The 70,920-nt window shown below is 48.0% G+C and overlaps 2 protein-coding genes and 1 pseudogene across 2 annotated transcripts; all 3 read right to left on the bottom strand.

Moving 5' to 3' along the window:
* Positions 1 to 9,764: 9,764 nt before the first annotated feature.
* On the bottom strand, positions 9,765 to 10,121 carry LOC102972734 (annotated as a pseudogene).
* Positions 10,122 to 16,380: 6,259 nt separating this feature from the next.
* CHAT (choline O-acetyltransferase) lies at positions 16,381 to 58,177 on the bottom strand. Its single transcript, XM_015536602.2, has 14 exons — positions 58,127 to 58,177; positions 55,052 to 55,240; positions 54,112 to 54,230; positions 52,654 to 52,707; positions 50,968 to 51,148; positions 48,815 to 48,992; positions 30,802 to 30,971; positions 28,661 to 28,761; positions 27,671 to 27,799; positions 24,955 to 25,077; positions 21,846 to 21,987; positions 21,641 to 21,703; positions 18,418 to 18,555; positions 16,381 to 16,657 (listed from the first exon to the last, which is right to left on the bottom strand). The coding sequence occupies exons 1-14, from the start codon at positions 58,160 to 58,162 to the stop codon at positions 16,388 to 16,390; spliced, it is 1,893 nt and encodes a 630-aa protein (XP_015392088.1). The 5' UTR covers positions 58,163 to 58,177; the 3' UTR covers positions 16,381 to 16,387.
* A 4,265-nt stretch (positions 58,178 to 62,442) lies between these two features.
* Positions 62,443 to 63,987, bottom strand: SLC18A3 (solute carrier family 18 member A3). Its single transcript, XM_007080083.3, has one exon. The coding sequence runs from the start codon at positions 63,985 to 63,987 to the stop codon at positions 62,443 to 62,445; it is 1,545 nt and encodes a 514-aa protein (XP_007080145.2).
* Positions 63,988 to 70,920: the final 6,933 nt, after the last annotated feature.

Here is a 70,920-nt window from a genome sequence, read left to right as displayed (position 1 = left end):
TCAATTTGGGGAAAACTAACATCTTTCTGAGGCTTTCATATTCATGATCTTGAAATACCTCTCCTTTATTTAGATCTTCTTCAATGTATTTTAGTGCAGTTTATAATTATCTGTGTATAGGTCTTCATGTCTTTTGTTAGATTTATTGCTAGGTTCTACTGTAAATCATGTATTCTGTATTGTGATTTTATTGTTTGTTGCTGGTATGTAAAACAAAATTGACTTCTATATGTTGATTTTATGTAAGCAGCCTTGATCTTTTTAGTTGATTTCTGTTTATTTATATATAGATTCTTTTGGATTTTCTTATTGGCAATCACTTTGCAGAAAATGGTCGTTTTTTTTTCTTTTATTAAGCTTTTGTTTCTTTTTCTTCTTATCTTGTTGCACAGTCTAGAACCTCTAGTTAAATGATGAACAGAAGTGGAAATAGTACATATCCTGTTTTTATTTTGTTTTATATTATTTTATTTTTTTAATTTACATCCAAGTTAGCATATAGTACAACAGTGATTTCAGGCGTAGATTCCTTAATGCCCCTTACCTATTTATCCCATCCCTCCTCCCACAATCCCTCCAGTAACCCTCTGTTCTCCATATTTAAGAGTCTCTTATGTTTTGTCCCCTCCCTGTTTTTATATTATTTTTGCTTCCCTTCCCTTGTGTTCATCTGTTCTGTGTCTTAAAGTCCTCATATGAGCGAAGTCCTGTCATATTTGTCTTTCTCTGACTAATTTCGCTTAGCATAATACCCTCTAGTTCCATCCACGTAGTTGCAAATGGCAAGATTTCATTCTTTTTGATGGCCGAGTAATACTCCATTGTATAGATATATACCACATCTTCTTTATCCATTCATCCATCGATGGACATTTGGGCTTTTTCCATACTTTGGCTATTGTTGACAGTGCTGCTATAAACATTGGGGTGCATGCGTCCCTTTGAAACAGCACACCTGTATCCCTTGGATAAATGCCTAGTAGTGCAATTGCTGGGTCACAGGGTAGTTCTATTTTTAATTTTTTGAGGAACCTCCATAGTGTTTTCCAGAGTGGCTGCACCAGTTTGGATTTCCACCAGCAGTGCAACAGAGATCCTCTTTCTCCACATCCTCACCAACATCTGCTGTTGCCTGAGTTGTTAATGTTGGCCATTCTGACAGGTGTGAGGTGGTATCTCTTTGTGGTTTTGATTTGTATTTCCCTGATGATGAGTGATGTTGAGCCTTTTTTCAAGTGTCGGTTGGCCATCTGGATGTCTTCTTTGGAGAAGTGTCTATTCATGTCTTTTGCCCATTTCTTCACTGGACTATTTGTTTTTTGGGTGTTGAGTTTGATAAGTTCTTTATAGATTTTGGATACTAACCCTTTATCTGGTATGTCATTTGCAAATATCTTCTCCCATTCTGTCGGTTGCCTTTTAGTTTTACTGATTGTTTCCTTCGCTGTGCAGAAGCTTTTTATTTTGATGAGGCTCAAGATTGCTTTGGCTATTCGGGGTCTTTTCTGGTTCCATACATATTTTAGGATTGTTTGTTCTAGCTCTGTGAAGAATGCTGGTGTTATCTTGATAGGGATTGCATTGAATATGTAGATTGCTTTGGGTAGTACTGACATGTTAACAATATTTGTTCTTCCTACCCAGGAGCATGGAATATTTTTCCATTTTTTTGTGTCTTTTTCAATTTATTTCATAAGATTTCTATAGTTTTCAGTGTATAGATTTTTCACCTCTTTGGTTAGGTTTATTCCTAGGTATTTTATGGGTTTTGGTGCAATTGTAAATGGGATCGATTCCTTGATTTTTCTTTCTGTTGCTTCATTGTTGGTGTATAGGAATGCAACCAATTTCTGTGCATTGACTTTATAACCTGCCACTTTGCTGAATTCATGAATCAGTTCTAGCAGTTTTTTGGTGGAATCTTTTGAGGTTTCTGTGTAGAGTATCATGTCCTCTGTGAAGAGTGCAAGTTTGACTTCCTCCTGGCCAATTTGGATGCCTTTTATTTCTTTGTGTTGTCTGATTGCTGAGGCTAAGACTTCCAATACTATGTTGAATAACACTGGTGAGAGTGGACATCCCTGTCTTGTTCCTGACCTTAGGGGGAAAGCTCTCAGTTTTTCCCCATTGAGGATGATATTAGCGTTGGGCCTTCATATATGGCTTTTATGATCTCGAGGTATGATCTTTCTATCCCTACTTTCTTGAGAGTTTTTATCAAGAAAGGATGCTGTGTTTTGTCAAATGCTTTCTTTGCATCTATTGAGAGGATCATGCGGCTCTTGTCCTTTCTTTTATTGATGTGATGAATCACATTGATTGTTTTGAGGATATTGAACCAGCCCTGCATCCCAGGTATAAATCCTGCCTGGTCATGGTGAATAATTATTTTAATGTATTGTTAGATTCAGTTGGCTAATATCTTGTTGAGGATTTTTGCATCCATGTTCGTCAGGGAAATTGGTTTATAATTCTCCTTTTTAGTGGGGTCTTTGTCTGGTTTTGGAATCAAGGTAATGCTGGCTTCATAGAAAGACTTTGGAAGTGTTCCTTCCATTTCTATTTTTTGGAACAGTTTCAAGAGAATAGGTGTTAACTCTTCTTAAATGTTTGGTAGAATTCCCCTGGAAAGCCATCTGGCCCTGGACTCTTGTTTTTTGGGAGATTTTCGACTACTAATTGAACTTCTTTACTGATTATGGGTCTGTTCAAATTTTCTATTTCTTCCTGTTTCAGTTTTGGTAGTTTATATGTTTCGAGGAATGTGTCCTTTTCTTCCAGATTGCCCATTTTATTGGCGTATAATTGCTCATAATATTCTCTTATTATTGTTTTTATTTTTGCTGTGTTGGCTGTGATCTCTCCTCTTTCATTCTTGATTTTATTTATTTGGGTCCTTTCCTCTTTCTTTTTGATCAAACTGTCCAGTGGTTTATCAATTTTGTTAATTCTTTCAAAGAATCAGCTTCTGGTTTCACTAATCTGTTCTACTGTTTCTGTTGTTGTTGTTTGCTTGTTTGTTTCAATAGCATTGATTTCTGCTCTAATCTTTATTATTTCCTGTCTTCTGCTGGTTTGGGGTTTTATTTGCTCTTCTTTTTCAAGCTCTTTAAGGTGTAGCTTAGGTTGTGTATCTGAGACCTTTCTTCCTTTTTTAAGAAGGCCTGGATTGCCATATACTTTTCTTTTATAACTGCCTTTGCTGCGTCCCAGAGGTTTTGGGTTGTGGTGTTATCATTTTCATTGGCTTCTATGGACTTTTTAATTTCCTCTTTAACTGCTTGGTTAGACCATTCATTCTTTAGTAGAGTGTTCTTTAGTCTTCAAGTATTTGTTACCTTTCCAAAATTTTTCTTCTGGTTGATTTCGAGTTTCATAGCATTGTGGTCTGAAAATATGCACAGTATGATCTCAATCTTTTTGTACTTACTTAGGGCTGATTTGTGTCCCAGTATGTGGTCTATTCTGGAGGACATTCCATGTGCACTGGAGAAGAATGTATATTCTTCTGCTGTAGGATGAAATGTTCTGAATATATCTGTTAAGTCCATCTGGTCCAGTGTGTCATTCAAAGCCAATGTTTCCTTGTTGATTTTTTGATCAGATGATCTGTCCATTGCTGTGAGTGGGGTGTTGAAGTCCCCTAGTATTATGGCATTATTATTGATGAGTTTCTTTATGTTTGTGAATAATTGATTTATATATTTGGGTGCTCTCACATTTGGAGCATAAATGTTTACAATTGTTAGGTCTTCTTGGTGGATAGACCCCTTAATCATGATATAATGCCCTTCTTCATCTCTTGTTACGGTCTTTATTTTAAAGTCTAGATTGTCTGATATAAGTATGGCTACTCAGGCTTTCTTTTGTCAACAATTAGCATGATAGATGGTTCTTCATCCCCTTACTTACCATCTGAAGGTGTCTGTAGGTCTAAAGTGGGTCGCTTGTAAACAGCAAATAGATGGATCTTATTCTCTTATCCATTCTGTTACCCTATGTCTTTTTATTGGAGCATTGAGTCCATTGACGTTTAGAGTGGGTACTGAAAGATATGAATTTATTGCCATTATGTTGCTTGTAGAGTTGGAGTTTCTGGTGGAGTTTTCTGGTCCTTTCTAAATCTTTGTTGCTTCATATATATATATATATATATATATATATATATATATATATTTTTTTTTTTTTTTTCATCTTTTCTCCCCTCAGAAAGTCCCCCTTAAAATTTCTTGCAGGGCTGGTTTAGTGGTCACAAACTCCTTTAATTTTTGTTTGTCTGGGAAACTTTTTATCCATCCTTGTATTTTGAATAAATACAGCCTTGCTTGATAAAGAATTCTTGGCTGCATATTTTTCTGATTCAGCACACTGAATATATCCTGCCACTCCTTTCTGGCCTGCCAAGTTTCTGTGGATAGGTCTGCTGCAAACCTGATCTGTCTTCCCTTGTATGTTAGGGACTTTTTCCCCTTGCTGCTTTCATGATTCTCTCCTTGCCTGAGTATTTTGTGAATTTGACTATGATATGCCTTGTTGATGGTTGGTTTTTGTTGAATCTAATAGGGGTCCACTATGCTTCCTGGATTTTGATGTCTGTGTCTTTCCCCAGGTTAGGAAAGTTTTCCTCTATGATTTGCTCACATAAGTCCTCTTCTGGGACCCCTATGGTTCTGATGTTCCTTTTTAATGAGTCACTGATTTCTCTAATTCTTAAATTGTGCTCTTTTGCCTTAATCTCCCTCTTTTTTTTTTTTTTTTGCTTCATTATTCTCCATAAGTTTGTCCTCTATATCGCTGATTCTCTGTTCTGCCTCATCCATCCTTGCTGTTGCTGCATCCATCTGTGATTGCAGCTCAGTTATAGCATTTTTAATTTCATTCTGGCTATTTTTGACTTCTTTTATCTCTGCAGAAAGGGATTCTAATCTATTTTCGACTCCAGCTAGTGTTCTTATTATCGTGATTCTAAATTCTGGTTCAGACCATTGCTTGTATCTATGTTGGTTAAATCCCTGGCTATCATTTCTTCCTGCTCTTTCTTTTGGGGTGAATTCTTTCATTTTGTCATTTTGAAGGGAAAAAAGGAATTAATGAGGTAGAAAAGTTAAAATTAAAAAAATTAAAATTAAATTAAAACTAAAAAATGTTAAAATTAAAAAATTAAAAACACAAACACACACAAAAATCGAATAAATGATGCTAGATTCTAGGTGTGTTTTGTCTGAGTGTTGAAAGTGGTTTGACAGATTAGAGAAAAAAGTGGGGGGGGGGGAGAAAAAAATAAAATCGTTTGAGAATTGAAAAAATGAATACACTGAAGTAGACTAAAATGAGATGATGGGGGTAAGATAGAATTTGATAAAATATACACAAAAGTAAAGAATAGAGTAGAAAAAAATTAAAAATATTTTTAATAAAACTTAAAAATAAAGATGAATTTTTCTTTTTCTGTATTTAAGAAAAAGAAAAGAAATGAAAAAGAAAAAAGATGAAAAAAGAAAAAAGAAATCATTTGAAAATTTGAAAAAGTGAATACACTGTAGTAGACTAAAATAAAATGATGGAGGTAAAATAGAACTTGAAAAATTTTTACTTCTTTTATCTCTGCAGAAAGGATTCTAATCTATTTTCGACTCCAGCTAGTATTCTTATTATTGTGATTCTAAATTCTGGTTCAGACATCTTGCTTGTATCTGTGTTGGTTAAGTCCCTGGGTGTCGTTTCTTCCTGCTCTTTCTTTTGGGGTGAATTCCTTTGTTTGGTCATTTTGAAGGGAGAAAAGGAATTAATGAGGTAGAAAAGTTAAAATTAAAAAAAATTAAAATTAAAAAATTAAAAACAAACACACACACACACACACACAAAATCGAATAAATGATGCTAGACCCTAGGTGTGTTTTGGTCTGGGTGGTGAAAGGGTCTTGATAGAATAGAGAAAAAATGGGGTAAAAAAAGGATATCAGTTGAAAATTTGAAAAAATAAATACACTCAAATATAATAAAATGAAATGATGGAAGTAAAATTGAATTTGAAAAATTTACAAAAAAGTAAAAAATATAGTTGAAATAATTAAAAAATATATATTTAAAAAAATTGAAAATAAAAAGATTTTTTCTCTTTCTGTATTCGAGAAAAGAAAAGAAAAAGAAAGAGGAAAAAAAAAAAGAAAATTGAATAGATGGACCAGCAAACAGACTGAAATACGATTGAAATTACTTTGTTTTCTCCTAGAAGTCAAACTATGAAGTGCTTTATAGTCCATAAACTAAGCAGGCAGAGAGATTTGTGTTCCTGAAGAACAAGGCTGGCCCAGTTGGGCGGGGCTTCGTGTAATGGTCCATTCTCCACTAGATGGCGCTGCTTAGCCTACGCTTTGGAGGGAGTGTTGTGGTGCTTGTAAGTGTGTATGCGCATGCGCGGGAGTGGTGAAAATGGCTTCACCCAGCTACCAGTCTCTAGTATTGGAACTCTGTTCTCCTCAATCAGCAATCAAACACCCATCTTTTGTTGTCCTTTCTGTCTGGCTTCCATCCACTTTCCGCTTTTACACTGTCCATGACCAAGCCCCTGGCAGCACTTCCCTCCTGAGTTTTATCTCAGATGTGGCTATTTTTCCCAACCCCTTACTTCTGAAGCACTGTGGCTTTGACCCATTCTGCCCCTCTGTGGGAGGGTCTTACCAAGCAATGGCCGGGTGTCAGCTGCACCCAGGAACGTTCACAGGACCGTGCTGCTGCAGATGCCTGGAGACTGCAGCTGGGCACCAGCCTGCCCCAGAAAAAGTTCGCGTGATGGTGGCAGCAGCAGTGTTTCAGGGATTATGGAAAATCACGGCACACATCTGGCACATGGCTTCACCCCCAATGACCTTGTTCCAGCCCCAGCAAAAGTGGTTGTTTTCCAAGGTCCGCTGGGGCCTTTGGGGGAGCCACACAGCCTCTACCAGGTGTCCTCCCAGCAGGGGAACCACCTTTCCCCATGTGGCCCCGAAGACCTCTGGACTTCATTCTGTTTCTGGGGATTCGCCCTTCCCACCAAAGCACCACCAGGTATCAAGCTGCAGGGTTTCAGACTCTGCACTCCCCCTGTTTATAGAGTCTTAATGGAAGTTAAGCCCTCTCCTTTCTCCTTTCTCCCTTTTTAGTTCAGTCCCTGTGGCTGTTTCCACTTTTCCACTTTCTCTCCAGCTACTTTTGGTGGGGGGTGCTTTTCCCGTATTCCCCCCACCCATCTCTGTCCTCTCTCCACAAGCAAAAACAGCTCCCTGTCCTCTGTGGCTTCTCTCTCCCCCAGTTCACTCTCGGCGATGCGTACCTCCTGAGTGCTGTGGTTCAGGTTGTGCAGCTTGTTGTGTTAATCCTCAAGTCAGTTTTCTAGGTGTGCAGGATGGTTTAGTGTTGGTCTGGCTGTATTTCATGGAGGCGAGATGCACAAAAAACTTCCATGCTGTTCCTCCATCTTGGCTCCTCCAGTGCATATCCACCTTTATCCTACATTTCCCTACTTAGGATGATGTATATTGTATGTTTTATGCAGATGTTCTATGTTGCTAAGTTATTTTCTAATTCCTTTTACTATGAGTTTTTTAAAATTATGAATGACTGTTCAATTTTACTGAATGCATTTCAATGATCTATTAGAGTGGTTCTGTAGTTTTATTCTTTAAGCTATTCGTGGGTAAATGACATTTAGCTATCTTCTTTTTTTTTAAGTTTTAATTTTAATTCTAGTTAGTTAACAGCATCATATTAGTTTCAGGTGTACTATACAGTGATTCAACACGTTTATACATCGCCTGGTGCTCATCATCTTCTAATATTAAACTACCTTGCATTCTCAGATAAACCTGACTTGGCCACGGGTGCAGTACTGTTAGAATTTGTTTGCTATAGTTTCATTTAGATTTCTGGATAATTATGCATGAGGAAAATGGGCCTTTAGTTTTTCTTTATTGGATATCCAAGTCTGGTTTGGATACTAAAGTTATACTAGCCTCAGAGAATAAATAAGGGCGTTTATACAAAGAGGGAATATTCCCTTATTGGTTTTATATATGATTGAAATGATCATTTCTTTGAATGTTTGGTAGGAAATGTCTACAACATTTTACATTCCTCTTCCCCCACCATACTTATTTTTCTGAGTGGGAAGATTTTATTTTATTTATTTTATTTTATTTTTCTGAGTGGGAAGATTTTAAACTACTGCTTCAGTTAATTTAAGATTTATAAGGCTATCCAGAAATCTTATTTCTTCTTTTATTAGTTGTAGTAAGTTATACTTTTCTAAGAATTTTTATCTAAGTTTTCAAATTTATTGGAATAAAGTAGTTGATATATTCTCTGGTTACCTTTATAATGTCTACTACAGTTGTATCTACCTATTATTAATTATATATTTCTGAATTTCTCATTTTTTCATTGTTTTTGCCAGAGCCTTGTCTATTTTGTTATTGTTTTCAAAGAACCAAGTTAAAAAATATATATTTATCACACTGTATTTTAGTTACCAGTTTATCAGTATCCCATTTGACTGGGGGCTCCTTGAAAGCTAGAGTGTCACATTCATTTTGCCTTGAAGTAGGTAACAGATTATTTGCTAAATGAATAACAAACAATATTTCTATTCAAATTGTGTGTATTTATCCATGATTACTGAGTGTTAAATCTCCAAATATGTATGTATGTAGGTATGTATGTATTTATCTATTTATTTATTGTCAACTTAGCTAACATACAGTGTAGTCTTGGCTTCAGGAGTAGATTCCAGTGATTTATCACTTACATACAACACCCTGTACTCAACCCAGCAAGTGCCCTCTTCAATGCCTTTCACCCATTTTCCGCACCCTCCCAACCCTTCATGCCCATCAACCCTCAGTTCTCTGTTTTTAAGAATCTCTATGGTTTGCCCCTCTCTCTTCTTGTATCTTATTTTTCATTCCCTTCCCCTATGGTCATCTGTTAAGTTTCTAAAATTCCACATATGAGTGAAATCATATGGTATCTGTCTTTTTCTGACTGACTTATTTTTCTTAGTATAATACCCTCCAGTTTCATCCACACTGTTGCAAAGATTTCATTCTTTTTCATTTCCAAGTAGTATTCCATTGTGTATATATATATATATATATATATATATATATATATATATACACCACATCTTCTTCTTCTTCTTCTTTTTTTACACTTATTTATTTTTGAGAGACAGAGCACTAGTGGGAGAGGGGCAGAGAGAGACAGACAGACAGACAGAATCCAAAGCAGGCTCCAGGCTCTGAGTTGTCAGCACAGAGCCTGACGTGGGGCTCAAACTCACAAACTGTGAGATCATGACCTGAGCCAAAGTTGGACGCTCAACCAACTGAGCCCCGACATCTTCTTTATCCATTCATCAGTTGATGAATATTTGGACTCTTTCCATACTTTGGCTATTGTTGATAGTGCTGCTATAAACATTGGGGTGCATGTGCCCCCTTTGAATCAGCACTCCTGTATCCTTTGGATAAATTCCTAGTAGTGCAATTGCTAGGTCTTGGGTAATTCTATTTTTAATTTTTTGAGGAACCTCCACACTGTTTTTCAGAATCCACAAGTATTCTATAATCTGATTTAAAATCCTCAAATTCAAAGAAGAAACTTATACCAAAGCTTTGGCTCAGCTTGTACTAAATCATTTAAAAAATTTGTAACTTTGAGGCATTTTATTATAAGAAGCTGGCACTCATACATAAACTAACAAGAACTTAAAATTCATTACACATTTACTTCATTTTTTTAGCTTGACTGTGTAGTAAATCTTTAGCTTCCTTGATTTTGGCTGCTATATAAGGAGATTCTCCCTTGTCTGGGTGATTTAAAAGGATACTTCATCAACAAGCATCTCTTATTTTTCCTTTATTGGCAGTAGGGCTTGTGCCTAATATTAATGCTGCTTCTCATTTTGTCATTTTGGGTTCAAATGCACCTCTATAATAGCCACCACTGAAAGCAGATTTTTGTAGACTTTGAAAAATTTGTTATGCTTGAGGTTCCATATATTTCATGGCTTGAAGAACATAGCAGCCTGCAAATCCTGCAGCAACCATAGTCAGTCCAACTGCTGCCCCTATACTGGCCATGATTCTGGCTCAGCTCCCTGACCTCCACTGAGCACAAGCATGTGGTCAAAGAACCAACTTTTGCTTTTTTTTAGCTTCTCTGTTATTTTTTGTTTTCTCCTTCCTTGATAGTTGTCTTACCTTGGTTACTTTCTTTGAGTTTACTCTTTAGCTCTTTTTCCTACCTTTTTTTTTAAAAGTTTTTTTTTTTTATTTTTGAGAGAGAGAGGGAGAGAGGGTGTGTGCATGCATGTGCATGGGGGAGGGGCAGAGAAAGAGAGAGAGAATTCCAGAAGGTTCCACACTGTCAGCAAAGAGCTCGACGTGGGGTTCGATCTCACAAACCACAAGTTCATAACCTGAGCCAAAACCAAGAGCCAGATGCTTAACCAACTGAGCCACCCAGTTGCCCCACTTTTTCTTACTTTTTAAGAAAAAAGTACACTGAAGTGTACACTTAGCTCATCAATTTTCAGTCTTTCTTCTTTTCTGATGTATTTTAAGGTATAAATTTTCCTCAAAGTATCACTTTTTCTGTATCCCAGAGATTTGGTATGAAGTGTCTTTATTATCATTCTAAGTATTTCTAAATTTTCATTATTGTTTTTTCTTTGACCCAAGAATTTTAGAATAATGTAATTCTTTGATTCTGGAATATTCCTAATTATTTTCTCTTTGAATAGTACTTTCCTCCATTGTCTCTAACCTCTTCTTCCTGAACTTCTACATGTATCTTCCTTATATTTTTATTTCTTTCTTTATAATATTAAACATATCTATTTTACAGCTTCTGTCTGAGTCATCTTTTCTTTCCAGTCTTTGTGGTATTCACTCTGATGTTTGCTTTATCTGCTGCTTTCCCTCTTGTGAACCATTTCTTGTGCTGTTTGTATTTTTTGACTGTGAGCTCATCTTTAATAGAGTGTTTTCCCTCTGTTTCCCCTTTGTGGAAGGTGGTTTTGTATTGGACTCTGCTGAGTCCCTTTGGATCTTACTGACCCAGGAAATTAAAAAAAAAATTATTGGCTTAGAATTCTTGCTTTGCAAATAAGTTGTATAAACTCAGGCTCCACATCTTAACATGACACACATTTATAGTTTAATTTCTCATGGATGTCTTTTTTCCATCATCTATAGCCCTGAGTGAATGGCATGGTTCCTCAGTGCTCCCCTAGGATGATAGGAAGAGTTTTTCTAGTCTTTTTATTGTTGTTGTTGTTAGAGTTGGGACACTTCTATGAGGTTTGGATTTTGTGCAGGGAGTTTAGCTGCATCTTCTATCTTGCATGAGCTGAGGTCGTGTTCTCTCAACTTGCAGCGGTGGTAAACCCTGCTGTTAGCCACTGGAATTTGTGTCTTGTCTGACACATCTTTAACTCCTGCTCACTGTTCTGTTTTAGGCCTCCTTCTCCTTCTCCTTCTCCTTCTCCTTCTCCTTCTCCTTCTCCTTCTCCTTCTCCTTCTCCTTCTCCTTCTCCTTCTCCTCCTCCTTCTCCTTCTCCTCCTCCTCCCCCTCCTCCTCCCCCTCCTCCTTCTTGTAATGTGAGGATTTCTTTTCTTTCTTTTGAATTTGACTATATATTTCAAAGAATTTTCTCTGTGCATATGTTTTTATAGGTAGAAGGGCCCTTCTGGATCAGTTCAATCTCCCGTTTTGTTGCTCTTTAATATAAGAAATAGAGACAGGGGCACCTGGGTGGCTCAGTCAGTTTAGCATCTGACTTTGGCTCAGGTCTTGATCTCACGGTTTGTGGGTTTGAGCCCCACATCAGGCTCTGTGCTGACAACTCAGAGCCTGGAACCTGCTTCAGATTCTGTGTCTCCCTCTCTCTCTGTCCCTCCCCTATTCATGCTCTGTCTCTCAAAAATGAATAAACATTAAAAAAAAAAAAGAAATAGAGATCAAGGACAGAACCCTGGGGTCCAATATCACGTAAGGGACAGAAATAGGAAGTGAAACCCCCAAAGAGATGGAAGAAACAGAAGGAATAGAACAAGGAGAGACCTGGCCCTTAGAAGAAGGAGAGCAGTTTTTAGAAAGGTTCTCTTATTTGATATGAGGCCAGCTTTCCCAGAGATGGCATATTGTTTATCCTGCAGACTCAAAAGGCCTCCTTGGAAGGAAAACTCAGAGAACTATAAAAGGAAGGAGATCAGCTGAATTTATAAAGGGAATGAAGGGCACTAGTTCCCGCCCCCCCCCCCCCCCCCACTATCAGGGATTAATTTGGAAAATTCTGGTTCTTCTTGTGAACCTGGGAGGGACTCTTCTCTGCCTTTTTAACTAAATGTACCAACATCCACCTCACGGAGACTCCAGAGACAACAAGGAGGGAGTTGCATTAGTTTGTATGTTGGGGGCTGGCTTGCCTGTTTGTATTCTTCTCTCTCTATTTTCTTCATCTTGTTATTTTAGGGCCACGTGTGATCTGTGTGCTAAATAAGAGCAAGCTGACATTACTCTGACCCTGTTCGTTCCTAACCCCACCATTCCTCCTGGAATATTCTTAGCCGTTGTCTTTTTGGATAATGCCTTTTCTGCTTCCCAAGTATACAAATTCAGACATGTTAAGGTTCCTTTTAGGCTCTGATTGGAAAGCATTTGGAAACCCAGTTCTGGTTCTGTGGATTTTTGTGGCTGCAGAGGGGATCTTGCAGCTTGGAATGTATCTTTGGGCTGTGCAAGGTGAAGGAACCTGTGTGCAAGTATCTGTGAGCCTGCAGTGAGCGATTTTTACGTCACTTTCTAAGTTTTCAAACAAGGACCATCTGTGTCATCTCACCACAGTCCTGGAAATGGGTGGTGCTGGTGTCAACATCTGCACTTCACAGATGAAGAAACAGGGCTAGAGAGGTGAAGCAACATCCCCAGAGTCCATGGCAAGTTAGAGATAGAATTGGATTTACAGTCTAGGCATCCCATCTCTGAGTCTGGCATTTTCCCCTCCATTCCATTCTGCTACGCATGTTTGTGGAGGCTTAAGTGGAGACACTGATCTCTACACCCAGGTTTCTGCCAATGTGATCACAAACAGCCCGTGAAGCCCCTCTGCCCCTCACCCTTTCCCCATGCCACATGGTAGGAGAGACTCAAGTTCCTTCCTCCCTTTCTCTCCTGGTCCCTGTACCTTTCAGACATCCACTGCTGCTGCTGACGGACCTCAGACAATGCCAAATGAATTGTTAACCCAGCTCACAGAATTTACAACAAAATTTTTATAGCATTTCTGGGTAGAAACAATGGCTAACGCCATCTTTCTTGGCATTACTTTTTATTGAATACAGGCTTACAGTCTTTAAATATTTTGAATATAGTACTTTCAATATACAGTCCTTTAGTCATACATATATTTCTTTAAAGCACAAACTATAACTTAAAATTGAAAGACTATAAATACACATGTATATATTGCCATAAATCTAGAACAATTTTATAAAAATAGAACTCAAATGTCAACTTTATATATTTTGGCAACTTAGCAGTATTGTAAGGTGGCCACAAGCATTTTTATTATGCATCACTGCCCTGAAATGACTGTCTTCAGATTTCATTCTCCATCTCTCTGGGGACACTTAAAACAGTCCCCATTACCAGGGTCCCCCAGAGATGCCCATGGCCATGGCTCAGCATTGCCTTTGCATAAAGACTCAGGGCATCCACCTGTTCTTGGAGGGGGAAGACCAGCTTCCAGATTCTTCCTCAGAAAGAGGAGGTATTCCCTCCTGCCAAATGTCCACAATCCTACACTTCTTAAAGCCCTCACAGTGTATGGTTGATATTTGAATATACAGACTCAGTTTCCTTTAGAGAATGACAGACGTGAGCTTGGTTCTTTCAAACCAGTGTAAAAGTTTGAAATAACTTCACCTGAACAATGCCTGCTGGGGTAACATCATACTGACAGTGGACACCAGAGCCCAACTGCTTGTGCAAGGCCCTTTACAGACATGATCTGCAATCCTCAAAGCATTGCAAAGTTGGGACATTCTTGTCCCCATTTGATGATGGAGGGAATTGAGTCTCTGGATATTTAGGTCTCTTGGTCAGGTCAGTGGGGTTGCCAGACCCCAAAATCAAATGTCCAGAAATCCGTGGAGGGAAATCAGAAGAGAAATCAGATCTGTACTGTGGTCATTTGGTGAGAACAGACAAGTGGTTTTGGGTCAACTTACATCAGGTGGACAGAAATTCCCCAGACATTCTCAGGACTCTTAGAATGCTACTTCCCAAGGGGAGCAGGAAGGTGGAGGTCTGTAGGAGTATGCACCTACAGGCCAGTGACTTTGAAGGGCAGTGAAGAATCTCCTAGATTATCCAACAGAAATCCTCAATCTAAAACCAGGGCTCAAGGAATTTACTGTTCTGGGCGGTTTGTGTTTTCAGAGCTGAACAAAGGTCCCCCATCGCAGCCCTGCCTACTTCAATACTGGTCAGAGTGCAGAAAGCTTGCATGGTTGTCCAAAGGGACATGTGCAGGGTCCCTGGGCTAGAGTGCAGAGCTCAGAATGCCTCAGAGCACAGTGGGAATGGGGCGAGGGGTATTTGCAGGAATCTCCTACTGGTTGCACAGCAGAAGTTAGTGGTGAGAGCCAAGCTCTGTGCCTCCTCTGGACAGAGACAGGCTGCCTCATCTGTTTGCAGTGTGGCCTTTCTACTTCCTTGCCTTTTAGATTTACTATAAAAATAGTCCCCAACAGGAAGTGATTCTCATATCTTCTTGGTGATCACAATCTCTCGGGACCACCTTAACTTTGGCTTTGTGCACTCTCCACCCCTCCATCAGGGTTGTCTCTGGATACAGCCATTCCCTCCTCCTGGCCCCACTCCCCACCAGCTGTCTCCTCTCCCCACCCTCCCCTGCTGGGGGCAAGGAGAGTCCTGTTCTGCACTCCTCCTCATGGGGTTTAGTTGGAATCCCTGGGTAACATCCTCCACATAAAGGGGCCCAGCTGTCTGCAGGTGTCCTGCTTGGATCACTGAGACAATTTTCTGAAATTAATTATACGGTAGTTTTCTTAAAATCCTCTCTTAAAAATGAATAAAACAAGGGGTGCCTGAGTGGTTCAGTCGGTTAAGCATCTGATTTAGATTCAGGTCATGATCTTGGGGCTCATGAGTTCAAGCCCCATGTCGGGCTCTCTGCTGACAGCTCAGAGCATGGAGCCTGCTTCAGATTCTGTCTCCCTCTGTATCTGCCCCTGCCCTGCTCACTCTATCTCTCTCTCTCTCTCTCAAAAATGAATAAACATTAAAAAAAATTTAAAGATGAATAAAACAAAACAAATGAACAATAACAACAGAAAACCCCCAAAGTAACCCTCTCCTCTGTAGAAGGCAGATCACCTATAAGGGCATGATTCCTGTGAAGGGGAGTGAGGAAGGAACCAGAAAAAAAAATGTGAGTGGCAGGATCCTTGGGGACGTAGACTGGTCCTCCCTCCATCCCTGCTGCTTGGTGGGCACTGTGCTGCTTACTCTGCTGGACTGTCCTTAATGCCCCCCCACCCCAGGGAAGCAGAGAGCAATACCACTCTAGGGCAATGGCAGATGGTTCTTTTTCCCCTTTCAAAATAGCAGGACCAGATTTTCCAAACTCAATGGAAGACTGCCCCTAGGAGATGAGATGAAAACCAGGAGACATGTGGTTTTGGGCCTGGGTCACTACATTTTAAAATAACTTGGGCTGTGTGTGTGTGTGTGTGTGTGTGTGTGTGTGTGTGTAGGGGAGGGGGTGTTTACAGCACTGTCTGGCTCAGTGCAGGCCACCCTGCATGCCATGATCAGACTGCTGTGAATCTGAAAACAAAGGCCCCTACTCTTCCCCCCAAAAAAGAGGTAATGACCTGGAGTTAGCCTCTTTCTTCATGATTCATGTAGGGACACTGCATGTAATAGGTTGACTCATTCTTTTTTGGGGTCAAAAATCTCACCTGGACATACTAGGTCCTGCTAGGGTAGCAAACACCAACATTAAGCTTCTGATACCACATAGGGAAGGCAGTGTAGACTTCCCCATCTCACCAAGGCTGCCTCAGAGCCAGGCCAGTCTTATTTCCCAGTACACAGGCTAGAGGTAACCTTGGTAAATAATGACAATTCCCATGAGTAATGAGGGACACTTTCCTCCTAACACTCCTGCTTTGTGTGATGCCTCAGTGTGGTCTCTGTGTTGGGCCCTGAGGATGGGAGCTACTGAAAGCTGGGGAGAGGGTGGGAAGCAGGGGTTTGGCAGGGTCTAGCAGCGGCAGAATGCTGGGTTTGGGGAGGTGAAATCTAGTGGCAGGAGTCAAGGTTGGTGCCCTTGAATGGGCCTTGTTGCTTTTTCTTGTGTTGCCAATGGCTTGCCCACCATAGACTGTGACAGACTACACAGGTCCCGCATTTCAATGAGGCTTTCTTCTACCGCTTTTGCAAACTTGGTAGAAGATGTCTCTTTGCAGCCATGAAAGCTGGAGATGCAGAAAAGGATGCTCTCTGGCTGGGGGTTGTAGCAGGCCCCGTACCCGTCAGGCACCACGGGACCATAGCAGCAAAACATCTCCATGGTTGTGGGCACCTAGAGGAGAGGACAGGTCAGAAGTTGCTTGTCCTGAAATGTAACCTGCGAACTTGCTAGAATGCAGGGCGTTTCAACAACCCAGAGGCCTCAACGGGATATTTGCTTCTCTTTTCCACCTGGGCGTTTGACTGAATTAACCAAATGAACCAATTGCTTCAGCATGGTTGGCCACAGGCAGAGTCATAAAAACAAACCTATCTAACCACACGATGTCAGAAGAAGAGGGTCCATAAGCCACTCCCTGGTAGGAAGTGTGCTGTACTTGTAGAGTCAAAATCTCCCAGAGTGACCTGTGCTGGGTCTCAGGCTGAGACTCTCCTTCACCGGGAAGGCTGTTTGAGGCACTGAGGCAATCAGGGTAATTAACTCAATGGGACCCTGGTGGTACCCAACAGTTAGATGGCTTCCCAGAGGGAGTAATTTATGAACAGAAGGAAATCTGGCCTGTCTTCTTTGTCGATTTTCCCCACATCCTTAATTACTGTCAGTATTGCCTGGCTGGTCTGATTTTCTCCCCATAGCCCCGCCATGCACAATTACCCAGCATTGGGCATTTCAAAGAGTGCCATCAACTGGAGTTTTAGTTATGCACCTAATACATTTTGAATTCAGAGTGCTGAGATTTTGTAATTGGGATCACAAATCAGGAAAATGTGTCTCTGAAGGCCTTCAAGCCATAAATGTTCATTTCTAGTTGGGAGGGAAAAAACACCAAACCACCACACCCCAAATTAATTTTATTAGCTGGTCTTCCGGGGAAAATAAAACACATTCTTGAGTACTTGCAGGATGGGGTTTGTTTTAAACCTAAGGTTTCTGGTGCTCTGTAGTTGGGCCTTCAGAAATGACAGCGGCCATTTTAATGGGGCAGAACAAACCATTAGTCTTGCTAATAGAGTCACCTCATTGTGAGATAAATTTGCCGTGCAACAGCTGAAGGCCGTAAAACCATTCCAAAGCACTTTTTGCCCACGGATGGTTTCCTGAAGAATTTATGTTGTTGCGTCCTGCCCTCGTTTATTCACGTCTGCGAACTCACTGCCGTAATGACAAAATCAAATCACTGAGTGGGCTTTTATCCTCAAACACAACTTTGTCAGCCCCTTTTATTGCCCATGTCCAGCCTTTAGCAGATGAGGTAGAGTTTTAGTAAGCTGACTTTTGGGGGTTTATTTTCCTTCCTAAACTGCTGCCTTCTCTAGTGGATTTCATTCTCTCCAACAGTGGTTCTCCAACAGAGGGAGGATGTAGCACTAGTGAGGAGATGCTGGGATGGCAGCCAATCACCTGCTGTTGGCCACACAGACCTTTATAATAATGTCTGTGACCTGATTAGAGGATCCTGTCCATGCCAGGCACTGGGCTAGGCTTTCTACCCACATCGTCACCTCTTGTTGAGTCAGGACTTCACTCTAGTCCTATTGGGCTTCAGAACCTGTGGCCAGCATGGTGGAACACTACCCCTCTAGTAACAGATTAAAGGTAATAAGCAGTAATGATTAGGGCACCAGTACCCATCCAATCCACCTCTGCCAAGGTGGCGCCCATGATTACACCCATTTAGGCAGTGGGGAAACCAGCACTCTGAGCATTTAAGTCATTTTGCAAAAGGTCATGCAGCTTGTAAGAAGCAGATCTGGGACTTGCCTGACTCCAACCAGTGAGCTGTAGTCACTTGGTTACACCAAGTGGCTTTTTAGAAAGCGCACTGGTTACACTAAATGGCCCCTTGGGTGACAGCTGCACTAGGGCTGTACCTGGCTGGTTGAGAGGATGAACCGGTTACTCATCAGGTATGTTTCATCCGTGAACATCTCGGGCAACTCCTTGCACATGTCCCGGGCCAGCTCCCGCAGCCCCAGCAAATGATTGTCGATGGCCATCCCTGTTATGGCCTGGGTAGTTAGGGACAAAGAACAGGACATAAGAATGGGCTCCTCTGCCCTCCCCCTTCTCTCTAGTCCACAATGCTAATGGTGACTGCAAGGGTCAAGGCTTGCACTTACCCAGTGCTTGCTGCAGACGGTGGGTGTCGGTGGCCACCCAGGACTGACCACTTTACTACTCAGCCTCTGCTTCTTGGACCCTTCCTATGTGCACAGGGCGAGTCCAGAGCAGGCTGGGTTCTAACATGAGCATGTCTGAGTTAAAGGTCTATGAGTCTGAGTATCCCTCACCTCTCAATCCCAGCATGGTCACCGCTCTAAGTGGAAGAGGTGGGCCAGGCCATCCCCAGTAACTTCATAGGTAGGAGAAGAGTTTGGGGGGAAGGATGGGTTCTGTGCCCTGTGGACGGATGGGGAGGGGTGCCCTGGGATATCACTGGACAGACTCTCACCACAACTAATACTTTATCCTCCAGCAGAAGTCCAATGAGTGAGTGATAGAGGACATTAAGGTCTGTTTCTAAATCTTGGTTGCTATTTCGTGGGCCCAGAATCAGCTCAACTAAACTGGATTATAATCTAAGAAATCATTTTGAGACAGAAACTAGACATCTTAGCAGAGTCTCAGCTGATGTTTGCAAGAGGAAAGCTTGTTGAATGTAAAAAGATTTTTTTCTTTTTATCATAAGACACTTGAATTCTTATCAAAGGATAAAATATAGCAGTGGGGACTCCAGGATTTCTATGGAAGAGAACTCAGAAGTGGTGGTATGGCCGGTAGTGGGGCCGGGGCACTCATTTCATATCCTTCCCACTTGAGGTGGCATGTGTAGCATGCACGCTCGTTTCACTTGGATTACATGTTTATTTGGGGCAATTATGGGAAGTGATGGAGACTTGGGGGCCACCTCTGGCCTATAGTAGTGACCTCTGGGTCCACATCAGGGTAATTGTAAATCATAGGGGGTTCACAGTTGCATAAGATGCCCACTTAGTTGTTAGAGCCCCAGCGAGGAGGAAACCTCCATCACAATGAACTCTGTTCAAGTTTACAAGGCACGCTTTGGGATTTGACAACTGTTCTTTCTCAGTACAGAATGAACGCATAAAGATGACTCAGAGGCCCCAGTCTCTTCCAGTGCACCTAATTATAGGTTAAAAGACATGTCACACAACCTCAGCTCACTTTAGACGTGCCCTGTTAGAACAGAGGGGAAGAACTATGAGCCTATCTTTGAAGTGGGCGTACTTCTAATTTCTCTGGTTACCTCTGTGTCATCGCTGATTGGTGGCAGATCTGGAGAAGCAGCCACTCTCTGCAGCAGCCACCCACCCATCTTCACCACCTCAAGCTCACTGTGGCAACTGGGGTTGATTTAACAGATTGTTTGGATTAAGGCCACAAGTAGTAATGAGTAGAATGATTCATCACTCAGTCTTTCTTTCATTCATTCAGGGAATCTTACTTGAGCACCCACTGTGTGCCCAAGCTACTGGGTGCTGGGAGTGTGCGTGCTACGAAGGAAAAGCATAAGGTGCCGTGAGAGTCTGTGATGGGGCATCTGGCGCACACCTGCTCCTTCACTGGGATGTCCTTTCTCCACAACCATTCCCAAATACACCTGCCAGGGAGCTGGAGCTGCCTTTGCTTCTTTCCCCCATCCCTTACCCCATGTCACCAACCAGGCACCAGATTAACCTTCAAAGCATCCTTATAGCTCTTTCCTTCCCACCCCATCTCTTTTATTTAGCTGTTCCCACAACTTAAAATAGTTAACACAGCAGAAACCTAGGGCAATGCTCTAGAGGATTTTTTTAAAGTTTTTTTTTATGTTTATTTATTTATTTTGAGAGAGAGAGAGAGAGAGAGAGAGAGAGAGAGAGAGAGAGAGAGAAAGCGAACAGGAGAGGTAGAGAGAGAAGGAAAGAGAGAATCCCAAGAAGGCTCTACACTGTCAATGCAGAGCCGGATGTGGGGCTCGAACTCACGAACTGTGAGACCATTCCTTGAGCCAAAATCAAGAATCAGAGGTGAGGCACCTGGGTGGCTCAGTTGGTTAAACATCTGACTTCAGCTCAGTTCGTGATCTCATGGTACATGAGTTCTAGCCGTGCATTGGGCTTTCTACTGTCAGTGCAGAGCCAGCTTCAGATCCTCTGTGCCTGCCTCTCTCTGCCCCACGTCTGCTCAACTTTATCAAAAACAAATACACATTAAAAAATAAATTAATTAATTAAAAAGGAGTCAGATGCTTAATTAACTGAGCCACCCAGGCACCCCAGAATGATTGTCAGTTAATATATTGATCACCAGTGCAAGTAGTAGTTTATCCTCTGTTGTTTGTATGCAAATGATGGCTCTGCCATGCTAGAAAATAAACTATTTCTCTAAATAAGGGAACATTTTCCTTAAAATTTTGATTTCACTATTAATTTTCAGCAAAGCCTTTTTATTCATAGGCAATATGAATAAATAGAAAATAAGAAGGCAAAATCAGCCCTTGGTGGGAATAAATACTGCCTCACCTGCGATCATGCAAGGTGTGCAAGCCACCCCAGTTTGCCAGGCTTGGCCACCATCTCTCACATTTGACTTGCCTTGTATAAACTCTAAAGTGCTATAACATATTTGCTATTATTATCATTTTTTTTTTCAAAGACCATTCGTCGTATTCTTGTAAAATCCATGTAAAAACAAGTGCTCTGTTGGGGCGCCTGGGTGGCTCAGTTGGTTAAGCATCCAACTTCAGCTCAGGTTATGATCTCACAGTTTCTGAGTTTGAGCCCTGCATTGGGCTCTCTGCTGTCAGCACAGAGCCCACTTCAGATCCTCTGTCTCCATCTCTCTCTCCCCCTCCCCCACTTGTGCTCCATCCCTCTAAAAAATAAATAAACATTAAAAAAAAAAAAAGAGTGCCATGTTATCTAGTATCTAAAAATAAGAAAAAGGAGGCTCTGAGAGGCATGGCCTTGGCCAAGCCACTGGGCCCAGCTCTCACCCAGGTCCTGTGCCACGGCCCTACTCTTGAAGGCCCCGCTCTGGGCACAGCCCACAGTCATGAGTTCACCTGAGAGGGGGCGCCACATCACTCACCATGACTGTGTACTCAGTCTGGGCTCGGATGGCATCCTTCAGGAGCAGCAGCTTCTCCGAAGCCTGTCGACAAACCAGAGATGGGGCTTTAAAGGGCTACTCAGTGGCAAGCTAAAGGAGCTGGTTGTCACGGAGCCCAGCCAACAGGCAGCCCACCACTGCCCCTCTGGCCTCCTGGAGACTCTTTAGACAGAGCACGACTTACCGGCACAGCAGCCTTGTGGTCAGTGATGGCTCTCACAAAACTCAGCGCCTCTGGAGTTGCCGATCGAATGTTGTCCACGCGGCCCTCCTGGAATCGGCGAATGGACGCGCTCTCATAGGTGGGGACGAGTCTCCTGTGGAGCCTGCATAAGATGCAAGATGAATGGCAAATGGTGATGCAGTCTCAGGAAACCATAAACGTTGAAAGAAAAATAGCCTCGGCAGGCTTTATTTTTACAGTCCTGACTCTACTTGGCATAGTATTTCATTTTAATGTTAATAGAATTCTGGAGGAGATTTCCCAAAGAGGAGTGTCGGGGAGTCGCTAATATGACTTTCATACATTTGGTGACACTGTGTGGATATAAAATAAAGAAGTGACTGGTAACTTTTCAAAAAACCCCAGTCTGGTGGGGAACCTAGAATTTTCTTCAAGATCTGATGAGTGTTTGATTAATAGCACAGAATGGAATAATTGTGCAATTAATCATTCACACCCTTGAGGGAATCCTGTTTTATTTAGAACAATTCAAGCGTGACCTATGGATGGAAGCAGGGAGGGGGCTTCAGTGGTCATGAGTGGAAACTGCAGCACAGGCCCGCCTGTCCAGGGGCAGCACCCGTGGGCACCGTGGCTGTGCCTCTCCTCCCTGACGTCTGGGACAGGAGCCACTCCCCACACCAGCCAGGGAAAGTCCTTTCATTAGGCATGGGAGCCGTGAGCACTCCTAGGCTTGCATACCTGGCTGGCACACATCTTTCTCACCAGTCAGTAAAGTCTTTGGTGTTAGGGGTGGGGAGGAGAAAGACACAGAATCACAGAGGGGCAGTGACAGCCCAAAGTCACATACAAGTCATGGTCCTGCATCTTGGCCTTGTCAGGGCATGTACCTCCCATGCTGGGTAAGCTCTAGGAGGAGAAAGGCCAAGTCTGATTCAGCACAGTGCTTTGTCCTGTAACTTGGTGAGAAGGTCAATCAACTTCCTGTACACTTATGCCTCATTTCCCCAAGGAGAAAGGACTCTGGCAGGGAGCTCATTTCTTCTATCTCTATGGCCCCAGGAGGCAAATGCCATGCTGAGCACAAAAGTAGATGCCATCACTGGCTAATCACTGATCAACCCCAATTTAGGCAGCTTCCAGGCTTCTGCAGACTCTAGGGGCAGATTAAAAAAATTTTTTTTGTTATGGCTTAGACTCTTGAAAAATGTTCTCCATGAGAAGCAGATCCTATTTGGGCTGCTCACAGGAGCCTTGGCCACATCCACTGCTGGCCACATCCAGTGCAACAAAGATCATTAAGGGTGGAGGAGGCGGAGCTTTGTACAGGGTCCACTAGCCCCCTCCTAGATTTGGGTCCGAAGTGCTCTCTGAACTAACACCTGCCGGCATCTCTGGTTGTGGTTCCAGCAGAACCTTGACCTCATGGCCCATTTGAGCCATGTTCCAGTATCAGAATGGCGACCGCGGTTCCAGACACCAGGACCTGCCACAGCTGAATGCCAGCGAGGCCTTTGTGTCCCCACGATGAGCACAGACCTCGTGTGGGGTGACATCAGCCTTCCCCAAGGAGTCCCAATGCTCTGAATGGCCGTAGCCACTTTCCTTCCCTGTGAGTTACCACCCCTCCAGGGGAAACTGGGATCTGGGTTGCTGTGTCCACACGAGTGCTGTCAACCCTTGCCCCAGCCTTATCGCAAGGTCACTTTATGCTTCCCCCCCCCCTCCCCCGTATATGGCAAAATGCAGGCAGGTCCTGGTGGGGTAGTGCTATTTATCACCTATGCCGGCTGATGAGTGCTGCTCCAGGAGCACTGGAGCCTGCAGGAGCCGGCCTTGTCTTTAGGATGATCCACTTTGCATTTTAGTTTCAGCCTCCTGTCAAAGACTGCTTGGGCTCCCTGCCTTCAACCCTTACTCCCTTACTCCCTACTTTGCTGCCAACACAGGGCTACCACCGCAGGGACTTCTCTAAGCTGCAGACCTGACTGTGCCGCCCCCCAGATCAAACTCCTGTCGTGTATTCTCACATCTGTGACTCAGCCCCTGATGCCTACTCTGTGCCGGGTGTGTGAGAGATACCCAGAGTGTCAGGCTTGGGAGAGACAGGCTAGAAAACAAAAATCAACAAATCAACAAACAAGGTAGCTCACACAAACAACTGCTATGAAAGAAAAAGAGGACACAATGGGATAGACTAGAGAGCTGGATGGCGAGGGCCTGAGGTGGCTGCTTTAGATAAGGGGGTCAGGGCAGGCCTCTGAGAGCTGACACCAGAGCAGACCCCGGGAGAGGGGAGGAGGTGGCATGTGAAGAGTGGTGATGGCAACGGGTGGGTGGGCGGAGGCACAGCCAGAGCAAAGGGCTTGGGAGGAGGGCCCCAGTAGAGGCCAGTTCACAGGGAGACTTTCTAAGCCTGGACTTTGTTCTAAACATGGTGTAAAACCATTGGGAGGGTTCAAGGTGGTGAGTGATAGGATTTGATTTGCATATTTCAACGTTTTGCAAAGACGGGAGTGGAGGCAGAGACCCTGGGGGAGCATGCTGCAGTTAAGCAGCACCAGATGATGGGGGCGGGGGAGGGGCCGATGGTGATGGAGAGGGAAAATGGGGGGTGGGGGGGAGAGGTTCTGAGAGACATCTGGAGGATGACATGGTGGTGTCACGGGTGGGGAATGAGAGACAGGGACAAATCAAAGATGAGTTCAGATTCTTTGACTTGACCCACAGTGGGCAGGGGTGGGGGGTATGCTGGTTCCATGTCCTTATAAAGAAACAGGGCACAGCCAGAGGCTGGGTGAGGGCAAGAGTAGGAGCGGCCTCCATCACCCGCATTGTTAGCTCAGTGTTCTGGCGCTTTGAGCTCTGTGCACCTGTGCCATCACTCAGGCAAATTCCTGACTTGATGTCTTTCCTTCTCTTTTCTGAGGCTGGATTCACACTTTGATGAAGTGGCACCTTCTTTCATGCAGCCTGCTCTGGTCCTCCCATCTCCTAGGCCCGCAGGAAGTCATTCCTCCCTCTAGGATGCTTCTAGACCCTAGAGTCTAGGGCAGCTCGTCAGTTAGCCCGCCTGTGCAGCGTCATTCCGCCAGCAGGATTTGCTCACCTGTAGAAGGCCAGCTGGAGGGCCACCTGAATGAAGGCATCAGGACTGCATTTCTGCTTCTTAATGAATGTTTTCCCAAAGATGTCAAACTTATAAACAGTAAAGTCGAGATTCTTTACTATTCTGTGGCAGAAGAAGAAGAGGTGCTATTACATGCAAAATGGAATGCACACACCACAAAGTCTAACCAAGTTGCTCAAGCTTGGTGTACAACCTAGTGCTCTGGAAGTTGAGGACACAGTCCTTGCCCACCAGGAACATATCGGGTGTCAGAGACAGGCCTTGACATACAGAAGTGGCAGAGGGCATGCCAGACCAGGGATCCCTGAGCTGAAGGTGAGGCTTGGCCAGGCAGGGCAGTGGCCCTGTTCTGGTGGTAGGGGAGGGGCCTGGGAGCACAGGGGCCTGAGAGGCATTTGCATGGGCAGGGAGAGCAGTGTCCTCAAACAAAATCCTAGAAGCCTCTTGCCCACAGAAGCAGGCCTGAAGGAGGCCATTCATTTGACCTGTTTGGGAAGGTGTGTCCCACATCATCAGACTCTTTTGGCATCCTGGCTATTCTGCCAGACTGGGCATGCCACCTTTGCCCAGGGAAAAGCCTATTTCTGAGATGGCTGTAAGCCATGTCTCTTCACAGAGACTCTTCCCTGTTGTGCTATGAGAAGAAGACCTGGGGCCTCCCTGTTGGTCATGGCCACCCCAGCAAGGGCTGCTCTTCTGGGCTTGGCCGCTGACTATAAACCCCAGGAACTATTACTGAGCCTCTCATGGCATGCCCAGGTCCTTACTGCCCATGAGTCACTGTCAGAGTAACAGGTAGATTCCCTGAGTCTACACTGAGACCCTTGAGTACCTGTCATCCCCTATTGACCAGTCTCTTCCTTCATGAGTTTGGGGTCTGGGCTGATTGTCCGTTGCAACATGGTCCGGCAGGGTCCACACCATCTGTCCACTGGCCATAAGTGAACACAGAGCCTTGGGCAGGCAACCCCAAGCCTCCACGCACATACTTCCTCAGGTCACAGATGCTGCCTGCCTGCCCTTCCTTGAGCTATTCCCCCTTCCTCATGGGAGCTCAGCTCTCAGTGGGGCCATGTCAGGTTCTGGGGACCCATGGAGGCCCACCCCTCAGTCCAACCTGTTAGTCAACTGTCTCTAGACAGGCTGAGTTCATGGTCACACAACCACCTGGAAACCTCTTGCCCAGGCCTTGCCCACACAGACACTGCTCCCTTCCACAGGTGGCCCAGGACCCCCAAGGCTCCTCCTGCTTTCTCAGCTTCAGGCCTCTCCTGGTTCCCCACTTCTGAAAAGAAAACTTCAGGGGCCCCATTCAGATCTCTGAAAATGAGTGGGGGTTTTCTCCACCCAGGACTTGCCAGTCTACCAACTCACTCTCCTAGAGGTCTGCTCACCCCAAGAACAGCCCCGTAAGGTTGTGATATCAGCACCATTTGTACATGAACACCTGGGGCTTCTCCCACTCTCCTGCCACAGCCAGTCATCCTCCACAGCAGCCTGCAGTGGCCTTGCCCTTTCTACCCTTCAAGCCTGGCCATGATCTGTCCCACTCACCCATGCGCTTCCCATAATCTCCTCACTGGCCCCCTGAACCCCCTGCTCAAAACCCTCCAGGGGCTCTTCACCACTGAAGGACAGCTAGCTTCCAGGTCCCATAACACAAGAACAGCAATGTATTCACAATGTGGCCTCAACGTCCCTTTAGTGCCTCAGTTCTGCCAATTCTCTCAGTTGCTGGTTTCCAGGCCAGCCTGGATCTTCTATGAACCTGTACAAGCTTGAACAAGCTGCCTTTCTGCCTCTTCTCCCCTGCCTGCACCATGAACTCCTATCCATTCTTCAAGGCCCATCGTTGCAAAGCCCTCCCACCATGTCCTGGTAGAATTCCACTCCTGTAGCCTCTGTGAGTTCGGGTCTATATGCCTTTCCCTGGTTTTGGCACTTTATTGTGTCACACGTTTTGGTCTGAAGGTCTACTTCCTCCACTGAAGCATGGACGGCAGGCTCCGTGGTATATTCATTTTGGTGTCCTCAGCCTTTCCACAGTCCTGGCACACTTAAAATTCTGTACATGTTTAATGAATGAGTGAGTGAGTGAATGAATGAATCATGCTCACTTACCAAATGAGGGAATGAACAACCAAGGTCCGGACCTAGTTGCCAGCCTACAGCTCACTCCACAACTTGCCACCGTTCTAGTGCTGGCCCACCCAGAGATGCCCAGACCCATCCTGGGCCCTCCTGCACGGTCCCGTTAGGGCCTTGACTACCTCCCTCCTCTTGGGAAAAAAGGCCCCCTTGTCAAGTTGCAGTGTAAATTCAAGCAAATCAAAATAGCTTGGATTCAAATGACCTATGCAAACCAGTTGTTTACTACTCCCCCCGAAAGCAGGGGGATGATTTCCCCGTCTTGGCTCTGCTCAGTCAGGTGAAACCCACGAAAAAATAGCTCCATGTTTGCATTTTATGGAAATGATGGATACTCCAGCAAGGTTATTTCCCAGAGAGTTGTAACTCCCCTTTAGTTTGAATACATTTCCATGATGGGGGTGGGAGGGAGTAGTGCAGGTGGGCAAGGGGAGGCAAAGAGCTGGGGTCTTTAGAAACTTCAGGCTGCCTCTGGATATCCAGCCTGGATAGAGGGGGTTGTGGTGAGGTGGTAGCAATCACCCTAAAAGAGACTTGGACTTTGTACCGTTGAAGTTTTTCTGCTGAGGAGGCTAAGAGGCCTTGAATTTCCGGGGAGCATTTCCAACGCAGCCTCCTGGGGGCCGGGAGCTCACTGACGGAGTCGGCTCTGACCAGCTTCTGGCTGCTCTTCACCCTGCAGACAGAGAGAGGTGACCTCGTGCGGCCCTGCCACATGCTGCGGGCTGCCGGCAGCATGCGTCTTAGCTGTTGGAGTTTCAGTGGGTATGAGCTGTCCCTGGAAACACAGACTGAGGGTCAGCAGAGCCACTCAAATGAGCACGTGGCAGAGCCAGGATTCCAGCCAGTTCTGCCCGACTCCAGAGCCCCGTATTTCTTTTCACGCTTTTCCACTCCACCGCTTTCCACCACTGACATTTATGAAACACTTGGAAGGAAATTGAAGAAGCAAATTGTGTTGTTTTGTCCATGAGGGCTTTTAGGGATCCTAAAGAGTTCTTAAATCATGGTAGAGATTTAGAACTTAGATTCAGAGAGAGATTCTGGAAGGAGAGAATGGGTAAACCACAAATAGAGGAAAGGGGTCGGTGTGTTTAAGGGATAGAGAAGCACTCAGTCTGGCCGGCTTGGAAGCTAGGGAGAGAGATGCAGCCCAAGGGGATGGAAGGAGGTGGGACCTGCCCTCCTTCCTCTGTGCTGGGTCAAGCCAGCCCAGCCCTGACTCTGAACAGCACTAGATGTTGCTCTGGGCTTCACTGGGCCAAAGCAGGTGTTCCTTTTTGGCTGAGAATCCTTTGCCAAGCTTTTTTCTAACCGCCCAAAACCTTCTGTCCAGTCTGCCCCCCTCTGTCCATGGCAGATAAAGTGTATGATGTCAAGCGGGTTTTCAAACCCATCTTTTGCTAAGACACTTTCCGGACAAATGTGGCCCCCCCCGACGGACACCCAAATTTTTCTTGGCCTAGCTTGGCAGCCCCTTGGCAGTCTGGCTTTGACTTCCATGGCTGTTGCAAAGGGGCCCCGCCCCCAGACTCACATGTGCTTGAGCAGATGCTCTGTGCACTGCACCAGGACGATGCCGTCGAAAGGGGAGTGTTCGCACACCACACCACAGGTGCCGTCTCGGCTCACCACAAACTGCAAGAAGAAGAGGTGAGGCACGTCTGGTAGAGTCTGCATTTCTAACTGGCCCCTTGGCTCCAGGCCAGGCATCCTCAACCTCTCAGGGACCTCTCCTCCAGGGACACCAAAGCACATGATCTCCCCAAAAAGAATGCTTCTGGAAATTGCCAAGACCTGAGAATATGGGGGCCTCAAGGCAGCTCTGTCGTGTGACCTCCTTCCCAGAAATGCTCTGGGCAGTGAGGATGGAGCCCAAGGTTCCCTGGCTGAGGTAGCCCAGTGATTCCTGAGACCTCACACGGAAGCTGTACATACTTTGCTCAGGTCATGGGCAAGTTCCTTCAGCTTCTGTTAAGCCCTGTTTCCCCATCACAGTGGGCACTGGGGCCACAAGCCTGTACAGCTTTGTGTGGTTATGTGTCTGAGTCCACCCTGTGTGTCTGGTACCTTGGATTTTATTCCCAGGATCTAAACCAGTGTCTACCCCATAGTAGGTGCTCAGTGATTTTGTTGAATGAGTGACTGAAAGATAATGATCCAATTTGGATGGTGTGCAGATTCCTAGGGAGAAACAAATTGTCTCTTGGTGGGAGTGAAGGAAGGGTGTTCTGAGGATGCTCTGCTCCCTGCTGCCTGGGTTTCGAGTCAGGGACCCGGATTCCAGGTCTGCCATTGCCACCTGCCAGCTGGGACACCTTTAACCAGACATTTCAGCTCTCTGGCTTCAGTTTGCTCCCCTTTAAAATGGATGCAATAAGGCCCAGTTCACAGGATTGCTATGAGGATTAGAAAGAAGGTATAGGAAAGGTCCACAGGCACTGTAAAGATTTTACCAAGGCTGTACTTAGCCGACTTAGAAAAGGAACATACTCAGCATGTACAGAAGTGCTGGCAGAAAATAATGAGATTGAGATTTGATTGTTAAAGCGTACCCCAGATAAAGCGGGGCTGCCTATAGCGGCTCAGCACAGCATCACACTCAAGAGAGTCTGGTCCACCGCCCATAAACAAACAGGCAAACAAACAAGCTATTGACATTTTTACCGATACTCTTCCAGGATGCTGTAACAATCACACGTGAGCTGACTCTCCTCATGTCTTGCCCAGTCTCTCACATCACGTGCCGGTGACCCGAAGCTTTCCTCCCATTCTTCAATCTTCCCACGTCATCTTTCTCAAAACTCAACCCTTGCAGATCCTTTTCTCTTTTCCCCAACATCCCCTGCTTTCCTGTCCTGAGACCAGCTCTTGATCCTTTCAATTCACGTCCCTGGGAGCCTGTTTGGCTCCTCCAGCTCACCTGATCATCCGTCCTGCCCGTGGAAAGAGCCCAGAGGTGGGCACAGTCACCCATGTGAGGCAGGAGGGGAAGGCTGTGCCCACTCATGCATTAGTGATTTTCTGTCCCTGTCACTAAAAGAAAGGAAGGAAAACGGTGCCTTTTAAAAACCACTCCCAAGGCTTGCTATGTTTCCGGTCCTGTACATCCATTATATCATTTCTCTCCCACAGCTGCTCCATGAAAGATTACAAGCCATTAGCACCACTGGTGGAGGCTGAGACAGCCAGCACAGCAGCAAGAGAACTCATCAGGAATAGCAGAACCAATATGCAAACCAATAAAAAAGGATAACCAGAACGTAGGGGCCAGAGAAAGCGGAAAATGAGATGTTGCCTAGAAATGCTTCTCAGTGTGAGCAATGTTAGCCCAGAGCATAGAGATCGCTGGCTATTTAATATGGTCATTATGAAAGTGATGTCCCTCACCTTACAGTGTGTGAAGGGAGATGGGGAGTGAGCCCCAGGTCTGACCCAGAGGTCCCACATGCCTGGCACAGGCTGCAGGAAGGTTAGGGGTTTGAGTTGGGTTCGGGCACTTGCTCCAGAGAAGCATCCTGGCCAGTCTAGGGGCTGACACCAGCAGCACATTTCCAGTGCCTTCAGCTCCCTTGGCCCCCGATGCAGCGTCCTGGGTAGCACAGGCCAGCGAGCCAGCCTGCTGGATGTGAGCATGTGCTGGCTCGGGCCCCTGGCCACGCCACTGGGGAGGCTTACCTGCAGGGACTTGTCGTACCAGCGGTTCGCCCCATTCTTGCTACAGCCTCCGCCGTGAAGGAGCTGAAGTGCCCTGTTGGTGTCGCTGAGCTCCATGCCTCCCGGGGCATCCAGGCATACCAGGCAGATGCAGCGTTCAATCATGTCCAGTGCGTCCCGGTTGGTGGAGTCTGCGGGCCAGGCAAACAAGGCCTTATCACCTACCCCCAAACCCTAGGCTTGAGGTCCCCTCCACGGAGTGTCACATATCACAGGCAGACACCCAGCCCTTGAGCCAGTCCCGACCTCTCTTTGAACCCCAGCAGGTGGGCGGTGAAGTCAGCCAGACTGTCCTGAGCTTCTGTGCGAATCCCAGCAGCTGGCTCACTCTCAGGGTCTCTGCAAGAGTCCCACTTACTCTTCATCTGTGGCCAGTTCTGCCCCTGGATGGGTGGTCACTGGCCCTGCCTTCTAGGATGAGGGGGCTCATGCAGGGCCTTCTCCACGGATGTTAAACCCACTGGCCAGATTTTGCCAGGGGAGGAGCTCCAATTCCCCCATCCAGCCGCACCCCCACCCGCCCCACTGTGGCACTTAAGAGCCACATCTGGCACATAGGCATGTTTATTTGTCCTGAACTACAGTTTTTGAACATTAGTTGCTGAAATTTAAAAATCAGTCCGTTTCACATGAAAAGCTGAAGGGAGGGATTCAAGGTGTTGCCCTCCCTGCCCCCTGCCACCTCGGCAGTTATTTCAATGCAGAGGGCAGATGGAAGGGACAGGCTGCCCCAAAGCCATATGCAGGTGAGCCCATTGGGGCCATTTCAGGCATGTCACTAAAAACCACTGAGTTGTGCAGGAGACATGTCACCAAGGCAGCTCAGCTTCTCCATGGGGGACATTGGGCATGGGGTTTCTCTTGGAGTAGAGCTGGCCCGGCCAGATGGGCTGCCCTAGGCAGCCTCCTCTGCCTCCACCACCTCCTCTATCCAGCCTTTTGGGCTGGATGCTGTAACAGGATGAAGTGCAGAGTTACCCCTCCCTCCAAGCCCCAGAATATTCTATGCATGGAAGATGGGGTGCAAGGTATTTGGAGGCAAAGGGGCACTATGTGGCAGAGATTGATAGCTGCAGATGGCAATATCCATTCTCCCTTTAGTCACAGAGTGCCTGGTTTTTGGTTGGCACGGGGAGAACCAGAACTCAAGCTACATTGCCCACTGCCAGCAGCATTTAGAAACACAACGTGACAGCTTCTAAGAGAGCTCCTTAAAGATAACTAGCACATGCTCTTTGCCCCTCTTCCCACCTTCCTCTATCCACTGCTTGGAACACTGGTGTGATGGCTGGACCTCTAGCCTCCATTTGGACCATATGGATGCAGGGCCACATCCTTGCAGTGAGATGGAAGAACCCTAGACGCCATGTATTAGCTTTGGATGGCTTACTTCTGGTGTACACGAGAGAGAGAGAGAAAAAAACCTGTTTTCTTTAAGCCACTATTATTTTGGGCTTTCTGTCACACATGGCCAAATCTAATCCTAACTTATACCATCTGGTGATGTTGGGTTCAGATTCTCACACTGCAAGAATTGGCTGGAGCTTAGAAGCTGCACCCTTGGTTTATCATAGTCCTTTCTCATTCATTCAACCCCCTTGATCCCTGTGGGTATTGAAATTTGAGGTTCCTGTCCAGGAAGCTACTTGTCAGAGAGAAACATTCTGGGGGCCAAGGAGCCCTCCAAGATGACAATCAGGACCACCCCCACCCTGCTCCCTCTTGTCCCATTAAGGCAGGCACTTGGGCAGGCCCTGGTCCTGAGTGCTGGCTCTCCTATTTCCTGTAGTCAGCTGGAGTCCAAGCACACAACCCTCTGCCTGTCCAGCCACACATACCTCTCTGCTCCTGCCCTTCCCCTCCTTATTGGGATCCATTTACTGATAGATCACAATTCTCTCTTTCAGAGAGCCCTTGGCTCTGGAAGCTTCTCTTCTTCCAGAGCCTCAAGCCAAAAATTATGTCCATCATCTCTCACAGCCATCTGGAAACTGCTTTTCTGAAGTCCAGGGAATGTGTGGGAGCAGGTGTGGCTTAGGTTCAGGATCTCCCCACAGCCTCTGTCCACCAGCCAGGTCCTGCCTGTGGGTTGGAGCCAGGCCAACAGCACCTTCCCCAGTCAATAGGAGGCTGAGTCTATATATAGCCTGATGCTGCCAGCGGTAGTTTGTCCTTCCTTCTATCCAGCTAGCGACCTGGGGTGGCCCTCAATAAGGTTCTGTCTGTTCCTCCTTGCTCTGAGCCTCACCCCAAACTTTCTGGGCTGCACCCTCACTGGGGTGTGTGGTGACTCTCCCCCACCCCAATGCAGTAAGACTTGAGTGGGGCCGTTGTGCTGGGCACACAGATGTCAAGGCCACTTGGGTGTTGTCTGCTCTGCCTACATGATTTCTCCAGTTCATGAGAAGTGTCCACATATAATCTCATGTGAAGAGAGTCTGCAGTCCCCACCCATCCCCTCCCTCCCACTTCTTGCAAATCCCTCTCACAGCGAGTCTTCCACTCTGGGAAGGAGGTTGACAGGCAAGCCAGCCCATCCTTGGGTCATCTGCTCCCCACTGCTATCTAGATGAGGGCTTGGAGAGCACTGCACTTTCAGCACCCCTCTTGATGCCAATGGTGCCAGGATGACTCATTATCTTCCACATGGCCTCCTGGGATTTCCTGGATTCTGATCAACTTCAAGGCTTTAGGCCATGCCCTGAGGATCTAAAGATTTACCAGCTGAAGCCTTCAGGAATTGCCCTTCCCTCTACTCCTCAGTGTGGTACTGTCACTGGGTTACCCTCTTCAACCTGAAATGACTTCTATTGCTCATGAAGTTGAATCTAAGTATAGCCCTTTGGGCCCCATGGCTCATCATGTTGCCCTTCTGGGGATCACTTCCCCTGAATCCCTGCATGGACCTCATACCTCCTGCTACTCCCTAGACACCTGGGCTCATTCATCTCTACATCATAGCATGTATGGGGGTTCCTCTCCTACTCCGTCTATCAGAGCTCCATTCATAAACACCTCCCAAGCTCCCCAATCCTCTAACAGGGCTGGTACTGTGCCTGGCATGGGGGGTGCAGCCCAGACAGAGTTCCTGCACTCCAGAACTCCTCATACCCAGAGCATGCTAGCTCAGCTGCTTCCTCAGGGAAGACAAGGAACCTCTGCACTGTCCACCAGGCTGGCCTCATATGGTGCCTGGGTTCAAGGCTGGACTGGTCCCCTCTATACCTGTTGTCTCCTATTGCACTGTGCATGACCCTACAGCACAAGGCCCTGCTGCTGACCTCAGACCTCCCTATACTTTAAGCAGTCACTGCCAGTCCAGCTCTGGAAACCCTGATCTAGTCCACTCTCCCATGTCTGTGAGCTTGTAGAGGGTGAGGCCTGGGTCCCTAGTCCAGGTGGGCACAGGAAAGTGTCCATGGCTGACAGCGGACTTGAGAGTGTATATAGACAGGTGAGGCTGAGATCTGTGTACACAGTGCAGAGTGGGAGCCTGGAGGAGTCCATATGGCTAACAGGTAAGGTCCACGGCCTCTTGAGGGTGAGAAAACCACTACCCTCAGGGTATGGAGCCTCATGAGATGGGGGAATGGTGAGAGATTGGGAGGGGATGGAGATATGGAAGGGATTCCTCATCCTTTGCAAGGCTCCCAGGCCTGCCCTTCTCTGCTCCAATTGGAGTCCCTGCCAATGGCCCTGGTGCCCGGCCCTGCCCTGCCCTGTGTGCTATTCTGGGGGTTCCTTTTGGCTCCCAGGCTGGCTGGCGACTTCAGAGAATGGAGAAGCCTTGGCCAGGCTAGGATCAGATTTAAACAGGCAGAGAGGAAGGGAAAAACATGTCAGGGGGGAGATAACAGTCCTGGAAAAGGTTCTAAGGGCTGGGATATAGACACCCAGGCTTATGGGTGGAGGTTTTGAGTGAGCAGACCACCCCAGGCTGCAGTTCATCCCCAGATTATAGGTAAAGGCATGCAAGATTTAGGTGAGGCTGAAAAAAGGCAGTGAAGTGATGCTATTAGCTAACCTTTGTTGAGCACCTACTATGTGCCAGGCATCTATTGAAGCCCTCATATTGACGAACATGAGATAGGCATTTTTATCATCCCCATTCACAGAGAAGCTAAATGTCTTGTCTAAGGTTACCCAGTAAATGGAGGGAAATAGACTTGATCTCAGGCGTGCAACCACAACGCCCAGGCTGAGAACAGATCATCAAGGGCTGTGAATGGCAGGATCCGGAATGTGGGTTTCACCTAGAAACAACAAGGAACCACCAAAGGATCTTGGGCTGGGGTTGATATGGTCAGAGCAGAGTCTAGGATGCCCAGCAGCTTGGGAAGGATGTGGGTCTGGAGGTCAGTTAAAGGGCCATGGGAATCCCCAATGCTGCATACCTTGGCCCTGTTGGTCATGTCTCAGTGAGCTCTGAGAGCCTAGGCTGGGTATCTGCCTACACTAAAATTTCCTTGGAAATACCCCAAAGCCAAATTCCTTAGAATAGCCTCAAAGCTATTTCCTTAGAATAGTTCCCAAAGTGGAGCGGGCAGGCTATAGCTCTCCCAGGAAACTCAAGGCAGGCCTGTCCATCCAGGATGCTGGGGAGTAGGCCTAACACATCTGCTCAGGAGAGTGGAGCCTTTGCACACTCCTTCCCAGATGGACAACTTGAAGCAACAGACAAGGACATCTCCCCAGGCATCAGTGCCGTAGCCGCCTCCAGGCAGGAGAGATGGGCCCCTGAGGAGGGGCTGAGCATGCGGGTTGTGCAGGGCCCCAGAGCTCAGCGCCAACCAACAGTAACCAGGTCCTGGCTCATTAGACAGGGTGAAATGGGAGCAGGACAGCAGAGCTGGGATGCGGGTGGCCTTGCAAATGAACTCCTGCATACAAGTAGCTGATCGGTCAAAGGCTGACAAGTTTATCATGTAAGGCAGAAAATGAACTACACCCAAACTCATCCACCATGACTCTGGCCCAAATGTAATGGAAACGGGGGGCTGTGGGCTGGAGGCATGCGGCAGGAGCCGTTTGTCTTGTGACATTCTCATCGAGCACATGGAGGCTCGTTTAATGTGGTAAATCAATCTTCCTCAAGGAGCCCCTGCTTAATAGTGAGAAGTCGGAGTTGAGTAATAGGAGGAGCTTGCTCTGCCACCCACGCCTGGGGAGTTGACAGCTTCGGTGACACGGAAATTCCAGAGGCCACAGGGCCTTGGAGGGCCCTGGAGCTTCTGTTAGAGACTGAAAGCTTACAGACTGTGACTAATGTGAGCAAAAATGAAAGGAACACAGCACCCCTGTTGTGGAGGGCTGCAGAACTCAGGTGCTGCTCCCCAACACCTCCACCTGTGCACATGTGTGCACATATACACAGCTCTATCTCAGACACTTGCCTTCTCTGTTCTACACCCTGGGAAGGTGGCTTAAGTCAGATCCCTACTGTCTTGCCTCACATGGTCCAGGGAGATGGAGACACTGGCTCCTTTTCCGAGGCTTAGAGCTTCTAAACCTTTGTCAGTTTCATCTGAGCAGATTTTCTGCCTAGATAAAGGGATTGTCTCTCCTTTTGGGATGGAAATTTGCCATCACACATCCCATATTCTTCTCTACTCTATGGCTTATGGAATAATATTTATGCTCCCAGTTCCCAAAGGCTATGAAAATTCCAACAAAAGTATTTCTTGCCCAATAAGACCTGGCTCTTGCACAGCAGACTTGCTTTGACTTGAGTTCCAAAATCCTCTTGAAAGAGCTCAAAAGGAAGGACTTCTGCTTCCAGGAACATCAAGTTGACTTTTCCCAGTTCCTTCTACTAAAAACCCTGGGTATTAAAACAAACATCAGAAGACTCTGAAAGATGGAGAGAGATGGACAGGCTGAGGCTCTCAGGACCCAAGGAACAATATGATGGTGAATTCCCTGCCTGTTCTGGACTAAATTGTGTTCCATCAGCCCTGAAATTCTTATACGGAAGCTTTAATCTTCAATGTGACTGTATTTAAAGATGAGGCTTTATTTAATGAGGTAATTAAGGTTAAATGAAATCATAAGGGTGGGGCCTTAAACGTATATGACCATGTCCTCGCGAGAAGAGGAAGAGACACCAGAGATGTGTGTGCACAGATAAAAGACCATTTGAGGATGCAGTGAGATGGTGGTCATCTGCAAGCCACAGAGAAAGGCTTCCGGAGAAACTAATGCTGCCAACACCTTGACCTTGGACTTCTAGCCACCATAATGGTGAGAAATAAATTTATGTTGTTTAAGCCACTCAGACGAATACACCGGGTTTTCTGTTTTACCTAAAATATGCCAGGCTTGGAGCTCAAATAGCCAATAACATAAAACACAAACAAATGTAGACCAAAAAGAAAAAAAAAAAGCCCAATAAAAACCTACTTTCTTTAGCCAAAGGACCAGGAAAGAAGCATACTAGCAAGACAGGAAAGCTTTTAGATAATAACCTTCCCCCATGCCAACAAAAGCAGAGTGGGGAGCCTAGACTTCTACCATCAGCAGTCTGTACTGAAGCATGTCAGCTTCTGAGGGTATCGGAGAAGGCATGGTCTCAGATAGAAGCTGGGACATCCATTTCCACTGGGCAATATCCACCACCTCAGCTGCTCCACACACAGCATTAGTCAAGGATATGCGGGATCTTGAATTCCTACTCCCACCATGAGTAACAAGGAACACCCCCCCCTGGGGTGTTAATATAGGTCTCATGAGAAACTTGGACTTCTATCTCCACCTGGTTGCATCAAGGCAGAACCCATTCCCTGCTTCTGCTGGAGTGGTGTCAGAGAAAGCCAGCTAAAACAGAAGGTTTAAATAACATCCAGAGTCTTACAATATAACACATCCAGGTTTCAATAGAAAATCACTTATACCAAGAACCAGGGAAATCTTAGCTTGAATGAAAAAAGACAATCAGTATATGCCCACTACTGATATGACCAGAATGTTAGAACTATGTGACAAATATTTTAAAATTAATCATCATAATACTGAAAAATCCGTGGGACAAAAGACCTTAACAATTATGTTATTGGAGTCTCAGAAGGAGAGGAAAAAGAGCAGAGCAAGAAAGTACTCAGAGAAGTAATGGCCCAAAACTTCCTAAATTTGGCAAAAGACATAAACTTAATCCCACACAGGATAAATTCAGGGATTCAGTTAATCCCACACAGGATAAATTCAAAAAAGTCCACATCAAGACATTATCATAGTCAAAGTTCTGAAAACTAAAGACAAAGAAAAAATCTTGAAAGCAGAGAGAAATGATGCTTTATCTGTAGGGGAAAAACAATTTAAATTACTGTCTATTTCTCATCAGAAACCATGGAGGCTGGTATGAAGTGACACAACCTTTTTCAAGTACTGAGAGAAAACCATTAATCCAGAATTCTATATATAGCAAAAATATCCTTCAGGAAGGAAGGGGAAATCAAGACATTCTTAGATGAGGAAAAACTAAGAGAATTTATCCCCAGAAGACCTGCCCTAAAAGGAAAGCTAAAGGAATTTCCCCCCAAAGAAAGGAAATTATATAAAGAAAGGAACATGGAAACATTAAGAAGGAAGAAAGAATAACAGAAAGAGTAAATATTATAGTAAATAAATTTTCATTCTCTTTTTGAGTTTTTAAAATTATATTTCCCTACTGAAACAAAATTCTAATGCTGCCTTATGTGGTTCTAAATTTGTATTAGAGGAAATGTTTAAGACAATTATATTACAAATGGGGGAGAGTAAAGGGTAATAAACTTTTTACATTTCACTAGAACTCACAAAATTTCAACACCAGTAGATAGTGATAAATTATATATATACATATATATGATATACTATAATATATGTATAATTTATCAATATAATATATAAATACCTATAGAAACCACTAGAGAAAACTATACAGATACACTAAAAACATTACAATAAATCAAAGTGGAATTCTAAAAAATGTTCAAGTAACCCATAGGAAGGAAAAAGAAAGCAAGAATTGAAAAACAGAGGTGATTGGGAATGCAAGCTGGTGCAGCCACTCTGGAAAACAGTATGGAGGTTCCTCAAAAAACTAAAAGTAGAATTACCCTACGACCTAGTAGTTGCACTACTAGGCATTTACCCACGAGATACAGGTGTGCCATTTCAAAGGGACACATGCACCCCCATGTTTATAGCAGCACTATCAACAATAGCCAAAGTATGGAAAGAGCCCAAATGTCCATCAATAGATGAATGGATAAAGATGTGGTATATATATATATATATATATATATATATATATATATACACACACACACACATACATACACACAATGGAGTATTACTTGGCGATCAAAAGGAATGAAATCTTGCCATTTGCAACTACGTGGATGGAACTGGAGGGTATTATGTTAAGTGAAATGAGTCAGAGAAAGACAAAAATCATATGACTTCACTCATATGAGGACTTTAAGAGACAAAACAGATGAACGTAAGGGAAGGGAAACAAAAATAGTATAAAAACAGGGAGGGGGACAAAACAGAAGAAACTCATAAATATGGAGAACAAACTGAGGGTTATTGGAGGGGTTGTGGGAGGGGGGATGGGCTAAATGGGTAAGGGGCATTAAGGAATCTACTCCTGAAATCATTGTTTCACTCTATGCTAACTAATTTGAATGTAAATTTAAAAAAATAAAAAATAAAATTAAAAAAATAAATAAAAATTTAAAAAAAGAACAACAGAGGTGACGAAAAATAAAATGGCAACATGAAATCCCAGCATATCAATAATTACAGTGATAGAAATTGACAAAGTAGATTTAAAAAGACATCCTGGTTATATTCTATCTATAAGAAACTCACATCAAATATAATGATATAGACTGGCTGAAAGTAAAAGAAAGGAAAAAGATATATCAAGCAAACATTAATCAAAAGAAAGCAGGAGTTGCTGCATTGATATCAGATTAAGTAAGCTTCAGAGCAAAAAAAAATTACCAGAGACATTGAGGGGCATTACATAAAACAAAATGGTCAATCTACCAGAGCACCATGGTGGCTCAGTATGTTAAACATCCAACTCCTGATTTCAGCTCAGGTCGTGATCTCACGGTTCATGAGTTTGAGCCCCACATATGGCTCCACACTGATAGTGCATAGTCTGCCTGGGATTCTCTCCCTCTCTGCCTCTCCCCTGCTAGTGCTGTCTCTCTCAAAACAAACAAACAAACAAACAAACAAACATTTTAGAAAAACCTAAACATGCAGATATCAATTTTATTCCTGGACATTTTTCCTAAAATGAAAATTTATGATTGCACAAAAACCTTTATATATAATATAAATATATATATATAATTTATATATAATATAAATATAATTATATATCAATTATATATTAATTATAATATATATATAATTTTTGGCTATTCAAATAAAGCTACTATAGTAATAGCTACTATACATTTTATAGCTATTATATACGATAGTAGCTTTATTTGAATAGCCAAAAAGTAGGAACAACTCAGATGTCCTCTAATGGGTGAATGATATCAACTACATACCAAGGAATAAATAAAAAGGAATGAACTATTGAGACATGGGACAGTGTGAATGAATCTCCAGAGAATTATGCCAAGTGAAAACAAGCCAGTCTCAGAAGGTTACATACTGTACGATTCCATTTGTATAACGTTCTGAAAACAATTACATTATAGAAATGAAGACAGATTCTGGTTGCCAGAGGTTAAGGAGGGATGGAGTTGGAGGGGAAATGGGCTGTGATATCCTGGTTGTGATATCATGCTAGAATTTTACAGGATATTAGCACTGGGGGGAAAGGGTACAAGTGAGATTATTTTTATTTTTCTAGTTTTTTTTTTCTTTTTTTTGAGAGAGCAAGCCAGGGAGGGGCAGCGAGAGAGGGAGAGAAAAATCCCAAGCAGGCTCCAAGCTGTCAGTGCAGAGCCCGATGTGGGGCTTTAGCTCACAAACTGTGAGATCATGACCTCACCAGCTGAAACCAAGAGTCAGACGCTTAACTGACTAAGCCACCCAGGTGCCCCCCTGGGGGAGATCATTTTTTACAAGCGTGTGTGCATCTATAATTATTCCCAAATAAGTTTAATTTAATTAAAAAAAAAACCCTCAAGAACCAAGAGCTGCTCTTTCTTCTGGGTTTGAAATACCCTTCCCACAGAGGCCAATTTAAAGAGCTATCACACTTCCAGAATTAGGGGAGAGGTGGTGAGTTGAGAAGGGCAGGAGATTAAAAAAAAAAACAAAAAACCACTTCCCACCTGCTTTGTACCCAAAATATCATAAAATGGAAAGTGAGAGCCAGAGAGACAGCATCTGAGAAGAAAGGAAATAACAGAGGTGTCTGAGTGTGAGCACACAGAGTATGTGCCATGTGGGGAGCCCAGGGGAAGCACCTCCAAGGGTATCTTGGAGTTAAGGGTTAGAGTTCCGAGGCAAGGAGTACAGGCCATTCAGTCTAAGGCCATGGGTCACTGTCACTGACCAAATGGACGTTCAACAGGTATCCATTTGCAGTTCACCAGATTTTTCCATAAAGTGTGTGGGCCTTGGATAAATATCCCCAGAGTGTTTTCCCAAATCTAATAAGAGTTATCATTTAGCAAACAGCCTCTAGGCGCCAGGCACAAGACCACCTGCATTGTAGTCCCTCTGCAAACCCTCGGTCCTGTCTGCAGGGCAGGGTGGCCGTCCCCATGTCCTGGCCTAGGACACCAGGCTTCAGGGCACAGCAAGGAGAACCAGGTCAAGCCCAGGCCTCTTGCCCCTGACCCTGTGCCTCTCCCTGTCTGGATACCCTCATCCACAGGAGCCGTCATGCTTCCACTGTGGGAGGACAATGGCCCCTGCAACACCACCCTCCTACACCCAAGGAAGGAAAACAGCATTCAGCCTTGGGAGTCCAGGAGGTATTTCTGGGCCAATTAAATCAGAAAGGCTGTTATTGCTAATGTGTAATTGGTTTTAAAATCAGCAGACTTGTCTATCCCTGGATGACAATATTTAAATAGCAAAATGCCCATCCCGAGTGGTTCTTGTAAACCATGACTGAGGCCTTCTCCAGACGCAGCCGCCTTCTGTCAGTTCCCTCCTTGAAAGCAATGGCTCAGCTCTAATTGGCTGCTGGGGATAAATATTTACGGCGCTGTGTAAACAGAAGCATCTGCCCAAAGTCTGTTCACAGGATCTCCACGCAGCACCCAGGAAAGCCAGCGGGCTCCAGGGTGGGGGTGTGGGCTCTCTGAGTTGGCTATCCTTTTCCTACAAATTGACAAGTGCTGTAGTCTTCCAGACTCAGGGCAGAATGTCTAATTGAATTTCCAGACCAGGATAACAGTGTTGGACCTCCTGGGTTCAGGAAGGCCAAAGCTTCAAGGCTGTGCAGGGAGGGAGGTCCTGAGAGGTTATGCATGACCTTCCTGAGGCCCCAAATCCCACCCTGCCTGCCGGGCCCTGAGGATCTCAGGCTTGGGGGACAGATGCCCTGATCCACCACTGACCACCTGTAAGGGTGAACACTACCTCAACCTGTTGGAGACACAGCCTCCTATGTTCTGTGGGGATGAAATCCCACCTCACAGGCTATACTGAAGACTGAAAGCAAGGGACAGAAAGGGCCCAAGATAAGGTCAGCATCAAGGTGGACCTCCATACATAGTAGCTGCTAATATCTGCAGAAGTTGGTCCCAACCTGAATTGCATTCAAAGGTATTTTAAAAATATAGATTCCTGGGACACCTGGGTGGCTCAGCTGGTTAAGCATCTGACTCTTTGTTTTGGCTTAGGTCATGATCTCACGGTTCATGAGTTGTAACCCTGTGTCGTGCTCTGCATGGACAGTGTGGAAACTGCTTGGCATTCTGTCTCTCCCTCTTTTTCTGCCCCTCCCTAGCTTATATGCACTTTCTCTCTCTCTCTCTCAAAATAAATAAATACACTTAAAAAAAAAAAAGAAAGATGTGGTCCAAGGCCATTTAAAAAATATATATTCAGATTCCTAGGGCACCTGGGTGGCTCAGTTGGTTAAGCATCTGACTCGGTTTCCGATCAGATCATGATCTCACAGTTTTGTGAGTTCAAGCCCCACATCAGGCTCTGCCAGGCTTGGGCTCTGTGCTGGCATTGCAGAACTTGCTTGGGATTCAATCTCTCTCCCTCTCTCTGCCCCTCCCCTGCTTGCACTGTCTCTGTCTCTCTCAAAATAAATAAATAAACTTAAAAACAACAATAACAAATTCCTTGGCCTCACTCCTATCTCCCTGCAAAATCCCTGAGACCCCAGAATCTTTTTTAAGGGTCTCCCTAGATGATCCTGGTGTTGTTGGCCAGCCCCAGTCACACACACCTCAACCCACCTGGGCTTAGCCTCATGTCCCACTTGGCAAAGGAAGCCCTCCTGAGCTATGACAGGCAGATGGGTAAGGTCCCCAAATTCCCTCTGGACACCTGTTGGAGGCACTCCTTTGGTTTTGTCCTGTCCACTTTTGTTCTAACCATTCTGCTTATTCCAGTCTCCCAAAAAGACCTCAGGCTTCTGTGGGGCAGTGATGGTCCTGCTGGGTTTCTTAGCTCTTGGACCCCCAGGAGGGCATTCTGTGTTGGCTGTTGATGATTAGGCTGAAGATAGAGATGACAATACACACACTTGTCTTGTAACATATTCTCAGAGATTTCATGTAAGAAGTGCTGGGGGAGTGTCAAGGGGGTGTGGAGACATGGGGTACAGAGAGAGAGCATGGGCTTTATGGCAGACAGCTGGCTCCACTGCTCTGTGAGCTCCACCTTCTCAATGTCATAGCAGAGGATTGGGTGGGGGAAACTGTGGGCTGGCAGTGGGAGCTGTCTTGGTTGGGAGGCAGGTTGAAGGATCAGGGTCCCGTTTTCTAAGGAGAGAGTTGATAAAATCAATTGCCCCACTGTGCCTCAGTTGACCCTATGACAATTCAGGAGCCGATTTTGTCTGAGCTCAGGTGCCTCCATCCAGGCCTCCACCATGACAAGAGGAGCTCAGCTTGGCTGAAGCCTTTTGTTAGACAGCACCTGCCTGGGCCCAGTGCCCATGGGCATTGGTCTCTGCCCAGGTCCGAGGAAGGGAGGTGGAGACCTTGGGACTTGGGCTTTCCATTGTGCTAGTTGTGATACTGTTGTGGGCCAGTCAGATGCCCACCCCAGCTCCCACAACCACACTGGAACCAGGAGAGTACCTCCACAGAAGTTGAGGATTTGAGAGTGTTGTTTGCAATGATCACCACCATCCCTGGGAATCTCAGTAGCACTCCCATGACATGAGTCCCCTCCATGGGCTCATTTTTCACCCCCCACCTCTCCCCCTTCCTGAACCCCTTATGACATCTGAGTAGTGATGGCTAGTCCCCTTGCATTCCCAATCTTTTCTGAAAGTGTTCTGTTCACCTTCTGCCTCAACAGGAGGGGGCACCCTCTGAGGGAAACACTTCCCTATGTCCTCTCACGGGAGACTATTTTCCTTCACACTCATGCACCCCAGTGCCAGGTGGGGTAGGTGGCTTTCTTCTCCCTGTTCCTGCTCCTGAACACGTCTTCGCTGCTTTTCATTTGGAACCATAGCTATTAGACTTCTACCTTCCAACCCCCATCATTATCACCCCTCTGTTGCTGTGTTCCCCTGACTCCCTCACAACACCCCCTCATGCAGATCTGGGCTCCTGGTTCACCTTCTTCCTCCCCATAACCACTCCAGTCATCTTTCCTACAGCCTGAACACCTGTGCAGAGGATCCGGCCCACAGGGACCCTCCTTTCTCAGTCCCTCAATCTTCCACGTTTGACAGTCCAACCTTGGCATCCACTCCCACAATCACACCTGGGAGCTCATCACTACCGGAACTGATGCCTTTGAAGTCTCAGTCTCAAGCATCCCACACTCAGACCACACTCTGGACTTTCTGATTCACAAGGTCTGTTATTCCACACTCTGCAACATGTCTTATCTCACTGAGCCCTAAAAATCATCAACCCCACCACCTATTTCCACTATCAATCATCCACCTTTGTTTTTTACTTCCCTCCTGTCATGGGCTGAACTGTGTCCTCTTGAAGTCCCCAAGTTAAAGTCCTAACACCCCCCCAATATCTCAGAATAGAACTGTATTGGGAGATGGGGTCTTTATTGAGGTAGTAAAAGTAAAATGAGGTCCTAATCCAATATATCTGGTGTCCTCCTAAGAAGATATTAGGACTCAGACACATACAGAGGGAAGACCATGGGAAGACACAGGGAGAAGATGGCCATTGATAAGCCAGGGAGAGAGGCCTCAGAAGAAACCAACCATGTCCACACCTTGATCTCAGACTTCTAGCCTTCAGAACTGTAAGAAAATACATTTCTGCTGTTTAAGCTACTCAGGCTGTGGTACTTTGCTAAGGTGGCCCAAGCAGACTACTACACCTCCTTACTCATTTCAGATTCCAATACTGTAACTATTCCCTTGCCCTATCTTCCACCTCTCTCCCTTGGTTATATTCTCCTACCTTAGCTGAATCTGATGACCCACTTCTCTTTGCCTGAACCTGAGGAGCTGAACATTGTAAGGAAAAAAAATGCGAAACAATACTAATTAGTTTCTCTTAAAATGTATGGCCCCCAAGCCCTCAAATATGAGCTCAACACAGTCCATAAATCTCATCAAGTTTTCCAAGAGGCTATTTCTTGCATTCTCTTTTGCCTTCAGAACCCACCCTGCCTCTCTCAGCTCATGGCCATAGCTCTGCTGATCTGAGACTAGAAGCCACCAGTCAGGTACCTCCTTGTATTCCTACCACCACAGCTACAGACCCATGGACCACGGACCCAGCTTTTGGTTTTCCTGGTACCAACCAAAGTCTCTTATTCTCTGGGTTCCATCTCATTTTGCCTTTGCAAGAATCCCATGCCTCTGTTCATCTCTTCTGTCCTCATTAATGATTTCTCTTACCAAAGTACTTCCATACATGTGTGTACATACAATGATGCATTTGCCTCTCCTACTAAAGACATTTTCCTTGACCCCCATCAACCCCCAGGAACAGCCCCATTTTTCTGCCTTTTTAATACCAAAATGTCTGAAAAGAGTCATCCACACTTAACTGATTCTACTCATTGACAGTGTCATCAACAATTTCTTCCTGCTGTTGGATCGCATTCATCAGGATGCAACCATTTGTTCTTCCTACTCCCCAGCCTGACTTTGGTGAAGGTCACCGATGACTTAGGGTTGCCAAACTCTGACTCCCCTCTTGTCCAGCTCTGCTTGGAGCCATCAGAAGCATTCCAAGTAGTTGGCCACTGCCTCCTTCCATTTGAATCTTTGTGACTCATCTCCTGGTTTTGCTCTTGACTTCATGGGCTGCTCTTTCTCAATCCTCTTTGTATCTTTCCCTACCTGACCTCCGAGGACCCATTCTGCTGTTTCTAGATGATCTCACCCAGGTCCATGACTTTAAATATCACTTATGTGCTGATGGCTCTCAAATTTATGTCTCTGTACTGACCTCTGTCTTGAGCTCCAGACACATAGATCTAATTTGACATCTTCACTTAGATGACTCAAGGCATCTCAAACCTGACACACTTAGAAAGGACTTCATTCTGCAGCCACTTCCCCAAACTGGTTCCCATCTCGGTGAATGGTACCACCATCTACTCAGTTGCTTGAATCAAAAACCTCGGAACCATTCTCTTTTCTTTTCCTCCTTGTTACTTCTACTTTGCAATATATCTGGACCTCACCCATGTCTTTCCATCTTTACTCTCAACCTTAGTCCAAGCTGCCATGATCTTTCACATCTATACTGAAATCATTTCCTAAATGGCTTCCCTCCTGTGGGTATGGGATGCTCCAGGGAGGGGGTCTCTGTGAAGGACTGGTTTCCTGCTGTGCAGATGACACAGTCAGTGCTAACCAGATTAATTGGATTTCCTAAGGGAAAGCGTGTGGGCCCCTCTTTTCTGTCACACTTCCCTCAGAAACAGCACTTCCATTCAGAAAGCCAGATCAAGTGCCATTAACAAATTAATTCCGATTAGCACAGCCCAAGCACTTAAACCTCAAGGCAATCCCGGTCAGTACTGCAGGGAGATAGCTTGGCCTGCTAATAAAGTGGAAACTGTATTGGAAGCAAAGGCGATTGTTTGATGCCTGTCTCTGTCCCTGGAGGGGAGGAGAGTGGGATCTGATTACACTATGGTCTCCTGAGGGAATTAACTCACTTCCCAATGACAAGTTATTAATTCCCCCATGTGGTGGTCAGGTCTGTGAGAATGGGGTCAGCTCTCACACCCTCCTGTGTCCCATGCATCCCCTGATTTAGGACTGAGCATTCCTTGGGTACCCAATAATTGAATGAAAAAGAATTAACTGGTAGGTAGGCAATAGGTCTAGGGCCTAGTATCATTAGTAACCCTTCATTCTTTTATTTAACAAATATCATTGGGGCCCAACTGTGTTTGGCACAGCAGATTGAAAAGTTAATCCAAACAGATGAGGCCCCTGTTCCCCTAGAACTCATAGACTAGGGGAGGGAGGCAGATAATCAGCATGCATCAAACAGATGAGATGCTGGTTTCAGAGAGTTACAAATGCAAACAAGGTAAGAAAATAGGACAAGGTGACAGAGTGTGCTGAGTTGGGGATGCACTAGGAGGGTCTGAGCCAGTGACACCTGAGCTGAGCTCTGGATGGTGCAAGGAGCCAGTTAACCCTGGCAAAAGAACTTTCTAGGGAGAGGGATCAGAAAATGTAAGTGCCTACTGCCCGAGACCCAGGCCCTACCACCTTTTCATTCTCTCAACACGTCCAGCATGGCCATCTTTGCTGGCTGGTTGGTCTCCATGTGGAACCAGGCAGGGCAGACATGTCTCTGCTGGGCAGTCGGCTTTGCCCACAGCCAGCCTGCTATCCCTCCCTCCTGCTCTTCTCACTCATGTCTAAGAGCTTTGCAAAATTCGCACCTCTTCCAATGAAATCTTTCAAAAGCTTCCCAGGTGGAAGGGCTCCCTCTCCTCGCTGAAGTCCTGGAGCACTTATTTGGTACCTGCTGTCTCTATTGCTTTACATGGGTAGTGCTGCCTTACTGTGTACCTGAATCTGCTCCCCCATGCCTTCCCTTACCCTGTGCAGTGAGCTGCTTGGGGGCAGTAGCTTCATCCTCTCTGCCTCTTAGACTTTCTAGGCCTAGCCCAGACCCTCAGCTGACAGATACTCAGGGAGTCTGAATGGACATCTGGCCAAATGAGAGCCCAAGGGGCAGATGGAGGTCCACAGAAGCCTCCCTTTTATTCCCCAGTCTCTAATAGAGGCAAAAAAGGAAAGCACTCCATCCAATTCCTGGGAATAAGGCTGGCTTTAGCTTTGAAAATTAGTTTCCGGAGGATGATTTAAAATTATTATGACTATTACCAGCTTTCTTGTGGGAATGCTTGGAAACTTTCATAAAAGCAGCAAGCCAGCCACAAGGATAGGTCAGCTTGAAGATGAAAAGTTCTAGGACTGAGAAATCACATGAAGGAGGCAGCCAACCATGCTCCCAGAGCTGCGCTCCATCCCAGATCTCCAGGTGACAGCTCTCCCAGTGACTCAGACCCCTAAAATGGGTACCATTGCTGCCCACCAGTAGAACACAACTGCTTAATTGTAGCCAGCCTTCCTCCAGCTCAACACTTCCGTCCCTCAATATTCCCAGACATTCAAGGATTCCAGTGCTCATCAGCCTCACCCTGGAAGCTAGAATATTGTCAGATGAAAAACGAGGTGCCTGTAACTTCCAGGTGCCTCAGCTGACTTTCCGTAGGGTCCTGAGTTGGAGGGAGGCCTGAGCTCCCCATGCTATGGCAAATGGGGATGAGGCATGGTGCCCAACCCTGGAGGAAGGAAAGCCAATGGGCATGAGGATGAGATGAGCGTGGAGACGCGCTGGGCACTGCTGCTAACCTTTCACGAGGACCGTCCTGGCCTCAGCCCACTCGCTCCTCCCTTCTGACGTCAGCAGGCCGATTGGAGGCAAGCGTTCATCCTCGTTGGAAGCCATTTTGACTATCTTTCTCAACTGAGTGAACAGATCCCCCTCACTGAGACGGCGGAAATTAATGACAACATCCAAGACAAAGAACTGTGGGGGAAACAGGTCAAACACGTCACTCATGGCAGCCGGCCCAAGGTGAAGGGCCTTCACTGAGCCTTCACACGTGCGTATAGATAGGGGATACTCAGGCTCAAGGTATGTGATGGTTCCCTGAAAAGTCACATGTTGGGGACCCATCCAAATGCTGTTGACTGGGCTGGACTCTAAGCTTCCCCAAATCAAAGAGGGCCAGATTAACCTTAGCTAAAATAAAACCTGTTTCTATGGTTCCTACTTCATGTAAAACTATTACGTTTGTGGGGAATTAAGTATAAATTGGTACAATTGCTATTGGAGGGCAGTGTCTATCAAAACTGAAAATGTGCATACCTTATGATTCAGCAGTCACTCTTATAAATGCATACTTTAGCCTTAGGCTTGGAGAAACATACACTCTTGTGCCCAGATATGTGAAGCAGTGGCATATAAGCCTTACTTGCAATAGCAAAATGGTAGAGACAGTTTACGTGTTCTTCAGAAGGGGAACAGCTAAATTAAATGAGTTTATTTATCTAATGCATGTCTACTCATTGGTAAATAGGAATGAACTAGCTCTAGATACAGCTACAGAGATAGATCTCAAACACACTGGTGAGTGGAGAAAAAAAAGCAAGTCAGCAAATGATAAGCAGAGGAAGATTAAAATGGAAAAATAACACACAAAATGCTCTATCCCTTTGTGTGCACATATACAGGTGTACATGCATGTGCTTTGTATGTGAGACCTGTGAGCTATCATTAGTAGCTTTGAAGCCAGAGTCTTGGGCTTTGTGAAAGGTCTTATCTAGCCCCAAGTCAAGATCCCTTTTCTGCTGGTTGACATAAGTACCTGGTCCCATGTCCTGAGAAGCATACATGTGGCCGTTCTGAGCAGGAGCCCCAAGAGCATTTCTGAAATGGATGGATACTGCAGCACGTAGGGGCTGGGAAATGAGTTTGACTTTTGAATGAAGACGGAGAAAGTTTCTTGTTTGTGGCTAAACTGTCATGTGGGCTTCCAGTGGGAACGCTAACCTAGGATGGCAGACTTTCACTGAGCTCCTATTCTAGAAAATGTCAGATGAACCCAAGAAGAAAACATTGTAGCACAAATAGCAGGGGAATCCTGGGGGGTAGGTTTTTAGCAAAACCAACCACACAAACAAAAAAACAAAAAACCCCACCAAAACTCAAAAACCAAAGCAAACCCAAACAAAACAAAACAAAACCAGAAAAAAACCAAATCCTAAACAAAACCGCTTTTTGTCAGATGAAATCATGAGGTGGAGGCTCAATATACAGACCAAATCACCTAGTGGGCACTGGTAAGGGGTCAGGAGCCCTCATGCTAAGACTATCCTCTGGGGCCCCATGGGTCCTTGTTGGTTCCTGGAACCCAGTATGAAGACCTGAGCTGCAGGAGATGGGGCATTGGCCAGGCCTGGGAGTCCTTCTCAGCCTTGGACAGGCCACTCAACTTGTCTAAGTCCCATTTCCTCTTTTTTCAGATGGAGATTTCAAGGCCCCTCTGCAAGGTTACTATAGAACCAGGTGGGGTGCATACATGTAAGTGCCAAGCCTAAGGCCTGGACACAGAGGTCCCGATGGGCAGTCTGTTAAGCTGTCCATATGTCTGCCTGTGGTCTCCAGGAAGGCCACAGCCTGGGTGATTCATGAGGAGTTGCTAAGGCCATGCAGGGTCTCAGTCCATCCAGGAAGTTCTTTTGAGTTGACCTGGCTGGTCAGGGCCCATATAAGAGCCCACATAAGTCATTCCCAATTGATGACTCTCCTTGTTCTTAAAATCTAACTCGTGGAGAGAAATGGGACTGAGTAGGAATCAAGAAACCCCACTTTGGGGTCATGCTGTCCCAGCTCACTGTCTGCCTCTGAGAGCGGGCTGAGCATGCCTGGTGAAATAGGAGTGGGTAAGTACTCATGCACCTTCCCCAAGCCTGAGATGCAGCAGAGAGGGGCGACTGACCTGGTTGCAGCAGGCCACAATGACATGCTCTGGCTCGGGCATGACACTGCTCTTCTGGGCCACCAGTGTGTCCTGGATGTGGCCAGGGAGGCGGTAGGAGGAGAAGAGCCCGTAGTATTGCTTCATACAGAGCGGCTGCCCTGACAGCTGGCCCTTGGCACAGTCGGTGGGGATGGAGTGACTGGAGAGGGAGAGCAGGGAGGGAGGCAGGGAATCAGAATTGCTTCTACTTGACTTGATCAGGCAAAGCAGGGCACAAAAACCAGAACTGCGTTAGGATTGTAGTAAGAGAGCTGGATTTCTCACTTTTTAAAGTAGTGGAGTGCCCCATTTCCAAGGTCCATGGACACCCTCAGGGTTTGCTCAAGACTCTGATAGTTTCCCTCACCCCTGCCTCAGGGAGCCCTGTGCCTTCGCTTCTGCTGATCTTTGCCTGGCATGCCTTCACCCCACCTCTGCACTCAACTAATTTGTTTAGGAAGACTTCCACTCCTTTAAGAGCCTACTCTTCCATCGCCTCTTCCAGAAGCCTTCTCTAAATTCAAGGTAGAAAGTTCTCTTTCTCCTGTGGTCTCAGCATATCTTGTGTCCTTCTTTACTTCCTCCCTGACCTTTCACTCCTCCTCCTCCTCCTCCTCTTCCTTTCCCTACTCCTCCTCCTTCCTCCATCCCTCTCCCCCCTCCTTCATCTTTCTCTGTCTCCCCTTCCCTCCTTCCTTCTTTCTCTTCCCTCTTTCCTTCCTCCCTCCACTTCCTCCCCCTCCTCCTCTCCCTTCTCTCTGCTTCTATCTCTTTCCTCTGTCCTTCCTTCTTCCGTCCCTCTTCCTCTTCCTCTTCCTCTTCCTCATCCTTCTTCTCTCCTCCCTCCCTCCATCTCTACTTCTCCTCCCTCCCTTTCAGGTAACAAATGTTATTTAGCATTCCTCTGTGCCAGGCACAGGGGTAATAGTGGCTGGGATTATATCATTATATATATGATCTGGGATCTGGGATTATAGTGGCAAGCAAAACACGAGTCTCCTGTTCTAATGGGGCACAGGTCCTGGGATGTGTAGGTGGAGCACGGGCAATAAGCAGCAAGCTGATAGATGGGAAGGTTTTGGGTAATGAGACAGGGTAATAAGGACCAGATATGTAAGCTAAGCCTTGAGGGGAAGAGGCAGCCCTAAGAGTAGCTGGGGCAGAGTGAGGGTAGGGTGTTCCACGGCCCTGCTGCTCAACGTGCAGGTGCCACACTGAACCATAGGAATCAGTGGGAGCTCTCAGAAACTTCTACAGCAATTTGATGGAGGAATTTTATGTCTATTGAATCTAGAGTAAACATAAGATATGTGGTTGTGTATTTTGTACCTCTGTATCATTTTTCTGCAAATTCATTTTGGTAGAGTGTGTGAGTGGGGGTGCATTTTAAAGAGATCAAGGAAGGAAAGTGCTTACCCTAGGAAGAGGAACCACTAATGGTTGGGTCAGCTGGGATAAAGGTTATCCTGATGCTGCAGGAGTTGGGGTGGGGGCGGGGGGGGGGTTGGTCCACCTGCTCTATGACATGAGCCAGGAACACAGAGCTGAAAAAGACAAGGTCTCTGCCCTCTGGTTGCTCCTTGACTAATGTAGCAGGGAGACAGATGACTTAACAGGCTGTGCCAAAACAGGGCTCTGCCCTTCCCAGCCTGGGCCCCATCCTACCTGTCCAGCAGGGTCTTGTAGCTGAGCACGCCAGAGATGAGGTTGGCTGCGAACCTGCAGAGACACATGAAGCCTTAAGTCCTCCTCTCAGGGGCTCAGGCCCCTTCCCTTTCTCCAACATTCCTCTCCCTCCCCTCCACCTCCTTTCTCCCAAACTCAAGGACCACCCTCCAGATGCCAGGCCTCAGTGGTACACCAATCTGATGGGATTCCTGCTGCCTGCCCACCCCCCTCCCCCGCATCATGCTGTCAGTCCTTCACAAGCCTTGGATTAAAAATGGTCCTGTGGAGATAACTGGGAGGAGGAGAGGAAAGCAGAGGGTGAATGAGAAGGAGGACGAGGAGGAGGAGGAGGGAGAGAAAACGAGCAGAGGCCACAGAGCAGGCAGGAGAAGGCTGGATGGTCAGGGGTGGGTTTCGCCCTAGGAAAGGCCAGTGCTGGGGCTGAACTGGACCAGGAACCTGGGTTTGGGGAAATCCAGTCTCCCAGGAAAAGTCAATTTCATTCGGTGCTAATGAAAATGAAAGTAAGTGCCAGGGGGAAAAGAGTCACCAGAGAACTGTGCCACAGGGCCATGTCATCTTAACTGTCCATGGGTGATGGCCCTGGCTTAAGGAGGAAAAATGTCCCCTTGTAAGCAGTTGGAGAACTGTTTTCAGCAGCTGCTCATCCATTTATCTGCATACTTCCTGCTGGCATGGGAGGTCCAGGCTTGCAGGCTGCCTGACCAGCAGTCAGTTGGGCTAGTCTCAGTGAAGAAGGAGGGGATGGAGGTCTAACTAGCATAGCTGAGCCCTGCCCACAGGCCAAGGTGGGCCCTGCCTCTTTTGTTTGGTTGGTTTTTCCTCTCTGAACTGTCCCGATGCTGTGCCACATTGGATTTGGCTCTAAGAGACTCCTGTAGGGAGACCTTTCCTTCCTGCCACATCCCTGTGTAAATCCCCCCCCCCCCATCAACATCAGTGGGCCCAGAGGCCATTCCCGTGGCTCAGTGAGCCCTGAAATTGCAGCAGATGGAAAAGGCTCTGGCGGCGGCAGCTGGCAGGAAGGAACCATTTCCACCCCCTTGGAGCCTCTGTTTAGATAGCCTGGTGCAGTGCATCCCAGTGACAAGCCCAAGACTCAAGTACTGGTAGGGCAGAGACGCATACCTCCTTCCAGGGCCTCAGCCAGGTCAAGAATGCCATGGGGACACCTGGGGGCCCATGACCTCCATTTACTGCCCACTCCACCTCAAATAAATATATTCTGAGGAAGACCCTGTGTTTGTCACTCATATTGTAGCCTCATCTAACCAATTTCCCAAACCCATGGCCTGGACTGCCTCTGTCTCAGAGGCATTTGGTCTCAGAAATCTCAGCCAAGGCACAAGCGTTGACCTTTCCTTCCTGCTACTGGAGCCAGGACCCCAGGCAGGCTCTCAAGCTGTGGATTCAGGAGCATGGTGGCCTCCTCACCTTAGCTGGTCATTTGTATCTTGAAAGTGCTGGCGGGCAAAGATCACAGCTGGACTGGAGTTTACAGGCAGGGCCAGGCGGTTATTGAGATACATGTCATTCAGCCAGTACTCAGACACCTGTTGGGGAAAACGGGAGGGGTGCCATTACCCCGCAAGGTCACACACGCCCCTCTGAACAAAGGCACCTTGCCTCGAGAGCACCCAGTCCCATCCTGGCAGGCCCAAGGGACAACCGAGACACTTTCTTGGACCATGGACTTTGTTCATTCATTCCGCAAATGCACATGGAGCCCTAGTGATGCGCTAGGGCCTGTGTGCTCTCCAGCCCACCATGACTATCCTTCATTTTTGCCCCATGCCATCCTTCTCTTCCATCCCAGTTTCCCATTCTGGGTGTTTGATACTTCATCCCTGTTCCCTGCCCATCTTTATGTGCGTCTTGTTCACGCTTTTCACCCTTCTTTGTTTCCCTGAACTTACCTCTATCTTCTGCCACCCCATCACTATCTGCCATCCCTGTCCCCCATCTGTCTCCATGTCTGTACCCTGTCTTTCCCTACTGCCCCATTTCTATCTCCTGCTGCCCCCATCCCTGTTCCCCTTCCCTATCGCCCATCTGTCCTCCATCCTTGTCCCTGTCTGTCCCCCATCCGCAACCCCTAATGTCTTCTACCTGTATATCCTGTCTCTCCCCAGCACTCTATCTCTATCCCCATCTGTCCCTTTTTGGTCCCCATCCCTATCTCCCATCCCACATCCTGTCTGTCACTTGCTGTCCCCCTGTTTCTCCTCTCATCCCTATCCCTTCATCTGTCCATCTTTGTTACCTACCTGCCCCTCATCCAAATCCCTGTCTCCGTGTCTGCTCCCTGCCCCCCACCCTGTGGGTCCCTTGTCTGCCCCCACGCCCTAGTCTGCTCCCTCTCAGCAACTCTTACCCAATTGGCTGTCTTCTCCTGTCGTTCCAGGAGCTTCTGCTGCAGGGTCTCACCAAGGCCACCAGGGGCCCCAAACCGCTGCACGATGGCCTGGCTCCTCTTGAACTGTTCTTCAGGTACTAGGTGCTGCATGCACCGCAGGTAAGTGGCCAGGGTCTGCTGCAGTGGGGGCACTGGAAGTTTGGGCAACTCCTGGAAGAGAGAGTTCACCAACACTTGCTATGCCTGTTCTTGTGTGGGGTCCATGCCTGTCCGCGAGATGATCCCCATTGTGTGTCTCCATCTGGCCTTATCCTTGTTCTACACTCTGGGTCTTGCCTATTTCCAGGGCTCAGCTCAGCAGAATTATGAACTTAGGAAACTTCTATCTTGTTTTTTTCTGGTACCCTAGTCCTGCCCCCACGAGGGGATAAAGTGTAGAGGAAAATACCTTGATGTTGGCACCAGACAGACCTGGGTTCATGCACTGACCCTGCTGCTGACCAGCTGTGTAATCTTAAGCAAACCACCTCACCTTTATGCCTCAGTTTCCCCTCCTGTAAAATGGGGATAATAACCTCCACCTCTCATAGGATCAAAGAGATCCTATGTGAAAAGTGCTTTTAAATCACAAAGAATGGGTCTAAGATGAAACAGATCTGTTACTGATATTGGATACTTATCACTCTTAATTTAGAAATTGTTTCCAGCTGGGGCTTCAGAAGTCAGTTGATCTCTGGACCCAAAGGGTATAATACTAATGGAGAGATTTGGACAGATGAAAGATGGCGGGAGGCATAGTTCAGAATCCTGCAAGTTGTTTCCTAAGAAGGTGACTCATGTCCTGGCTCCTTACTAAGCCCTTCCCAGTTATGAAAGCCGGGGAGCCCCATTCTGCTCCATGTGTGTACAGGGCGGGGAGGGAGAACAGAGAGCGCTGTGGATGTTCTTCCTATCTTAGCCTTTCTGAGCCCCAGCTTCCTAATCCATAGGACATAAATAACAATTCCTACCTGAGTGGAGCACAGACAGAATTAAATGAGAGAAACCACTGGCCCCAGATAAGCACATCATAAAATGTTATGATGTTACTGTCCCCCTCTAAAAGGGATTCCTAAAAGGAAACCCATAACTTCTGGGGACTCCCAAAGTGTGGAGAGAGTCTGAATAGAACTCTCCACCAATGTCTCCCCTTTCTGGATGCCATGCTTCCTAATTTACCAGCTGTGTTCAGCCAGGGATCTCATGCTTGTGTTCAACCATGTTACGGCTGACCTGGGAAGGGATTTTCCTTCCATTTTCAGATGAAACTGAAGCCCAAAGAGTGGAGAAACTAGTCCATGGTCACCCAGCAATATGATAGCAGAGTTGGGACCTGAAATCAGTGTTCATCCAACATCCACTCTGCTCCTTCCTCCTAGATTGTTCTCTCCCTTCCTCCTTGGTCCTTTTTCCATTCCCTCCTTTTCCTTCTTCCTCACTAAGCTAGTTACGGTCAGAAACCAGGACTTTTCATATTACCGATAAAGTTTACAAAGTTGGCAGTAGGTAGTCACCTTCTTTCAGGGTTTTTTTTTCCCCTTGGGGTGGGGGTGACAGTGAATTTCCACCCCTGGCAGGCTGGGAGTAAAGGGGCCCATTCAAAGCTTGCCTCTGCTTTGCTCCTGCCGCTGCATGGGCTGAGGCCCTTCCCAAGCGGCCCTTGGCAGACAAGGACCAACCACGGGAGCCTGTGCTGATGAATGAATGAGAATCTTGCCTGCCTCATCCTGTCTTTAGAGCTCACTACTCTAGGGGGAGGGAGGAGGGTGTCAGAGCCAACTATGGGCTATCCTGCCCCAGGGAACTCTCAAGGACCAGGGTGGTCTGGGTAGCATTCCAGGTTCCTCAGCCCACTTCAAGAGAGCCAGGTCCAGACCCCCATCCAGCTGCTCTGGTTCCCCCTCCCCTGCCTTGGGGTCTGGAGGCCTGTCTGGTGGGTGAGTGGGCAAGTACCTGCAGAAAGCCAAGCCCAGCTGGTGGCCTTTCCAAGAGTGCCAGCAGGCCTGGCTGGGGCCCCAGCTAGAAACAGGTCACTCTTCCTCAGGGCTCTGACAGGGTGCTGGGACTCAGAGTTATGGGGAATCAGCGATGGGTAAAATGGAATGAGGCAGAAAATCTCTGCTCACATGTCGTAGCCCCATGGGGCTCCTCCCCAGACTCTCCTAGGCTTCTGGCCCACACCTCGGGCTAGTTAGAGGCAGGGAGGTGTACTAATGAGGGTCTTTGGACACTAGGGTCCCAGGTCAGTACACATTTCCTGGGAAGTTCATGTGAACCAGGCCCTAGACTGGACTTAGGGACAATGGAAAGAAAAGGCCTGCTCCCAGGGAAGCCACATTTCAATGGGAGGCACATGCCATGGCAAGACTCAACAACAGAGATGTTTGTGGGCTGCAAAAGTCAGGACAGACAACATGGTGAGCAACTTCATGGGTAGAAGCCTAAAAGTTCTGATTAGGATTTCAAATGAAGCCCTGGGTAAAGAAGTGGCAAGAAGACCAACTTAGCAGAAGGGCCAGCACTGCAACAACTCACAGACTAGATAAGCTGCTCCATCACTTAAGAAGGTAAGGAAGGAGGATGCCTGCCTAAGGAGGGGTGGCATTGTCTTAAACCAGTGGGGAAGATAGAGCCTAAGGCTCCAGGGCTGAACCAGTAACAGTAGCCAGGACTGGGAGGTGACCTGGCTTAAAGTAGAGAATTCAGCCTCACCCTAAGGCAACTCCACTAGGCTCAAAGCCATTGGAAGTGGAACTTGGGGAGGGGAAAAAGCCCTGGGAGAAGAGAGAGTACCTGGCCCAGGTCAAGGGCTCTTCCTGGCTTTGGGGTTAGGAAGTGTGGCTGTCAGAATTCCATCAGCATCCCCTGAAACCACTCCCAGCCCTTCAAGGCGTTCCCAGGCTCCTCAGTGGGTTCAGAGCAGGACTGCAGCCTGGACTTCATGCCCTGGAGACTGCAGGGTTGGGGGCTAGTGCCACACAGGACTGTTCTGGAAGCAAGAGTATGTGAGTAGGGAGAACAGGGATGAAGGAGAGAGCTCCAAAAGTCACTCACAGAGTCCTCCTCACTGCTGGGTGGTTTTGCTGCCATCTTATGGGGAGCTTTTTCCAGTATGGGCATCTTGGTGACTCCTGGCTGGGGAAGCAGAGGTGCAGACCTGGGGACCGAGAAGCAGAAGGGCATCAGCATAATAGCCACATAAAGCTACATGGATCCTTCACCCCCACCCTGTGAAGAGGCTAGAGCTGGACATGGGCCCCAAATACACAGGGCCTCATTGTAGACCTGGTCCCAATCTCCCAATCTCTGGACCAGCCCCCCCTGACCACAGTGTCCTTTCTGAGTCCCCAGATGGGATAGAGTGGGGTCTAGAGTGAGCCTTTAGGTGGTCCCTACTCCATAAGACTGTCACCCAGGCTCAACCTACCACCCCAGAGCAGAGTGGGAGGGAGCGAGGCTGGACTCGCTCACTCCAAATCCATAAGGGGGTGTTGGCAGAACACTTGCTTTGTTCCTGCCTTGGACCCAACAGATACCTGTTTTGCTGATTAAAATCTCTCTTTCCCACTAGTCTGTGAGCTTCTCCTGTTGTGTTCAGTGCTTCATCTCTGGGACCTAGCTGCATGACTAGCATGGAGTAGGATCAGTGCTGGGTAGCTGAGTAAAAGGAATGTACGCATGCATCAGTGCATGTGTAAATGAACACAGGTCCTCTAAGGCTGTGGGTTCCAGGAGTACTCTGGGCTGACTGGGAGCCTGGCCTCTGGCCAAGGCAGGGGTGGGAGTGGAGGACCCTGGGGCCTGCTGGACAGACTTGGACTTAGGCAATCTTTGGTTCCCAGGCTCCTAGAGCAGGTGGCATGGGAATGCTGAGGGAGATGGGACAGGGCAGCTGCACAGTCCAGGCCCCTTGGGACCACCTGACTCAACCTGGAGAGAAGAGGATTAACTTTTTATTCACAGTACAAGTGAACAGGCCAAGAGGGGGCAAAGGCCTATTTTTAAGGCTACCTTCTGCCTTCAGAGAATGCGCTAAGCATAAGCCTCAGAGCCATGCACCCATGATTTCCACTCACCCATTGCCTATTCTCTCTCAAGAGCAGAAAGCTGATGCTTAGCCCATTTTATCCCCTGTGCCCTCCCCCACCCTCCAGGCAAGCATGGCCCAGGTGGGAGCCAGGGTCCAGGCCCAGTTGACCCAAGGGCAGAGCATCCAGAAAGATGGATGAATCAGGCTCCAGAATGGAGGAACCTAGCCTTCCTGGCAGTGCTAGGCAGAGACTATAGAACTGATGTGAACACTTTGCCAGGATGCTACAGACTAGGTGGTCCCTGGAACTTCCCTGGAGGGTAGTAGCTGCTCCCACTCCCAGTAACATAAAAGCAGCAGCATCCAAGTTAGGGTCCATCACAGCACCGCGGAGATTGGAAAGGTTGTTGAGGGCAAGGGCAAGTTGGTAAAGGCCCTAGTGCTCTTGGAGACTCCATATCTTGGAAAGGTGTAAGACTGGAGCAGGGACAGCTTCCTGGGGACCAAATGGGAGGGCCTGGTCCTTGTGAGGCAGCGGCTGCTTTCCCTCCTTGGGCCATGGGCCCACAACAAGGAGGCGTATGTGTGTGTGTCTTTCTGTCTCTGGTGCTCTCCACTCTCTGCTGCCACCAGCATGGCTTCCGAGGACTGTCAGGAGGGGTCTCTGCTCTGCCCAGGAGGCCCAACCCCAGCTCCACCCGGGGCAACACAGGCAGTCCGTGCTCTCTAGAGACTCCTTGGGACCCAGCTCATACTTGCCACCTGCGGCGGCTCCCCCACCTCCGCCTTCGCGAGAGTTGGGTGCTCACCCGCGATTCAGAGGGGTCTGGCTGGGTGAGATCCGCCAACGCCTTGACTGGGCACAGAAAGTGCAGACCTTGGCATTTAGCAGATGGGGATCTAGGAGAAGAGAGAAGTGAGGATACGCACGTGGAACCTCGGAGCCTGATGGTCAAGTTCTCTCCAAGCCCTTTCCCCCTAACTTCTCAGCGTTCAGCTCCCTGTCCCCCTGCCCCCACTCCTGGTGGGGAAGAGCCAGAGCCGCGGAAGCCCAGTCTCCTGGCAGTTCCCCGACGGCCGCTTCAGTTCAGGGCTCGGAAATCCCGAGGATCTTGGGGTCTCTCGCCCCCGGCGCGGTCCTTGGACGGAGCCTTCCTCCGCGGCCCTCCGGTCCCTGAGCTTTGCTTGCTCCCCGCGCTGCGGTCCTCCAGCCCAGCCCTTCTCACCTGCCCTCCTCGGATCTTCCGCCTCTGCCGCCGCTCCACGGCACCAAGCAAGACTGGGGGCGCGAGTGTGAGCCAGAAGGGATCCAGGGGCGCGTCAGCAGTACGGAGGTGGGGGCCTCTGTCCACCTTAGAGCCTCCGACGTCGCCGGGTCCCTGCGGCCTCCCTACTGGCTGCCGGCGAACCGGCCGCTCCTGTCTTCTCCTTCCTCCTGTTCCTCCTCCCTCCCCTCTCTCCTCTTTCCTCCCTCCCTCAGCCCCACCCCGTCTCTCCCGTTCTTCCTCATTGCCCCCGCCCCCGCGGCTCCCTACCGCGATCCCATCTCCCGGCCCCTAGCCCCGGCTCGGACGGCTTCCCGGATGAGTTTGTGTAAGGGCAGCGGAATCCGGACCGGGGATAGGTGTGCAGAACATTGCCCCCCTCCCTTGCCCTTTGCACCCCGCCCAGCCATCCCCAGTCGCCGCACTCTCCCAACTCCATTATCCAAGCCCCGGTTGCGTCCGCACCACCCTGGGAAGGGTTGGGTCTGGAGAAATCTGCCCTCCCCGCCGTCTAGGCCAGGCTCAAACCGTACCGCAACTTCTTTCAAAATCATCATCATCATCATCATCATCATCCTGTTTGTTGATCACTGCAAGGTCCTCCTTCCTTTTCTATTCCCACCCCATCCTTGCTGGCACTATGGGGTGAGGGAGTGGAGATACAGACCTGGGGATGCTTATAGACACACAGCCAGAGGCAGACACTCCTCCCAGACAAAGCACTCCTCCCCCCACCCCAGATACAGATCCTTACACACCAACACGTACAGACAGACCCACAAAGACAGACCCTGCCCAAACGCATGCAACACAGCCCAACACACAGACGAGGACAGACGTGCACACACCAGCAGTGAAGACTCTTGCAGGCATTGTTTAATACACAGGCGTACCCCAACTCTGCTGCCTCTCCTTGCCAGAATTGGAGGGCTCTTTGGCCTTCATCAGGCCGCAGGCTCCAGGACTGGGAGTGGCTTGCAAATGGGGGCCTGCGGCTCCGGAGACCTGCGATCGAGGTGGGGAGAATTCTGACAGCCTTGGCCAGCTGCTTCCACCAAGGCCAGGGTAAGGGTGGGGGTAAGGGTGGGGGGTTGGCACCAGCTCCCACACTGGCACCCTCTTCAGTCACGACTCAGACCCGCACAGCCAGGACACAGCAGACACATCAACAGTTCCCCCACTCCTCGAAGGATAGAGCCTAACTCTCTAACGAGCACACACGACACAAGCGCTTTTCCAGAGAGCGGATCTCTGCCCGGAACAGCTCGGCCCCTACTCCTCACCGGAGCCTGGACAGGGCAGGATGCGGGGCTCTGGCGTTTCAGAGCTCAGTGGCTGACACTGGGAGTGTCCTCAAGGGGCGGGGACTAGCGTACCCGGAGGGAGCGGATCCTCAGGCTCCCTCGGGCGGCGCCCTGGGGCGCTGCGTTGGGACTGGGAGGGAGGGGCTGTCTCGAGGGAAGAGAGCCGTGTACAACACGGTGTCTGAGGGTGGGATCCCTAGTTGGTTTTGCTTCTTTCGTATCTCCTTTACCAGGTAGCAAGAGCCACAGGCTTCCCGAGTGCTTGCCAGGCTCAGACCTGGATCGGGGCTAGACTCAGCTCACCCTCCCCTCTGCCCTCCCCTCTGCCCTGGCCCTGTGCCGGGCCGCCCACCCTCATCAGTAAAGAGACTCGGTCTCGAACAGATATAGTTTATTGATTCGGGCCAGAAGCACCGCGGTGCTGGGGGCTAAGTTGGCACTGAGAGGAACGGAAGGAAAGACAGACAGACAGACGGACGGTTCTACACAGGGGAGCCCCCAGGTGGCGGCTTGCGCACCTCTTTATCTCTGCCAGGAGTGTATCGTTTTGTATGCTTCCGTGCTCCACGTCCCACCGGACTAGAGGGAGGGAAACACAGAAAGGGTCAAAGTGGGGGGATCCTGGCAGGCAAGTCAAGATGGGCAAGAGTGTAGGATACTCGTTGGAGGGGTGGTCCTTGAGTCTAAGCTGGCCAGTACTCTCACAGAGTAGCCACCTTGACCCGGGGGGGTGGGCGGTGAGGGGATGGCTCCGGGAGAGTAGCTGGGCTGCTAGCTGTGGGTGTAGTAATTGTTGTAGACGTCCTCGCACTCGTCAAAGGGGCCCGAAGGGCTTCGAGGGGCGCCGTCTGGGTCGGCCACAGGGCGCTCACGCAGGCGCACAGCATCATACAGACCCTGCGGTGGCTCATCCAGCAGCACATCGCGCTCAGAGCGGGAGCGCCTCAGGAGGCCCACGTTGCGCAGCAGCAGCAGGACTGGCGCGTAGAGCAGGTTGGCCAGGCCCATGCCAAGGCTAAGTTGCACAAAACCAAGCGAGTGCACTATGTGCCCCGCCACTATGGGCCCGAGAGCATAGGCCACGGAATAGGAGATGTCGGCGATGGCATAGACGCTGCCGTAGACCGAGACGTGGCGCACGTCCACGAGAAAGGCGAGCGTGGGCAGCAGTGCCGTGTCAACTAGCGCAATGCCGAAGCAGAGGCCGCAGAGTGAGATCACCAGTGGTGCGAAGGAGCGGCAGGCAGGCACCATGCAAGAGCTGGCGCCGATCACTACCAGCCCTAGTGCTCCGTACAGCCACTGCAGGTGTGGATAGCGCGCCGCCAGGCGCACGGTGAGGTAGACACCTAGCACATGCGGCACGAAAGCTGGCAGCCAGGCCATGCCCGTCTGCCATTCAGACGCCGACATCGTGTGCTCCATCCACGTGGCGATGGTGGGCTCGAGGAAGGCGAGGGGGATGTTGCAGGTGGTGAGCGCCCCGGCCACCACGGCGATGTAAGGGTCCAGCATGAGGCGGTGGATGGGTGTGCCCACCGGCAGGTTGGCCCGCGCCCGCGTCACGGCCGAGAAGGGCTTGGCCACCACCAGCAGCAACAGCGCGTCGAGCAGCGAAACAGCGGCGAGCACCAGAAAGGGCACAGGCTTGCCCGCGAACCAGTAGAGGAAGCCCCCGAAGGGTGGCGCCACCAGACTCCCGAAGCTGATGAAGGCCAGCGCCACGCCCAACGCACGACTGCGCTCCGGCTCTTCAGGATACTTGTCGGCGATCATGGCAATGCCGGACGTATCCGCAAAGGCTGAGCCCAGGCCCTGCAGGCTGCGTGCAGCGAAGAGCATAGCATAGTCCTCCGCGAACGCGAACAGCACGGTGGAGGCGAACAAGACGCCCAGGCCGATAAGCAGCGGCACGTCGTAGCTCATACGGTCAATGAAGGGCCCACTCAGGGGGTTCACCAGCAGCTGCAGGATGGCCTTGGAGGCAAACAGCACCCCGATCTTCACGTCCTCACTCTCCGTCGGGGACTCTGAGGTGTTGCCCATGTTGTCACTGCCACTGGCTGGAGTGGGCGCCTGCAGGGTGTACACTTTGGGGCTCGTGGTGGGCCTGCCGGCCTTATGCATGTGGGCAATGTAGTCGGGCACGATGGGCACGATGACCATGTACAGCATGTTGTCCAGGAAGAGAGCCACGCACACGATGACCAGCACCAGGCGCCGCTGCCGCCGAGGATCCTGCAGCACTGCGCCCATCGCCTCCGACAGCTTGCTGGCTGCCGCCCGGGCCTGGCCCGCGGGCGCCGCGGGTTCCATTGCCTCTACTCCGCCGCTCTTCCGAGGACGCCTCCGCTGGGGCCGCCTGGGCGCGGGCGCCCTGCAGTGCAGAGCCGAGGGCACGGAACTTCGCGGGCGCGGTCCGCGCGGCGCAGCGCCCCCTGTGTCTCAGGTGGCTGCAGGGCTCATGGCCCGTTGTCCCGGGAAAGGCAAAGACCCTGTCCGGCGAGACGCCTCCGGCCGTTCGCAGTCAAACCCGGACCCGCCGCTGCTGGGCTCGGGGGCTGTCAGGGAAGGTGGGCGCACCGAGTGGCTGGGGCCAGAGACTGAGCGCGCGGCGCCTTGGGCTCGTCAGGCGCTGTCCCCGAAGCGTTGAAAGGCCGCCCGCGCGGGCCGAAGGGCATGCTGCTGCCGCCCGCCCGCTGGCTCACTCGCCCCGCCGCCGCTCTCCCCTCCCTTCGCGTCGGCTCTTGCCTCCTCCTCCTCCGCCTCCTCTTTTTTTCCTTTCCACTCGGGGCTGTGACGCGGCGAGTCTCGGCCCCCGAGTGGTGCCCGGGCCACTTGCGTCGCTCATGCTAATGCGACGTCGGCGGGGCGGGGGCCGGGGGCGGGGCGCGGCCGGGCAGGGGTCCCCTTCCCAGAGGCGCCAGGACTGGAAACCCTAGAAAGGGGTCTTGGTGTGAAGAGAGTACTGGTCAAGCCCTGGAGGATGGATGCGCCGCGCGAGGAGCGGGCTGTCTGTTCCTCCGCCCCCTCTCAGTTCTAGGACCCGAGGGGTTTGCACCAGTTCTTTTCCCCCCTCCCCAGAGGGTCGCTCAGCGGCCGTCCCCCAACCCTCCAGCCGTGCTGGAGAGGAAGGCGCCGGGGACTCCAGATCTCCGCCTCAGCCTGGATCTCCGAGCACAGCCGGCAAAGAGCCCCCGAGGTGAGCCGCCGCTGCGTCCATCTGTTCTCGCAGCTGGAATGTGGGGCTGCTATTGGTGGGGGGCCCGGTATAGATCCCCCCAACCCTTTCTCCGGCCCCACCCCCTTGGCCCCTTCCACCTTCGGGAAGGGAGGGGGAGACGCAGAGACTGCTGGGCCGGGTTCCGACAGACCGGCCCTTCGGGAGAATGTCATAGCAGAGAATTCCTGACTATTAGCTTCTGGGGATCGAGGGGAGAAGTCACCCTCCTCCCACCCGGGGCCCCGAATATCAGCCTTGCCCCTCCCATCCTCCCGTACAGCTTCGCCACCCTCTCCCAGCCCGTACTCCCCCTTTCAGCTTTAACTGTCCGGGTTTCCCAGCTCCGCCTCTTCTCCTTTCCCTCCTCCTGACCCCTCCCCATTCTAACTCCTCCCAGCCCCTCTTAGCACTGGAACAAGTCCTCCCTCAGTTTCAGTGAGGTCCCGCCCCGCGTCTCCAGAGCTGCCTCCAAGTCCCAGGTGGGCTCTGGGAGTTACGTGGCCGGGGTCCTCTCTTGGCAGCTGTAAGAAAGCCCGTGGGAGTGGGTGCGGCGCCCACTCCCATGGCAGGACCCAGCAGCTTTGCTCTCATCAGAGGATGGAGGGAGGCTCACCTGCCGAGAGGGCTGCAACGCCCAGACACCTCATTCTCTGCAGACTGGCTGAGCCTCCCTGGCTGTGCGCTGAGCCTAATGTGTTCCCCCAAAGAGCGTGGACCCTAGATGGCACACGGAGTCCGTGTTCCAGTCTGCGGGCTGGCAAGGGAAAGGCTCTGAGGCAGCTGGGACTGGGGGACTTGTGTTGTTGAGATTACAGTGTGTCCTTTCCAGAGTCAGAGAGGAATTTTCCCGTTCTTCTGGTCTCAAAAGTAAACTAGCATTAGATCCATCTTCTTTCTCTACCGTGCTCCCCACCCTGAGGGAGGCACTGGTGATGCAGTGCAAAGAACTTGGGCTTTAGAGACAAATGGCTGAAGATGGCTCCCACCTCTGCCACTTACCAGTTAGGGCGTCAGGGAATGACTTCACCTCTCTGTCCCCCTGTTTCTTTATTTGTAAAACGGGGTAATCATTGTATCAACCGCCCATAACATAGTAAGAGTGATGCAAGTGCTTGCTATTGTCATTATTATCTGTAAAATGTGTTCTTTTGTCTTCCTTTCCCACAGTAGTGGGTCTTGTAAAGAGCAGGTAAAAGATACAGGGACACCTTGGCTTCCTGGCTAGTCCTTGTGATTAGGTGGGCATTGTGATTCCAGGCTCTGTCCTAGCTGATGGGAGGCCCAAGGGCATTGGGAAGTTATCTTCTATCCCTGAGATGACTGTGGGGTGAGATGATAGAGACCAGGGTGTCAGGATGACAGCCAGCAGCTTTGGTACCTGTTACTCAATCTCTCCACCTACCCAGGCACCCCAGAGAGGATGAGAAACCCTTCCACTTCAGGAGTTCCCAGCACGTGCTCTGCAGTGGCCAAACTGCCCTGTGTCTGAGACAGGAAAAGAGCCCCTTATGGAGACAGATCTGGCTCTGATTGACCTTGGGCAAGTCACAGCCTCTCTCTGGACTCCAGCTTTTGTCTCTGTTAAGTAAGGGGTGAGAGGAAAGCCCCTCCCCCACTGCATTTCCTGGGGAAATGGGTACTAGAGAAGGGCTTTTCAGGGTGACAGAATTATTTTAAATTTTATTTGAAGGCCTTGAGTCAGCACACACTCTTCAGCTTATCACAGTGTCCCTCCGACTGATTTTGTTTGCACATTTAGGTCACCTACTTGCTTGTCCAGTCATTTGAGTTTGAAACCTGGGGATGAGGAAAACAACTTTTGTTTTTCTAAGTTGCTGCTTAGGCATTTTACAGTTTGATAGCCCTACTCATACCCAGAATCTGGACATTTAAACACTTAAAAAAGTTTTCCTTAATGTCTGTTTATATTTGAGATGGAGGGTGGGGAGGGCAGGTGCAGAGAGAGACAGAGACAGAATCCGAAACAAGCTCCAGGCTCTGAGCTGTCAGCACAGAGCCTGATGCAGGGCTCGAACTCATGAGCCAAGAGATCATGACCTGAGCCGAAGTCGGACACTCAACTGGCTGAGTCACCCAGGCACCCCCAGAATCTGACATTTAGATAAGGACTTGAGTTTAGGATTTCTGACTTAAGTTCTCACATGGCTTTTCCTGGGGCACCTTTAAAAATAACCACTTAAAAATAAGCACACAAAATGTTAGTGACCTCTGCCTCAACCACTTTATAAGTAAAAAGTGCTTGCTACCCTACTGTCTATCTCCTGCTCACTGGTGACCTGGGACAGAGTCTGCCCTTCCCCCATTGCTCTTCGCAGCCTCCCCTCTGCTTCTGGGATCTGTAAGTAATATCTGTGACTCTACTTCCTTTGTATGGGTGTATTGAAATTGCACCTTCAATTGAGGTGATCCCATGGGTTTCACTTTCCCAGAGTGAGAGCTCAGATGCTGGGGAGGTGGGGGGTGGTGGGTGGGGGGCTACCTGCTGCCCCTGTGTGGGTGGCTTACACTTCCTCATTCAGCAGATCATAATCTGCATATTCTCAGTTGAGTATACCAGCTCCAGCTTCCCAAAGCAGACCTCTGGCCTCTTCTGACTCTCCCATTGTGAGGCTTTTAAAGGGTCAGATGGTTGATGGGTGAGGGGCAGGGGAAGGGAAGAAGGGTGATGGACACTGAGGAGGGCACTTATTGGAATGAGCACTGAGTAGTTGTATGTAACCAATGAATCACAAGAATCTGCCCCCAAAACCAGGAGCACACTGTATACACTATATGTTAGCCAACTTGACAATAAATTATATTAAAAATAATGAATGAATGAATGAATAAATAAATAAATAAATAAATAAATACAAATAAAGGGTCAGTCTTCCAGCCTGCAGAGCAATTGTTATTTATGCATATATTGTTTGCCCTGTCTGCTTTAATGGGGGGGGGGGGGATGGTTTAAAGCAGATGTTTTTCTGTCTAGTGGCTGAAGAATTTAGAACTTAGAGGAATCTTAGAGAAAGGAAACTTTTCCAGAGACTTCAAGGTGCAGACACCTCTCCCAGCCCACTGGCCCTCATAATTCATGACTCTTCTTGAGCATGGAGCCAAGTTATCTCTGAGATCATGCCCAACTCTCCAGTCCTCCGTTCACCAATGGGAGGAAACAGACTCATTTATTGAGGACTCTGTGCCAAGGGTATTATGTGTGCTGTGTTATTTAATTTCACTCAGTCCTGGGGCAGTGCAGGTAGCAGGTGTTCTTTTCCCTGTCTTACTGATGAGGAAGCTGGGCAGAGAGAAATCAGGTCACTTACCTAAGGTCCCAACAGTAGAGCCTGGGTTTAAACCACCTGTCTTGTGATTTTCATGATGCCTTCCTATTTCCTGTGCTTCACTGTCCCTCTGCTGCTCCAACTGCAAAGCAGCCACACCTGGCAGTGTAGGGGAGAGGGACAGATCAAGGTCCATGGGAGGAGGAAGGCTTGGCTGGTCCCTAAAGAAACTCCTGGGACACTAAACTCCTTCACCCTCAAACTTCCAGTTCAGAAGGCAATCCCCTACCCCTTTGATCAGCAGCCCCAGTAACTAGGGAGCAGGCATCTCTGGGAGTTGAGGACCCCCTGCCTCAGCGAAAGGCTAGGGCCCTAGCCTTGGCAGAACTTGGGAAGGATTCCCTTCCCTGGCTGGCAGGGAGCTGTCCAGGGTGCTGGTCCCTGCTCCGTCTCTGGCCAACCAGCCTTACACAAAGGCCCTGCTCCTCTGGGCTTCCTGTGTCTGTGGCTTGCTCTTCAATAGAACTCTTGGTAAATTCCTTTCCAGAGACTTCTCTATCTGACCATAACTTGCAGGCAAAAGAGAACTTCCCATCCAATCCTGTTGGAGAAAATGGCAACATTTTCTTCTCTCCTTTCTCAATTAGATATAGGAACTGTTGCTACAGAGTACCTATCTGCTACTCAATGTAAGTCAAATGAGGAAAGGAAAAAAAATATTTTTTAGACACACAGAAGTACTTATAACATTCTAGACACTGTTCTAAGCATTTTACAACATTAACTCATTTAATACTCTTATCAAATTTCATATTGCCTTTTTACAGGCAAGGACACCAAGGGACAGTAATTTACCCACAGTTGGAGAGTTCATAGGTGGTGGAGACAGGATTCAAATGCAGGCTATCTAGCTCCAGCATCCAGCTCTCAACTGCCATGCTGTCCTGATCCAGGGTGGCTGGAGATTATGAGTCAACTTACTTGAAAGTATCTAGTTCAATGCCCGATACTTAGTAGGAGTTTAATTATTATTATTTTGTGTAGATAGAGACAGTTTGGTGATTTCCTGACAACTTTTCTTCTCCTTTTATCCATTGGATACAGTTGTGGCCTCTGTCTGCTAGAACATAGTCCTTTCCTCAAGCTTGAACTGGTGTCCCAGTGTTGCTTGCTGTGGACTTGGGGAGTAGTGGTGTCGATGAGGAAGGTGTGGAAGGATAGCCTTCCTGCACCTGTGCCTGGGTGAGGTATGGCGTGTGTATTCCAGAATGGATCTCGAGGGACTTGTAATGTGGGTGCTGCTTTGGAGGAAGGCATCAGCCCATCCTGGAATCTTTTATAGAAGGTCATGGGCCAAGTTAATTCCAGGGCCACTCCATTTATTGTTTCACTGAGACATCTGGACTCAGAGACTCAAAATGACCATGTTTCTGTAGAGAAGCAGGTTGATAGTGGTGGTGGCGGTGTGTGGGCGGGGCACCTGCTTCTGATTTATTATTTCTTTGTCTCCCTGGAACCACTTAAGTGCAGGCTTAGTTCCAATGAAGCTCAGAAGCCTCTTTGGATTCCAGTACTGGGGGAGGGGTGCCGTTTACCCTGATCTTACTACTCACCCTGTGTGCTTCCTCAGGAAGGCCTCAGAGCCTCAGAATCACTTAATTAATTTAGGTTTCCTCAGTCACATATTCTCAGATTCAAAGGAACAGAGCAGTCCCTGTCAGCCTTTCCTGGAAGCCTGTGAGTCTGGTGGCTAGAAGCCAGGAGGACTACGTGCCTGCCTGCCTGCCCTTGGCTAGTGTGTCCTCAGGACTCAGACCTGTCTTGTGCACTGCACATCTGGGTTCTAATTGGGGAATAAGGGGGCTGAAATTCCTGTACTGTGAGCAGGACTTGGAACACCTCTCTACAGCTCTCAGAGAAAAAGCTGCCCTTACCTGCTTTCCTTGTGGCTCCTGACACTTATGAAGTGGAAGCAGGGCCTCAAAATCACTCCGTTTCTTCTTCTTCCTGTTTTCTCATCACAATCCAATGAGTCTCTCAGGCTCATTTCCCTCCTCCATTGAGGCCATCCCTGCCCAGACCCCTAATCTTCCCTTAAACCTAATCTTCCCCCAAACTGTGGAAGTCAGTCACCTCCTAGTTTGTCCCTTGCCTCCTGACCTGACCAATCCACCTGTACATGGATGCCAAACTTCTTTTCTGTAAAGTTTCAGGCAGGTTCCCATGTGATTATGGACCTTGCAGGGCCCCCTGCTGCTTAGGACTGGACTCCAGCTTCTTCTTCCAGCATTGTGGCTTTCCACAATGAGTCCCCAACCTTTCATGTCTTTCTTGTCTTTCCTAACAGCCCCCTGAAACTCCTGCCTCTGCACCTTTGAAACTGCAGTTCTCTTAGCCCATGCCCAGCTTTGCCTTTCTCTTTCTTTCTTTCTTTCTTTCTTTCTTTCTTTCTTTCTTTCTTTCTTTCTTGAAAGACAGCGAGAGAGAGGGAGAGGGGCAGAAAGAGAGAGAGAACCTTAAGCAGGCTCCATGCTCAGTGCACAGCCCTTTGTGGGGCTTGATTGCATGATGGTGAGATCATGACCTGAGCAGAAATCAAGAGTCTGACACTTAACTGACTGAGCCACCCAGGTGCCTCTAGCTTTCCTTGGTTGCAATAGATGCTTCCCTGATTCCTAATATATTGTGAACACCCTCTCCTTCCCCCCACCATGACTCCTACTGCATTTTCCTACTCCTCTT

The sequence above is a fragment of the Panthera tigris genome, chromosome D2 (assembly GCF_018350195.1).
Source record: "Panthera tigris isolate Pti1 chromosome D2, P.tigris_Pti1_mat1.1, whole genome shotgun sequence".
Lineage (NCBI taxonomy): Eukaryota > Metazoa > Chordata > Mammalia > Carnivora > Felidae > Panthera > Panthera tigris.
This window is presented reverse-complemented; position numbering and strand designations above follow the sequence as displayed.

Excerpts from the sequence above, each read along its gene's own strand:
- SLC18A3 (XM_007080083.3), bottom strand. The coding sequence starts at position 63,987 with ATGGAACCCGCGGCGCCCGCGGGCCAGGCCCGGGCGGCAGCCAGCAAG.
- CHAT (XM_015536602.2), bottom strand. The coding sequence starts at position 58,162 with ATGGCAGCAAAACCACCCAGCAGTGAGGAGGACTCT. Across the intron at positions 27,800-28,660 it reads GAGCATCTGCTCAAGCACAT|GGTGAAGAGCAGCCAGAAGC; the intron begins GTGAGTCTGGGG and ends CTCTGTCTGCAG. Across the intron at positions 21,704-21,845 it reads ACCACAAGGCTGCTGTGCCG|GCTTCGGAGAAGCTGCTGCT; the intron begins GTAAGTCGTGCT and ends GTTTGTCGACAG.